The 72,089-nt window shown below is 42.9% G+C and overlaps 1 protein-coding gene across 1 annotated transcript; it reads right to left on the bottom strand.

Moving 5' to 3' along the window:
• Window positions 1–12,771: 12,771 nt before the first annotated feature.
• Window positions 12,772–38,836, bottom strand: KIAA1211L (KIAA1211-like ortholog). Its single transcript, XM_010575750.1, has 10 exons — window positions 38,788–38,836; window positions 37,664–37,829; window positions 34,628–34,763; window positions 34,101–34,265; window positions 33,390–33,458; window positions 30,161–30,391; window positions 26,427–28,038; window positions 15,609–15,808; window positions 13,739–13,874; window positions 12,772–12,917 (listed from the first exon to the last, which is right to left on the bottom strand). Exons 1-10 carry the CDS (start codon window positions 38,834–38,836, stop codon window positions 12,772–12,774), a joined length of 2,910 nt encoding a protein of 969 aa, XP_010574052.1.
• Between the last annotated feature and the right edge of the window lie 33,253 nt (window positions 38,837–72,089).

The following is a 72,089-nucleotide window of genomic DNA, read 5'->3' as shown; positions in this document are numbered from 1 at the left end:
GGAGTCGGGCTTTCACTCACTGTGGAGGTTCTGTCTGAGCCGCAAATGCCTCTGCCATATGCTCAGAGGTGATGAACATTTACATTTATTCATCTCCTTCTGAAGGCAGAGGCTTTTAAATAAATTCCTACTGTTACATAAACATAAATCTGGAAACTGTGAAGTTCATATTGTGCCAATGTTGCTGATGGTAGCTGAGGTCCAATGCCTGGGTAAAGAACATCCAGATACATTTACTACTGAAGAGAGAGTCAAGCAAAAGGAAATCATGTTAAGAATTAAGGATTTTGATTGCCAGTTCATTTTCCACTTGCCTGCTTCATGGTACTCTCTCTCCTAATTTTAAAAGATTGAAAATTTTTCAGGGAAATTTTGAGAACTAGACTTTGTGAATTGGAAATCTTCATCGTAAGCAAAATACGATGGAGAAGATCTCTCCTTTCACTTACCTTGGAGTAACTTGGTGGTTGATCCACCGATAGCAGGGAAGCTGCAGTGAGAGGGAAGTCTGCATCAGGCCCTCAGCAAGTATAGGCTTCTGAAAGTACCCTTTCCTAGCAAAAATAAGTACAGGTTCAGACAACATGGGAAAAGAATCCAAGTCAACTTACATAGGCAAAAAGTAAGATGTTTTAGAAGGAAGGGCCTCTCAAAATCCAGTGCATTGTCTCATTGGTAGATGAAGCTTTGAGAGAGACTGTGACTCCGGTATAATTCTTATTTTGTGCAGAATTGCTACAAACTATAAAGATTTTCTAGCTCCACCCACTACAAATGCCCAAATACCCACTTGAGTAATGCACAGTTAAGACTATAGCATATTCTCCAAAGACATGGAGATTTGTAAAACCTGAGCTAAAATCTGCAAAAACAATGCAAATCTAAATTTCTGACTGCCAAGAAACACAGACTAAAACTTTATACTCCAGACTTCCAGCACAGGTTCCACCAACAAAGAGTGGGCTGGCCAGATGTTAGTCTTTGCGTTATTTTCTTTGTCTCACCTCTCTTCTTGTCTAGCCCAGCCCAGCTCTTTGTCTTTAATCCTCCTTCCCACAGGAAGGTGAGGTTGTGCAGGACATGGTTCAATCCACTTCATTAAGACCAGATGTTAAGAGTCAAAACCAAGCACCAAACTGTTGGCTAAAACCCAACTCTGGGGCAAGTAGCTCCCTCCTACTCTTGCCCCGTCACCCAGGAGATGTCTGGTCAGTGGGCATCTCCTCCTCCTCTTTCTTCCACAGCTGACTGAAGGTCAGATCTGGACATCCTGTGAAGACTAAACTGGAATAAAGCAATTGCTGCCACATCTCTTCACTTTATGCTCTGTTTCTGATGAGGGTTAACAACCTGCAAAAAGCCATGCTATGGTGAGGGCTCTGCAGACGGAGAAGCAGGGGAAAAGCTTCCCATGCTTTCTTGCACCAGCCTGACATCTTTGTAGAAGGGGGAGCACTAGGTAAAGGATGAACTTGGTGCACATTTTCTGCTGCTAGAGACAGCACGGGGCAGGGGATGAAAATTCCCTCACCCGTCAAAAGATGAACCATGGGGTTGGTGGCTACAAGTTAATAGATGGGCCTGTTTACAAGGATGGGGCAGGCTGCCTCTCCATGAGTAACAGTAGCTGTATGACCCTCTGCATGCATTCTTGGCAAACTAATTCCCAGCCAAAACTATATGTTGATCCTGATGCTGGAGACGATGGTCGGGTGAGCATTTGCACTAACTGCAGTCATCGGCTGTGTCCTACCAAGGCTCGAGTCAGCATTGCCTCAACAGACAAAGAGGCATAGCCCTTGCTCTTGTACCTTCCTTGCCCCAGCACCTCCTGCTCTGATCCTGTGCCACTCTACTGTCTTCCCCAACAGCTTTGCCTTCACAATCCTGTACTAAAATTGTGAAGAACAACCAGGAATTGTTAAACCAGCTCACACTGGGATGAAGGGAGGAAGAAACAGATTCATGAGTGACTTGACAAAGCATGACCTTGCAACTTGTGTCCTTCTAATCATGTCCAGCCCCATCATGTCAGATACAGATAAAAAGTTCAAATCCTAGGTGCATCCCTAATCATGGTAAGGGGGTTTTGGTCTTCCCGTCAGCCTGCCCTTTCTAACCTTTACCTTTACATTCACTGTGCATGTCATTCCACACTGCAGCAAGGCCATGGACAAGCGGACACAAGTCCACTCTGTGGAGGATGAGAGCTGTCGTTTGAACCCAAGGTATGTGCCAAAGTGATTCTGTCAGCCACTGATTTGGGGCAGGGATGGGAGAGGAGGAATAAGAGAATGATATCTTTACATCCCCTTGCTCAACTTACCTGTAGTACATATCATTAACCTTAACCTGTATCACTGCAAGACACAAGTGTCAAGACAATCCCTGTGAACTCTGCAGCACTGAAAATAATTATCAAAGCCACTCTCCATTTAAACTAGCAGAGCTGTTGCTCTGCTGTAATGAAAAGATCTCATGCTTTGCCCTATGGCAGCAGGGATCCAGGCTGTATTAAGTCATTCTGACCGGCCTTAAAGGCTTTAGTGATGTTTCTTTCATTGGAGCATTATCTTTCTGCCAATTTAGAATCCCATCTCCTCCCCACAAAGCAAACCTATAGTTATCCAAGCAGCAGTGGGAGGATGGTGGATGGCAAGGAAAACATAGATAGGACAGGAGCATTCTTCATGGCCTTTAGAAATAATGAATGCAATTTCCCACATCTTAGGACTTTTTAGACCAAGGTGTTAGGAAGAAGAGAAATTAACCTCAGTCAGCCAGGAACCCTACCCGTGTACCTGGAATAGCGTGTAAATAGCAGCAAGCTCCAACAGGCAACAAAAATGTCAGTAATAACATAAGAAGAGCTCTGGGACTATCAGACAGCTCCATCCCCCAGGAAGGACACTGACAACATATGTTTTTAAATGAAGCAGTGTATTCCTTTCTTCACAGATTCAAAAAAAGCTTTAGATTCCCATCTCCACGTGCAAACTGGGTGTTCAGCCCCCTCTCAATTGCATGCAGATTACTCTCCTGGCACACAAAAGGAAACCAGCAGTTTAAGAGCAATATGTTGATATTGTATTTTATTCCCAAAAAGTACTTTTCAGAATGACAGCTCCTAGCGTGATCCCACATGCTGTGCAACCACGTGGGCAAATGCTAATTCCACCCACCAAACGCGCAGGTAATGAGAGTGAATGGGACAGGGGTCGGGAGCAGACACCAATCAATCAAAGCCATTAAGTACTGCTGGCAGCCGGAGCACACCAAGCAATTAACAAACTCTTTCTGAAGTTTGTAACATGTCAGTGATGATGAGTTTGATAACTGCAATGGCTGTATCACTAGCATAGTGCATGTCATACATACTATTACTGTTATTCCTATCCCGAGAGAAACAGAGCTGTAACAAATTACAAGGCTGACACATGCAGAGTCCTTTGGTTTTTAAGATCATTACACCTTAACCCTAGGTTACAGAGTTATGGCACATGTGTACTGACGTGTTCAAAGTCAGGCCTCAGGATGACTCCTATTTATGGATAATTAAACCCTAAAACCATCAAGGGCTGGGTTTTGTCCCTGGCCGCCAGAGCTGAAGGGGGAAAAACGCAACAAGAAGGTGGAGAGCATCACGTTGGGCACAGGTGAAGTGGTCTTGTGTGGAAAGCAATGTCTTTCCTCCCCATCTCTCCCATGGCGCAGGCTGTCTTGCAGCCCACAGCCCTACCTCTTCCCTCTGCATTTAGGTGAGGTTGCCAGCTGCCAGAGAGTGAACCTTGCTGGCCTTGCTCCCCAGGGAGCACAACTGGGATGGTGGGTGGTTCTTGGAGGAAAACATCTCACAGAACGTGGCTGCAGCCTGTCCCCTCAGCCTTACCCTTGTACTCATCCTGTTTCATCAGAACCTGTTTATATTTTTAAATCATAGTAATACCATATCTGCTGCTAATTACAGCCCAACAATACTAACTCAGTGTGCAAACAAGGCCATCATCCAAGTATTGTTTTGCATAACCAGAATGCTAGGGTTGTGAACATTTGCATAATGTTTAATTATTTAGTCAGAACATAAAATTTGTCTTCCTCTCAAAAACATTTTTATGAAATGTCTCAATAATTAAACACCACTATGTTTATTAACAGCAGGGAAGATTCATAAAATGCATTACTCAGAAACAAGCAAGTAACTACATCTCACTACAGTAATCAAAATACGCTGGTCCGAAGTAAGTCCCCAAGCATAGCAAACACCAGTGTGAACTCCTACGTGCAACCAAGCAGAATACAATTAAAAGTGTAACAGTTCAGTGGCTGTACCTTGGAGGGGTCAGGGAGCCAGAATTCGATAGCTTAATTCACTCATTAATCAGTATATATACCATTTTGAGAAGACTGCTTCAATTCTATTGAGTCAGCTGAAGTGAGCCCATTGTCTATGAAAGGTAAAATTTGGGGTCGGCTGGAGGCCTGCATGTAGTCCCAGTCTGGGGAAGGCGTCTGCAGGCTTCTGCTCCGGCACGCTGCCTGTTGGAAGGCGGCAGGACCTGCGCACTGTGTGATGGGCCCATGTTTGCACCCTTTGTGTGTGACCTGGGAGCAGGTGGGTTCTTCATGGGGTTCCTCTAGGCAATTGCTTAACAGGCTGAAAAAAAGTAAAACAGGGTCTAGGGAAGTAGCCAGAGGCACCTAATAAAAACATCTGCCTTGATGGCATAGGAAAGGAGTTCCTTTTGCAGCGTTTCTGCACCATTGCTTGCTGATAGAGAAGAGGGGTCAGCTCCAACCTCAGTTATTTTGGTGTGTAAATAGAAAAAAATCCCCTGAAATGAATGGTCAGAGACTGGGCTGAAGTTGCTGAATGTGTTGGGGATGTCCCAGCACCAGGCAAGACCCAGAGGTTCTTTTAAGCAAGTAAAACTCACAGGCTGCTGAGGAAGAGACGGACACTGGCTGTGACACAGTGGACTCCAGTTTGCTCAAAATAGCTTCTGTGCGCAAGTCTAAAAGCTCCAAATTGTACTAAGTTGTTTGAAAGGAAGGCAGAATTCAGGACCAGAAATTGTTTCTTGTTGAAGGAGTAATCACCCACTAAATTAGGAGGAAAAATGCCTTATGTCCTGGGAATAAGCATTCACCTCTAAAATCCAGTATTTTAATAATTTGAACTTATTAACTTAGATATAAGAGAAGCATAGAATTAAAAGGTTATTTTATTTAGGCAAGATGGAGATTTTTATTGTCTCTTTTAAATTCAGCTTTGTACTTCAGTTGTATTTCAATAACGTTATGCAAGAAATTAAGCTTGTGTCCTTCTGCCCTCTCCAAAACTCATCTGTTACTTGCTAACAATGATTCCAAATTACTCAAGCCAGTTTCTGACACATGCATATAGTTAAAAGGCTCCCTTTTTGTCCATCAGTTACATAAAAGCAGCCAAGGAAACTACCTCTTCTCCTCCCATATCCTTGGCATAACTTCTAAGATGCAGCCTGAGCGTTAGTGTTTTGCAGCACTGTGCCGGGGGATCATGTCAGACAGGAGCTGGTGAGGGTACGGCTTACTTTGGTAGGTAGATTTGAGGAGCTGTTTGTGCAATGGTGTAAAGCAAATGGCGAAACCAGCACAAATGTACCTGTTTGAATAACCACCCTCCACTTTCCCCACATGAAAATGTAAGCCCGCATAAACAGGCTCTGACAACGAATGCTGCCTTTTTCCTAAGCCAAAGCAAAACCCCCTTCCCCATCCTGCTTTAGGGAAGTAGGTCACCATAAAATCTGCATCCCCCATCTCCTGTCCACGATCACAAGGTAAGATAAATTATATCCTCACATTAATTGGGGAAATTGTGGTGTGAAAAGGCAATTCAAAAGCTCAGTGTCTCTCTGGAGAGCAGCTGACAGTGTGATCCACCATCAAAAGTGCCTTGCAACCCACTGCCCCAGGCTGCTTGTGCCCTGCTCTCCGCTGACGGACCGAGCTCTGTAGCTGGATCTGGTGATGAAGAAACGCAGCCACTGCGGGCTGCTTCAGCGCACCAGGAAAACAAACTGAAAATCACAGAGGAGGAGGAGGAAGCAGCAAAGAAACCGGGCAGTAGGAATTCCCTGCTGAGCAGGAAAGGTTGCCTCTGTTATCTCTAGCTCCAACTTCTTTGCTTTGCTTTGCTTTTCTTCCTTCCGAGACTGTAACACCGCGGTACGCAGACTGTGCCCACCAAATTACCGTGCCGCACGAAAGCACGTGCAGCTCATCGAATCCACGGTGAACGCACACTCATGTGCATGTTGCACACCCGTTAGTAAACATGAATTTATGGTCCCCTTGTCCTTCTATGCCACCTTTATGCAGAGGCCTGATAACACGTGGTCCAGCGTGACACCTGCCAGCCGGGGTTCATGTGGCATCGTGTGGTGTACGGTTTGCAGTGTGCCGGCAGGGCCTTGCCTTCCTTGGCCCTTGTGTTTCCCAGCGGGTCCTGTGGAGCTGGATTTACTGCGTCATTGAACCACCCCATAGCCCCGGGGTTTGAAAGAGCGTATGGGCGAGCTTTGCAATGCCACAAAGCTGGAGTGCGGGGAGTGACATGTGCCACAGCTCCTCTTACTTAGGAGTCTTTTTTTTTTTTTGTGGTTCAAAGTAAAGGCATGAACCAAACAAAAGGCTTCATTAAACAAAAAGGAATCCCTTTTGCATACTGGAGATGAGTGCTGCAGGAAGAGGCAAAGGAGTTAAAAGAAGTCAACCCTTGGTTAAAGGAGTGGCCAGATGGGGAAGATGATGTCTGTTTTGCCTGGACAGGCTCAGGGCCTTATTCTTCTACCTTGTCTGCAGGCAGCCTGCCCATCAAAATTATCTCTGGTGCTGAGTGCAGAGAGGATGAGCCAACAGCTTATTACAAGTGTCTGTTATTTCTGCTGAGAAAGGTGGCTTTTATTTTCCTGAAGGGTTATTAACTGAATCCTCCTCTTGTCATAACTCTGGGTGTTTTCCTCTGCTCCTTCTAGACAGTTCTCCTTGGTTCTTTGATGTAGGCAATGGTTTGAAGGGTTTACTGATAGTCTTGTTAAATTTGGTGCAGGAGGAATAAAAATAATGTGGGAATAGGATTTCTTTGGGAGACACGATCATCAGAGCATGACTTTGGTACAAACTTGACTCTGCAGTTCAGCGGCCTCCTGACACGGTGTTGAAATCTTTACAGCACCTTGGGCTGTCCCTCGCACAGATAGTCCCATGACTGGAGTTAGACCCCAGAGACAAGGAAATACTGCTGCTTCACCTCAACACAGTCTGATACTAACTGCTGGTTGGGGCAGGAAGCATGGGTGGTGGTTGGCAATAGGAGGGTCTTGCCGGATTCCTCTGCCTCTTCGCTATCTCTGATGGGGCCATGCTCTTCCACAGTCTGGCCCAAGAGCAGCTCAGGCAGCCTGGTTATCTTGTCCTCTTGGAGCTGCTGGGATGGGTGATGAGTGACAGTGTGGAAGCCATGCACCGGTAATCATCACAGGACCCACTGGTGCAAAGTGCCATTTTCCAGTAGACAGTGAACAGAGATGTCTTTCTTTTTCCTTTTTTTTATTAAAATGTTTCTCAGGCAGAGTTGACTTTCAAAGGCAGTGTAATAAATTACATGTCAGTTCTAAACTTTAGAGATCAAACCATATTTGGGAAAAAATGACAGTGAGTTAAGATACCACGGTACCTGGCTCAGTGTCCTTGAATAGGCTTCCGTGGAGTTATGAACCTGCAACATATACCATTTCATATGCAAATAAGTAAATAAACAAAGCAAAAAGAAATCCACAATGAAAGTACTCAATGTGAAAGTGTGTGAGATGGAAGGAAGGAAAATTGTCCTCTATTGCTTTGCTTCAGTAAAACCTTATACACTCTTAGCTGCATTCCTAAGTTCTTAAGAGAGCGATTTGACATCCCAGTGAGGGAGATATAGTTCAACGTTTTCCTGAATGACTTCCATTTAAGCTGCCTTAGGTGAGCTAGAGAGGTTTTCTTCTGGGAATGCAGCCAGTGTACATAGAGAATTAGAATCTGCAGCAAAGGTGCTGCAAGACACTGGAAAGGAAGAAGATCTGAATGGGCTATGAATACATGTTCCATCAGTCTCCAGCTTCAAAGTATAACATGATGCAGAGAACTATCTGGGAGCAATAATTGTAAAAATCTTCACATGGTATTTATTTTGTGAAGTCAGACAATAAAAGATCCCACGCTATAAAACTCAGCGGTTCCTGTTGCTTCTTTACCGTCTTGGCGAACATTGGGAGTATGTGAGCTTGAGACCTGTGCCCACTTGGAACTGAAATGCCATCTCCTACAAGAGCTAATCCCGTTCAGTCACTCTGTGCTGGATCACACAAGGTTATGTTCCCCCCCCTGGGGTGTTATGAGACACGCGGCACTGCCCAGTGTTCACAAATGGCTTTTTTTTTTTTTGGACTCTGTAACAGTACAAAAGTTATCTTCTAACCACAAACAAAAAATCCTGTAATTAAACCTTTGTTACCCACAGCAGAGTGTTCATCAAGTATACAAAGCAAACATTTTGGCAAGTTTATTATGCTCCTTGAGACTAAGAGGGAATTAATGGCATTGCAAAATTACAGCAAGCTGCTTGCTAGGCTGCTGCTGGATATTTTCACTAGCAACAAGATTTTATATTCCTCTTCACCTTGAAAAAAAAGTAACAGATTTAGTAAACATTTTTACTGTCAAAGGTAACACAGTGCAAAACACCATATCAAAGTAAAAGGCCAGAGGGGTATTTTGGCCTTAAAAATTTATTACACTTTGCTGTATATTAAAATAATTTAGTTGTAATTTTTTACTTAAAATTACTAAACATTAGGAGGTAGCTAATTAGGATAATCCAACTAGTAAATTGCATAAGTCACCAAATCTAGAATTTTTGTGCTGAAAGACACCTGATATGTGATTTCATTTGCATTGTACATGGTCCTTCACTGCTGGGAAGGACAACTGCTTGCAGACTGTCACCTTCCTTGTTAAACGGAAAGCCAAAGATATCTCATGAAGCACTTCTGGGAGAGGAAACTCTTCCATTTTTCAAATCCATTTTGTTGTTGTTGTTTGACTGTAATTCAAACTATGTTAGTTTATGTGCATGAGTCATGAACAAAGGGTGAATTTTTACATTTTATGTCCCTGGTAGATGTTATACACCAACAATATATATTGCAGCTGCCTGAGCAAAATGGATCAGCCTGGGTCAGTCATATTACTTCTCAGCTGGAAAAGTACAATGACGTCCTTAGGAAAGCTGATCAGATCTGAAAGGCTCTTCTGGTGGTATCGAGTGTGAAACATAAATCACTGTTCATACAGAGAAGAAAAATATATTTGTATTTGTATCTTTCCATTGCCACAAACGAGCCATTTGACCAAAGAATACACAGGCTCTAAAACTATTTTCTGCCTACCTATTGACAAGATAGCTGGAGCAAGACCTACTTACATGACCCTTCAACTTAGAATGAAGAAATCTGGGTACAGACCAACGCCCTGAGAAAATAAAAATTCCCCTAGCCGTCAGATCAGAGGTCCAGGTAGCCAATTGTCTTCTCTTGCACAAAGAGCCATTGGCAGTGGTGGGAGAATATGAAGAAGACAAGTCCACCAGCCGCTCCAGCTCCCAAAGCCTTTCCCAAGCCAAGGCCCCGGCTTTCATGTTGAGCAGCACTTGATGGATTTTGTCTTCCACTGATTCGTCTAGCTGCTTTTTGAAGTCAACTAAACCTTTGGTGTCTACAACTTCCTATGGCAATCAGTTCCAGTGTAATTATGCATTGCATGAAAAGAAGCACATCATGTTACTGCTTCTCCAAAGCATATTTTGAGATACTTAAATTCCTCCATAATTACGGCAGAATTGGTCAAGATCCTGAGTTTGTTTCATGTAGGCCTGAGCAGCCTGTGGGGCTGCAGACCCATTCCCTTGGAGGTCAGGTGAAGGTTGCTCATGGGCTCATAGGGATCCACAAAGCTGGTTGTCGCCACTCATGGCAGTCATTTGCACCCACTCAGTGCTAAAAACCAAAAGTGAGTTGAGACAGCAAAAGCCCTAAGGCAGCAATACCTGGACAACATCGTAGTCAATGGCAGAATGCAGGCTGATGTCCACCCCACGCTTCCTGCCTCAGCATGCTCCCAAATTCAGATCCCGCATGCCGCACGAGGAGTAGGGCTGCATTCTGTTAAGAGCTGGCCGCCCCCTCACTTCCTCTCCTTGACATGTCTGCAAAATGACGGGGCTTGGTCTTGAGATTGTGAAGGTTTTGCCATGATACCTCTGCCTTTCGTCACTGTTATTCCTGAGCATCCATCTATGAAAACAGGAGATAGTCCAAGAGGTTTGTACTCTTCCCCACACAGCTGCACAGGTCATGCTCCCGGAATTCAGTCACAATTCAACACTGTTTTAATCATTTTAAAGAGGGAGAGAATTGTAAGGAGACAGACCGTACCCGTAACTACATTTCCTGAAAACACTCTGCTCTTTGCATGGTGTGGCAATAATTAGAGAATACAAATTTGGTCCTTTTTTATATATTATATTCCTTTAATACAGAAGCTGGTTTTTTTTTCAAGATTGCTACAAAAAGTAACAGCATATCTTAAAATTACACTTTATGCTAATTAGTTATTTATTACAGAAAGGGTGTTTTGGAGAGAGGGAGTTAAGATGGGTTTTATTGTATCTGAAAAATGTATCTATTTCTATTGTAGGTCCTAGAGTATAATTTGAATAGAAAAAAAATATCACTTGAGATTAAGGACTGTGCATGCTTGCTCATGGGGAAGCAAGGTGAATGTTGTTTGCACAACCAACCTTCGGGCAATTGAGCCCAAGGTTGCATGTCCTGTAATTAAGTTACTATTTCTTTTGTGGATCTGTTTAACAGATCTTGCCACTTCTGATTTCAGCAGGAATGCCCACACTGCCTTTTGTGATCTGCATAAAGGAGAAAACCCTGGGACAGCTGGCAGAAACCCGTTTGTGTTGGGACCACTGACAGCTGCTGTGATGGGCTGGAGCAGGTCCATGCAGCGGCTGCGTCAAGCCTTCAGCAGCCATGCAGGCTGATTTCAGCAGCGATGTAGGCTGACTGGCTTTATCCAAAGGCTTTGACAAATATAAAACTTGGTTTTCTTCCTCCTGTTTTTGACGATGAAAGACAACCTGTCCGAAAACAGTTATCAGTGTCTTGGATATTCACATGTTCCAATGCCCTGTTTCTTTATTCATTACAAAATGCAGTTGTCATTACTGAGGGAGCTCAGGTTTTCCTCCCCACCTCCTTAGAGAAGGCAAGATTTTGAAACTGCAAATGCAGGTGTTAGGAAATCCTAGGTTTCCTAAAGTCTCCCTACATTTTTCCAAAAAGAATGTTAATGCCACAAGAAAAACAGAATCACAAATATAAACATAAATAAACCTAGGGAGCGCAGTGCTAAGGTAGTACTTCACACATACACAAAGTGAAATGCTTGCCTTAGCAGTAGGGCATTTAGTTTCAAAGAAATTCCCTAACGGGGTTTGTCGTTTGCTTCTTCAGCTCAGAGGGAGGTCTTAAAATATATTCAGAGTGATTTTGGTCAATCAGCAGCAATGATTTCTCTTGTCAATCTTGTTAAACAGGTGAAGGTGAAGAGCCTTCATAAGCAGGAGTCCCAAACTGGTGGGGGAGACTCAGGCTGATGAGCCTGAGAATTTTATATAAAGTTAGTAAAGTACAGAGATGCTATACATTACTGGTTTTAATGAGAATAATTAAGATTATGTAGGGGACGATACGTGAAGCTGACGCCGCAATGAAGTTCACAGTCTTTCCCAGCATTTCAGTTTGGACTCTAGCTCAAGGCTTTTCAGTTCTTATTTTTTAACTAAATTCATATTGTCTGTTGCTACTAATCCTAGCCTCCTAATTGAGAATGATGATTTCACATAAAGGAAAGACAGCTGCAACCAGATAAATTCAGGTAGAAAAGCAACTGTGAATGCATTGATGAGCTTCCCGCTGCAGTTCAGTTTCCTTACTGCTCGCCTGCTTGCAAACACTGTGCAACCAAGGTTGCTCACAGAAGGAGCTGAGGAATTTTTATTCGTGGTCACGCATAAATGTGTGTCTTTGTGCCTCATGAAATGTCACCTAAGCCCAGAAACTGGACCACTTGGCTCAGCTAGGCAAACATGCAGCTCAAGCAACACATTTTAATGGAGTACTCACTAGCAGCTATTCATGAAAACCTCCATGGGCCAAACAGCTTTGACAGAAAGAGTGTCAGGCGATTGCAGTGAAACGCATCAACAGAATCAGGATGTTAGTGCACAATTTATAAATGTAAACAGAGAAAACCATGACAAATAGAAGTTTCTAGCAACAACAGAAGTTCAGCAAAGTTTAGCAAAGATCCTGTTTTGATGCAAATGTCATTAGAAGCAGAAAACGCAGGAAATACATACAGCAATAGTTTTATTTTCCAAAGTGCAAGTATGTCCTTAGCGTTATGTAAGTAATCCATTGCCATTGCGATCCTGATTGCTACAAAGTTGAAGGTAAACGTTTTGACTGCATCTGTTGCACACTTTCTCCACAGCTGTATAATAAAACCCTTCTCCAGTATCAAGAGATTCTTCACTGTGATTAGCTGATCTGTAGAAGTTCAGTTAAGTAGTTGACTTAATTATGAAAGATGCCATTTGCTCGCATCGTTCTATTTTATAATCTGTGGCATATCACTCCAAGCTTGTGATTTCTTTTTGGCCAGTTCCATCCACGATGGCTGATCTGGAGCAGCATTACTGGCTTTCTTCAAGTGGCTTATTTCCTCTTTATCCTCCAGTGGTGGTGATGGAGCTACTGTGAATAAAACACATGGACATGTTATGTTCGCTTGCTGTACAGCTATACACGCTAGCTCTTTCGTTAAAAACTTCTTGTGCCCTGCTCTAAGGTAGAAAATCTTTACATTTCACATGGAAGCTTCTTCTGCAATACGTTATTGAGGAAATAACCATTCTGTGCTCAAAAGAATGCAATGTTTTTCTCAACACTGATCTCTTTAGTCCCTAAATTTACCAAAACCAACATGATGACCTGGATTCCTTGCTGTGCCTTATGTTAACACCCAGGCCAAAGAAGAAAGAGTCTTTTCATTAGCAAGAGCATTCATTTGCGAATTCCTCCTTTACCTAGCCCCCAAGTCACAGGAATTTTATTATCTTCAAAACTGCTGCCCTTCTTTCAAATTTGAATTTACTAAAAAGATTCAAAGTTATTGTGGGAGGACTGATGGGCAGACAGTTTGTGATGAAATCATTCCAGCTTGCTGAGGAAACCACATTAAAACTGAATGTGACTGAAAAGAATTTTGCATACATTTTACACTTTACACTGGGATAGTGCATTTGGGACCCAGTCCTGTGAAATGGCCTAGCACTCTTGATTTGCATTTCTTTCAACACAAGTTTTGACTACTCTGTAATTGAAGTGGTCAAAAGAATATGCCACCAAATAAAACGCCAGATATGAGCACTGAGAAAACAGTTTGCCCTTACTGATGTGGGGCTGGGGAAGAAATTACAACCTAGCGCCTACTTGTTTTCCAGCACACTCAAGCAGGATTTCTTCTGACAAGGTTGTGAGATAGCAGCCTACATTTTAAGCATTTTATTTCCTACCGGGGACACAATGTGACAGTGAATTGGTTCTCAGCAGCAGCTCCTTCATTTCAGACTTTGTCTCTTTCCTCTGTTCTTCAGAAGTGGTTTTAGGTGCCAAGTGTGAAGGTTTGCTCCATTGCTGCTTCACTGACCCCTAGGCACAGAGAGGGATAAAATCCAGGTAATGCAGAGAGAATGAGACCAGTTTGGAAGAGCAAAGGGAGTGGATGCAGTGCCTGTCATGGTCCAAAGACCACATGTGCTCATCATAGACTGGTCCCAGTCCTCTCACTTGAGCTGATACCTGTTCAGAAAGCTCCAGTGGTTTCACGCTAGCATCCGTGATACTCTACAAATTAAAACTATGCCTCTGTATCTCTTATTCAAAATGGTATCTATGAGTAGGTTATTATAGTCTTCAATGCAAAATGTATTTCAAGCCCTTTGCATACCTCTACTAACATATATAGGATTTGGAAACAGCCTTGTTCTCTCATGTTTCCCTTCTACCTCCCAAATTTTGTGGGTTAGGGCACTGTATTTTTGGACAGTTGATGGTAAATGGATTTTCCATAAAAAAGAAATTGAACACAACCTCCCATGGATTTTCTTGCCAGTATCAAAAACTACCCTGAAGCGATACTGCCTGGTGCCATGTGGGAGAAGGAGAAAGTGGGAGTAGTACAGTGGCACCCAGCCTCACATGCTGCAGTCAGGAGCATCTTGGCATGTTTCTCTGTTAGCTGATACAGGGAAATAAAATGCATGCCATGAATTTTAGGGAACATTGCCAGCTAAAATCTCTAGTTTCCTATTCTGACACAGAAACTGTATTTTGGGATCATTTAAACCCTTGGTGTTTTAAGTGCTATGACAATGTTGAACATTATTGCAGTTCATAATCTTCCCTAGACATTTTATTAGGTATTATTTCTTGTTAATCTAACCACTGCTATTTTTCATCATCTAGAGATCTTCTGTTATTCCAGGATATAATACAGCTATCTGGGTTTCTAACAGTACCACCTGAAGCAAGAAAGTAGGCCATTTGCACTGGGAATGCTATACTGGTATAGGACAAACATGCTCCTGCATCAGTGCAGGGTTCTTACTGTGCCAGAGGTGATACAGGCAGCACTTGCACGCTGCTGTCTCCATGAGCTAGCCCAGTACCAGGGAAGCCTTGTTAGTATTCTGGATTAATGCCAAGCGCTTCTGCTGGCACACCTTTGTCATCTGGGAAGATTACTTCCTACAGGCATCACCCTCTTTTGCATGGGATCTTTGAAGAGGCAGAGTCAGCCCATATTCCATGGCACCACATGGCCGTCTGAGTTATCCATATACACAGAACCAGAATTTTTATCTTGGCACTGTCTGCAAGTGCAAAAGTTATTTTTATCCTATTTCACTTCTCAAGGCTCTAAAAATTGTTACCTAGGAGCTTCTGGGACCGAGCTGTTCATTCAGTGTTAAATCAGTCAGGCGGTATAAGAGGTTCAATGAAATGCTGTGCTTAGAAGGATAGTTAACAAGAATGTATTCCCTCTGTATTGAGAGAGATCTGAGACTGTACAATTTAGCACTTCATCCTGGGTATTTTAGCATGCAATACACACATTAGATCTGGTAAGTAAGTATTGGGCACCCACAAAATTTTACACATCTCACATAGTTCCAGGATTTCTTGGAGATATAAAATCACGTATCTGAACAATCAGAGAACTCTGAATCTGTAACACATTTCCGAGAGCAGTGTCTTTCTTACTTACGAGTATACTCATTAAGCATCTGTAATCATTACGGCATGACTGGTAATAGAGCAGTAGATCCAAAGAATACTACAGGAAGATGATATGAAAGCATCACAAATTTGTACCCTAAGTACCTCTGTTCGTTCTTTCTCTTTATTTTGTTTCTCTGTATCTGACTTAACATCCAGAGCCGCAAGTTTTTCTCTGTTGAGTTCTTGTTCCTGCTGCATGCCCCTCTGCTTTTGCCTTGCTATGGAAATCCAGGCTGGTTCTGCAGGAGTGTCAGGATCTCTTCCGGAGTCTCCAGCAGCCACGGGGGAAGGCACGCTTCTTTCTGTTGACAGATTATTTATGTACATGGTTATATGAAAGAGAATTGTAATTAGCTTCAGCTTGCACTTGCTCGATACACTGATTGGTCCCAGGATGTGTGATCAGCCTGGGTAAATAGGAATTCTGTTTAGTTTGGTCTCCAGAGAGCAATCTTCCTGTGCTCCCTGTTTTAAGTTACCATTCTACTGGTGAAAAATGCTTTGCATCTTTGTTCGGCTAGAGTCGCAGTGTCATTGCCCTCACGTGAGGGAGATGCAGAAACACGAATCAAGCTTCATTAATCCACCTATTTTCCAAGGTCTCGCCCTCTGCCCCCTCCTCCCATCTGCTTCGTGGCCTCTTAGAGACAAGCAGCAGCCGATTCAAAGCTGGACACAGCTGGACCATGGTGTGGCAAAGGCAACCCCCTCCCCGCTGTGGCTGCCCTCGGCTCCCGCTCTTCCCAGGCCCATGCAGCAGCAGCTGATGCCTTACTCTGGTTCCTGCCTTCCTTCCACCCCTTTAGGAGCAGCCTCTGTCACGCAGCCCCTTGGTGCCCACAGGTGCTGTGGGTGACTGAGCACAACAGTCTGTGGCGTCTGATCACACAGAAATAGTGCTAAAACCACAAGGTTAATTTACGGTCTTTTTACGTAAGGTTTACTTTGAGTTATCCCTGCTGATGCTGGCCGTGTTCTCCACTGGGGCCAGTCACATTCATCATGCTCTACCAGAACTGAGATTTCAGTGAGACAAGAAAATAAAAGCACTTCCTAGAGTAAAGGGTCAAAAGTCCTACCCTGCTGTCCTCACAACTGCTACCCAGGGATGAGCAGTATCCAGAGGTATGGGGAAGTGAAATACCCCCTATTCAAATATTCTGTGAAGGGAAATCCTGTCTATACACTGAGCAGAACTGGATCAAGAGAAGAGCCTCAGCTCCTCTGTTGGCTGCAGCCCCCAGGTTCTCCACTTCTTCATTGGCTGCTGCACCCAAAATTCAGTTTTTCAACTAAAAAAATGGTTTGAAAAAGGAACAAGAACAGTACTAACACCCTTAGAGCCATGTTAGAGCCATAAGGAAAGACGATTTAACTTTTCCCAGCCGTTTCTAGCCACTAATGTACCCAAATTTATGGAAGGCTATTTCAGAGCAGAAGCTAAGCTTCTCATCCTCAAATCACACATTATCCTGCCCCTAGGAAAAGTTTGTTACCTAGTCAGCATCCTGTTCAGGGACCCAGGAGGAGGCAGACCCAGCCAGGAAGCATTACTGCCCCAAAGTCCCTCGGGGCTCAGCTGCTGTTCTGGAGTAGAGCTGGGCCACCCAGCACAGGACCGCATGGACCTCTCAGACGCATTTCTGGAGGGCTACAGTCTAATGTAGGGGAACGTGGCCCCGCTCAGGAAAGCAGGCAAATGTCTCTGAAGGCACATTTGAGATGCCTCATAAAGGCATAGGAGATGAAAGGGATGATGCTCTCCCAAGAGCTGGAGTCTGCAAACTCAGGCACATTATGAAAGCCCACAAACTTTCTTTGCTTGGGGATTTTCTCAAGTCACTATTGTACCTCATCAGAGACGGACTAGTTACTTGAGCAAGAAAATATTGTAAAACCTATGTCAGCTAAAAACCACAAAAAGAGAAAGCACAAGTTTTGCTTTAAGGCCAAAGCAAGATGTTTTGCCAGCTGATGCCTGCATTTCCCTTCACATTCACCTCATGTGATCTTGCAGGGAAACCTCTGAAAGAAACAAGCCAGAAAGTCCAGCTGTGCAAATGCAGCACAGATAAAGCAGAGCCCTTAGATGCTGAACGAGCTTCCCTCCCTCCCGCACAGCAAGCTACTTCAATTCTCTGCATCCTACCTACACCCCATCTTTCTATGCCAACAGCTGTTTCTCCCATAATCTTCTTCCCTTCTCTTTGCTGGCTGCCCTCACTTAATTTTGTCTAATTTTACAGAATGATAGAGAATAAGGCTGGGAGCGATCTCACAATGTCATCTAGTCTATCCTTCAGCTGCAAGGCAAGAATCAGTTACAAGATCAATTTCACATGTTTCCTGACAAATATGTATCATCCAACCTGTTCTTAAAACCCTGCAAAGACAGGACAGATCTCAGACTCTCCCTAAACAACCTATCCTATGGCTTGGCTTTTCTTTTTCTACTCGATTTTTTCCCTATTGGGTAAGTTAAATCTTCCTTGCTCTAATTGGAATCCATAACTTCTTTTCCTATATGCTACGGAAATGAGCAGATTATTCATAGCCTCCTTGTGGCAGCCTTTTATGCATTTGAAGACTTAGACCATATTTTCCCTATTTTAACTTTTCTGATTGGTCATATTCTCTAGATAACTCTTGCTTTTGTAGGAATTGTCCTAATTTGGTCCAAATCATCTTCAAAATACAGTGCTCAAAACTGGCATATAGCACTTGAGATGAAATGGTGCTAGCATCAGGTGAAGTGGAAGGACTACTCCACTTCACCTGAGATGGTCTCCTGTACACATCAGTCAGTATGATGAGCTTCTTGCACAATGATGTTATTGCTGTTTCGTATTTAGTTTGTGAGCTCCAGATTGTGTTACTTCCCCTCTTCCATTCCCCATTTGTATCTGTGCATCAAATTATTTTTGCACATATAACAGAACTTTCTACTTGGTATACGAAAATATTCTTTTCAAACTATGTTTGTACTTTCCCAAGGTAACCCTGATTTCTATTCTTGTCCTCCAGTGCGCCCACAGGCTTTCCAGCTTGGTAATACTTGCAAACATAATAATCACACATTTAGTTCTGTCACCTATGTCCTTAAATATATTGAATAGTGTCAGACCTAAGATGGCCACCATCTAATATGACAGTGAATCATTAGCTGGCACACTCAGTAGCTTTGCACCAACCCAATGAGTAGCTTCACCAAGACTGTATTTATAGGAATGTCATTATATTTATAGGAATGCCCTATGATACCAGTTATCATTTGATTTGAATGCTCTTGACCAAGTCATGTTGGTTGGAACTTATATCTATGTTATCTTGTAGACATTTAGAAATAGCTCAATTATTCCTTTCAGCAGTTCACATTAAGTTAAGTGGTATGTAACACCCTTTCTCTCTCCTTCTCTTCTTCATCTCACCTCCCTTTTCAAGATGTGCTACCTTCTGGAGCCTTCTCTTATCTTCCGCAGTTTGCCAAGATAACCACTAGCAGCTCAAGGACTGCTAACCCATATTCTCTGAATATCTTAGGACAAACTTCCATTAGGAGCTTCATAAGCCAAATTGATGTGATGCCTGCTAATGCATCTGCCATCACATTCCATCCTTTGCTTGTAGGCCATGCCCTTGAACCCATCTGCACCAATTGCACCTTTTTAGGTCGTCTGCAATTTGGGCAGGACCTGTTAGTGCATTGCCCAGTAAAACCAGGTGCCACGCTTCATCAGTTCTCAAAGCACTACTGTGATACGCAGACTGACTGCCACTACTGAAGGTGATGGTGATGTCTAGTGTTCCTCAGAGGTGAGGATCCCTCACTCAGTACAAAAAGTAGCTTTTCACTTCAGTTACCTTCTATCCAAATAATTAGTTGACTCGTTTTCCTAGCATCCTATAATGAATATCCATCCGACAGTTACACTCAATATTACGAAGGTGTTTCCCCACCAAAGCCTCCCTGTGCCCTGCTGGACTCATCCAGTAAATCCATCCCATCAAACACACCCTTTCCCCCTGTGCACAGGCCTCTTCTCAGCCCAGAGAAGACTGGGCTGCTTCTCTGTACAGCTACAGACACACCACCACACGCATCCGTTTCCACCACCTTTTTACCTTCCTTCACTGTCTGTAACATCTTGGTGCTCACAAACACCAACGTCTTTACCCTGAAGGCCCTTTTCAATCCACCTACCAGCTTTGCCATGATACTGGGAACCTGGCTTCTGCCTTGATGCTGCTAGTGATGTACTTAGTGTCTGTGATTCAAAATCACCCTTTGTGTTTTGTCCCATTTTCCCTGTCACACCACAGGAACTTTCTGTAAACACCAACCGAACTGCACATTGTTCCACCTCTGCTCCCAACATACAATCAATATCAATAAAATGACTGCTATGCCCAGGCTCTATTTACTGCGATACATGTAATGGTCTTATTACTACCTGTGCTCCTGTTTCTCTGTTATCCTCACGGATTTAGGATTCATCTTTCTGTTATTTCGATCTGCATCGCCCAGCACAACAGGGTTCCCAGTCCCACAGCGGTATGTCTGGAGGCTGCTATTATAACAGTGTTATTCATAAGGCAGACACTCTAATGAAGGCATCAAGCACTTTTGCTCTTCAGACAACTCTCCCTGATGAGACGCCAGACATCCTAGTCATGCCAATTAGAAGGCAGCCGAATTAGAGACAAGGATCATCCCATAAGAGATGGTATCAGAATGCTCCTGTGATAGTAGGGAACAAAAGCTCTTTATCATCATCTTAAAGATTTTATATGTATCTGTACAGGCCTGACTTAGGACAGCAGAGTAGTATCACCTACAGAGGATCAAGACCTGATCTGCTTCTGGGAGGGGCTCTCTAGTTTCTTTAAGCAATTACGTTCTGCCCTTGTTCCTGTGAGAGTCTATGTGGCAGAGAGCCAGGCGGACAGGCAAGGCAGGGGAAATACCTTATCTTCAGCAAAAAATCATCAGATGCACACGGGTTGTGCAGGATTTGCTACCTCATCTGTCAGCCAGAATTACTGTAAGGGGTAGAAGAGTCATATTCACTATTTATTATCTTTCCCATTGCCCAGAGGTCTTTACATCCTCCCACCTCCAACTAGAGAAGGTTTCTTGGCAGTATACATGCACCGTTGTTCCAGCCAGAAGGATGAAAGGTGGTGAAGTAATCCAGGAGATAGTACAGTGAAATGAGTCGGTAGTTTAAGGTGGTCTGAGACTCTCCTAGGAAGCTCTAGGTACCCTGAGGGGCACCAAGAGGCCAAAAGCTTTCTTGGGAAGCGCCTGTACGCAAGAGAAGTGCTGCTTGCACACCTTCCTGAATTCGGCGACTGTCTGATCACCTTGAACAAGCTCTCCCTGTCTTACCTCATCTGGTCATAAGGTAGTCTGGGCGCTTTTATGGTTCCCCACGTGGCAAAGCACAGCATTTAAAGAACCGGATAGCCAGAGTGGAACCAAAAGTACTCAAAAGCACAATGTAATTCCTGCTTCTGCTGCACATTGCATGCACAGCACAGCAGCCAGCACAACAGCTCCCAGCTGGTAAATGCCACTTTTAGGGAGACAACATAGTACAAAATGCAAGTGGTGGCATTCTCCGTCGGAAGCTGGGTGAGTTTGAGAGGCCACAGCCGTCACAAATGCCCCATGTTTCACTTCTCTGGTGAAGCAGGGCTGAGCCTCTTGCTTCTGCGTTACACTCGGGAGATTTTCTGAATAAAACTAGAATTTGAATCATATTCTTCAGTTCTTATTACAACATGTTATTTTAAACAATATGCTATTCAACTTGTTACTTAATAACCTCATAAGCTAATAAAGGATATTGCTGGCAGCGATTTGTCTCTCGTTCACTCACAAATAACCTCGTGATTGCATCTTTCCCTGGTTTCCTTGGAGCTGGCTTGGCCTCAGGCTTTTCAAAAGGCAAGTGAGCCCCTTCTTCCCATCGGGATAAGTCACCAACAATGGGAATATACTACGTCAGAACTTGTCAAGTCATCAAGCTGCTTTGTGCATAATGTCACCATGTATTAAAACTAGCATTTAATGTAGGCTGTCGAGGTCTTCTGCTGCCATGTGAAACCCCACCCAGAGGCTGCTGAAGCCCTCCCTTCACATCTTTCCCACAGCCACCAAACACATACGGACAGTCGCAAGACCAGCTGCTCCGTCTGTGTTCTTCGTCACGTCCGCAGCTTCCAGACTGACCCCCCAGGATAAGCCCTGAAGCCAAGGGAACCACAGCCACCTTCTCAATTCCCTTCCACAAACCAGAATCACCCAAGCTCTTCTCTGCTGGGTCTGACAGCGGCAGGGTGGGCTGTCTCAGTATTCCCTAAGGGGGGATATTCCCCTGCTGCAGCCCCATTAAATGCAGGTATCTCTTTCCTTCAGTATCTTACTAAAGCAGCTTTTTTTTTCAGACTAAAGCTCTGATCTTATAAATGAAATTTCTTCTGCTTAAATATTGTGGAAATGAATGTGTACACTTCTCATTGATAGCTGTGTATTATCCTTTAATGTGTGCCAGACTGGTTGTGTGAACAATAAGAAGAAGATAAAACATGAATCTTTATGTACAAAAGGAGATCTATCATTGACTTGTTATTGTGCATTGGTTTATACACACACAGAAAGTGAAAGAGAAATACATACCTATTTCTGTCTATTGACAGACAGATATACTGAGTATATACAGGTGTATCTGGGGGGGGGGGGGGGCTGCTCATATGGATAACCGCGGCAAAGACATACTTAACATTACCCTGAGATTTAGGGATTGATTTTTTTTTTTTTAGAGATGGCCTCAGATATTGTACCCGTTTCCTTTAAATCTAAAGCCTTTGTGCACACAAAATATAGCAGAGGCTCTTTATAACATTTAAATCTCATACCTGAAAATGAACATCTTATGCCTGCAAGGACTGCAAAGAGTGGTTATTCTTGCCATACATCTGTGCAGGCAAAAGGTCAGAGGCAGAATATTAGAGCCTTTTGAAAGTCATACCTCTAACAGCAAGCAAAGCTAACTTGTGGATTCCCTGCATATTTTAAAAGCAAACATACTCAAAACTAATCCAAACAACTTTACACAGGGAGATAACACCCCCTGTATACAACAGTGTCATTGTTTTATAACACTGCTTATGCATGCATATTTAATTCCACACTGTTGTAGCTTTGCTCATTTATAAAACACCAGTTATTTTAAGATAGGCTTTACAAATGCATATGGCATTTAGTATATCCCGGCCTACATATTTCCCTTTGTTTATTAAATCACTACATGCATTTGTGTCAGTGTACACACCCAATTCCTTAATTTCAGACAAAGCTATTCTAAAAGATTTGGCTAAGTATTTCTGACATTTCTTTCTTCTCTAAGCTGCTCTGCAAGGTATTTGACTTTTGGTTGGATCTATACCATGGATGCCAGGAGAGTCTTTTTTACACAAGAAACTGCTATGTTTGCATCAAAGTCTATTTCGCTGCTGGAAAACAGCCATATTGCAAAATAGCCTGACACAACCGAAAAAGCAACTTCTTTTCGAAAAAGACAGCTTTCTTTGCAGCTGTAGCCAGGGCAGCATTAAAGTAATGTCTTTTTTATGTAGAGAGAAACATTTTTCTTGTCATTTCAGAGCCTGTATTTGACAGACAATACACACCAATTTCATTCACCGTTATGTTCACCGTCCCTCCCCGAGCTCCCTTCCTCTGTTAGAGCATGTCTCCTTGCTACAGCTCCTCAGCTGCTGATTTTTATATATCTTAATATGCAAATTCACACAGGTATTGCTTGTAGTTTTGCTCTTGTAATAACCTGTTAGCATATGTTAATTGTTTCTGCCCTTTACAGGATTTATAGCAAAGTGTATCAACCCCAAATGACACAGCTTAACCTTTTAATTCTTGCAAAGACTTGTGCCTTTAGCTTCAGAAACTTAAGAATTACTCCTCCTGGGGTGACTAATTTCATGCAGCCATTAAAGAGTCACCTTGCAGCCTGAGAGAGGCCAAGCAATCCCCCACTAGTTCCCCAGAAAACTCTGGAGAGCAGGAGTGCTGCTTTCACCCGGGGCGGTAAGCCAGCACCCCACCAGCCCTCCCACTGCCTTTGGTACCAGGAGTGCTGAAAAGCTAAAAATTTAACTGAATGAACCAAATTGCTCCTACTCACCCCATGACACAGCAAACTGACTTTTTCGAGATAATTGTACATGAGAAGGGAACTGCACCCCCTTACATCACCGCTTCACAGCTTGTCTTCTTCAGCGCAGGGATTTCCTAACACTCAGTGGGAAGAAACTCCCTGACAGCATAAAGTCTCTTCCGATGGTGACCACAGCTCTTCAAAAGGGCTGATGAACTCAAGGACTAGCAGAGAGCTGGGTGCCAGCATTAAGGGCAGTTGGATAAAAAAAAAAAGAAGTGGGTGTCCCAGCAGATCAGGAGGCCAAAGGTGGCTGGTAAGCCACGCAATCCATGAAGGGCTGTGCTGATTGTGCTTGTCAGGTTTCTCCTGCTTGCGGTTGCAAAGACACACTCCTGACTCACTGGGCTGAGGCAAACGTTTCAAAGAGCTTAAAATGATGTTTGGGCTGGGGTATTGCCCTGCTAAGCCCTCATTACATCCCGTGGCTCTCCTATGGTGAGGTGCCAGGGCAATCAGAGGAGGTGGGCACACCTCGTTCACCCACGACTTTAGGTGGCCAGCTCAGGCTAATGTGGCAACTTAGCACAAGGAGGTGCTTGGTCAGATGTCTAAGGAGAAATGTCTGCGGTGGGGTGGGAAGAACCTCAGGTCAGTTTGGAGCAGACTGCTTTGTATTTAGAATTAAAACTCTCTCTGAGTCCTGACACGCCCACATATCAGAACCCATTACTGAGGGACTCCAAGCTGGAAATATGTGGAAAACTGTAGCAGCTTTGCTTAAGTTGATACAGTAAGATCAGTAGGGCAGCGGATAAGATTACCATCAGAGACCAATCCGAACCACTGTGTTAAACAACCCCAGGCCATACAGATTTGGTGTAATACTGTCAGGTGGAGAGGAACGTGTCCAAAACGGGGCTCCTCGACCTGCGGCCCCAGGTTCAAATTCCAGGTGTGTGCATCCCTGCCAGGGGGACTGGGGCACAGCTCTCACCTGCAGACCCTATTTTGCAGAGGACAGTCCTGAGCCTGGAGGCAGGAGTCTCCTTCACCCCAGGGCTGAGGAACAAGAGGAGAAATGTGCTCCCCAGCTCCATTTCTTCCCCTTCTCCCTCCTCCAGCACTCACTGTCTCCTGCCCTGCTCCTGCTGCAGGCACCCTGGGACACAGCAAGTGGGATGTGAAAAAAGGCTGTGTGCAGGAGCACTGGTACTCCTGCTGCTTTCCTCTGTCCTCTGCCAGACCAACCCTACCGTGCTAGATCTCCTCCTCGCTTGTTCCTGGTATGACTCTCCCCAAAATCTCAATCGATCAGAGATTTGGGCATCACTACAAATAATCAACTATTCCTCAGGGCAGGGCAGAGGAGAAAATGCCTTTAAAGGGAGTGTTGGGACTATACAAAGGGAAACCACCTTGCCCGTGGGATGCGGGGAGCCTCTGGCTGGACAGCTCCCGTGTCCAGCCATGGAGGCAATGAATCCCCTCATCTACGGCCACTGGGAGAGCAGAAAACTGTACACGTGGCCGGTGCCCTGCAAAAATATCTGTGATGCTGCAGCAGATGGAATCTGCTGTCACTCAGGGCGTCAGCAGGTTGCCTCTGGGGCCAGGAAAAGGCTTTTGTCACCCTACAGGACAAGTGGCCTGCTGTGTCCTGAGGTCTTCTTTTGGCTTGGTGTTCCCCCACTCTGAAGCTCAGAGACTGATCCCAACTGGAGAAGAGCAACCATGCAGGGGAGCTCTGCAAGGGCACAAAGAAACCTTTTCATTTGCTTGGCCAGCATCTCCTCCTTACATTCTTAACATCAAACTCGTGACCAGACAGATTCAGGGCAGGGAAGAAGTGTCTCCCATGTATCAGAAGACCTAAAGATTTTTTCCCCTTTTGGCTGTTCTCTGAAGTGAAGAGCTGAGGTCTCCTCCTAGGATTGCTTGAGCATACTTCACCTAACTTGTTTATTGTCATTGCAAAGACCTTAGACAGTGGTGCTGCTTCCAGTCTTTTCTGTTCTCTGCCTGTAGCACACAATAGGTGTCCAGAGGACTGATTTTTTTTTTTAAACTCTAACCCAATCATATAATACAGATAACAGGGTAAAATTTAACAATCTGCAGTAGACATGATCTTACGGTCTCTCCTGGCTTTAAACTCCAAGAAGCTGCAGGGTAGTTAATTTTTGTTTTTAAACAAGGAATGAATAATGATAAAGATGGATAAATTAATAAGCAAAGCTCAAAGAAGACAATAAATAAATAGTCTGTTGAGCATGCCAGGCAGTTACTAGTATTTCTGCCTCAATGCTATGGTGAAAAAGAAGGCCTAGAGGTCTGAGTCACTCATCCCACACAGGGCACTGCACTTAATGTGTGCTCCTGGGTTTTGAATTGCCATACAGCAGCTCTGAATGGGGACACTTAGTGGCTTGATATTTGTTTCACAATACTTGCTAATGCATTTTATTTTTTGAGTATCCCTTTACATCCTTTAAACAATGCCCTGAAATGCAAAAATCACAGGCAAAAATATCTTATTTTGTCTGCTGCTTGTTCCCTGATGTCCTTCTGATAATGTTTTTAGCAAGGGAGAATCAGGGAACAACATCACTGAAGGCAGAGCCATCAGCTCGTGCTCACCAGTGTTGTGACTGACATGACAGGGCTGCCTCATGCTTTCTTACAGGTAAGGTCATTCCTTATGAGTTAATAGAACTTTATAAAGTTTTGTGAGTCTTACCAGGCACTTTACAAGGATTTGACTTTTTCTCCAAGTCTCTGTCTTCATTTCTGGATTCAGGAGAGTGAATGGCTTTGTCCTGCTTCTCCTTGTTTGCAGTAGTATTTGGAACAGTTATGTTTTGCAAGGCTGGCTTTTTAGGCAACGGAGGTTTGCTACTAAGCTGTTCAGAGGACTTTGCTTTGGGTTTGATCTTTTCATTTAAAGAATCACCGATATTTGTATCGGCTGTTTTTTTGATCTGTGCCTTATCACCTTTTAGAAAGGAAGTCAATCCCTCATTTTCTAAATGAAGCTCTGCACTGTATCTTTTAATCCCTTTTGATTCTGGTGATGAGTTGTCTCTATATTTCAAGGACAGTGAGGTGGATCTAAGTTTCACTTGAAAAGGACTTTTATCTTCACAGCTTGGCTTATTCGGAGATACCACCAAAGAATCATTTGGCACCGGCACCGAATCAACAGCCGGAGAAACACAGCCAGCCAAAATTTCTGCAGGTTGGCCTGTATTGTCAGAGTTGGACTCTGGCAGCAAAGCCTGCTTTTTGTTGCTGCTTTTTTCCTCCTCCAGGTCAGATCCCTTCTGCAAGTCTTCTTTCTGCTTCTCATTTCTTGAGGAGACCTTTGCTTTGGACAGGAAGAATCCGGTATTTAACGGGCTTTCCAACTCTGATCTTTCTGGGAAGTGTAGGCTTCTGGTCCTTGGTCTCTCCCGCGCAGAGGAGACAGAAAACTTCCTCAGGGCATTGAGTTCATTGGCTGCTTTTTCAGCTTTCTTCCCCAAAAGTTCCTCCTTGTGGACCAGGAACTGACTATTCTCCTTACCAGAAGCAGCTGCCTCTTGTGCAATCTTTGTTTTCTCTACAGAGCAGGAAGCAGATGATCCCATCCGCGTTGAGGAAGCAGGATGTGAAACATGGAACGAGTCCATGGGCTGGAAAGAACCTGTGGAAAATTGCTTGCTGGACTCTGACAATAGAACAACCTCTTTCTTTGCCTCTTTATTACAGGGCATTTCCACAGGTATCTGATCATCCTGCCGTATCTTTTCTTCTGACCCCACCAAGAAAACAATAGTATTCTTATTAATTGAAATATCTTCTTCAGATGGTATTTTATTTACTGAAAACACAGTAAGAAGGTCCTTATTTTCTTGATTTAAAGTATTGATTGACACATCATTCACATCCCCAGACAATAGAACCAGTGTTTCTGAGGAATCTTCTTGCCTTTGTACTTCTCTGTCTGGACTGGAGTAGGAAAAATTTGCGGAGTCTTTGCCTTCTAACAGCAATGAGGACTCAGACTTCACACACGTTTCCAGTGTTGGTTGGCAGCCCTCCGGTTTCTTCTCTGGTAGCAGGTCTTCCCATACAACAGCAGACTCAGAAGTAGGCTGAGTCATCGCTGGTCTCAAAGCAGGGGGAAGGTCCTCAGGCACTCTGGGCTTTGGCCAGGTAGCCACATCCTGCGCTGCAGCTGTGCCACATGGCAGTTCTTGATTGCTGGGTTTGAATACAGCATCTGGCAAGTCTGCCTGCACCTCCTTTTCATCATCCTCTTCTTCTTCTGGGGTACAGCTCAAATCAGTCAGAGATTCAGACTGGGTCCTCTGCAAGAAAGAAATTCAAGAGAGCTCCATCACCACGTACAGATTTACTTTTTTTCTTATTCATCATTGCATTTACAACCAAGACCTTAGAGAGGAAGGCAATACTTGCCTCCAATGCTGAGCTCGCTTTTTTCTTAACCTACACATTGGATGCTTTTTTATCTAAGCAGATCCTGGAATAATGTATTTAACCAATATAAAAGCAATCAGTGACACTTTCTTCTGCACAACTAGTGATTTCATGCCTTTGTAGATGGGAAGTTCATCAAAACAATGGCCATTAGACCGTCCTTGGCACTTGATTCCCCAGAGCATACTGGGTATGTTGTGTTGCTCTTGGAGAAAAAGCAGCACTTGAAAGAGGAAAATCTGTCCCTTTGTATTTTGCTACTGCATACTAGCATTAAAAATAAAACAACCCATTCTAGCATGAATCTGAAGAGGGAAGGGTACACAGAAGGAAGAGCAAAAACCTACCAAGTCCATCCGGTTATGACACTCTATGCCAGCTGAGCATCTACCCACATATGGCAGTCTTCTGTCTAATCCCACTGCCATACAGCATTACAGCCTTGCCTCATTTGTGTAAAAGTCTTCTTTTTCTTTCACGAGTTAGAGTATTTGATAGAAGTTTATAAATGCATATGTAGTTATCTGTGAGGTCTTGTGATTAAGCTTCAGGTAAGGACTGGCTAAATATACAGGGGTTTTTGAAAGCACATTATTAAGCTGATGAATATGCCTTTTCATATGGTGCCTGTATTAGCTCACTGATTCACTGTAGTTTGTTGGGTAAATATGTATTTTGGATGTAGGCTCTAATTCTAATAACACAAAACTTGCACTCTGAAGATACTTTTAGGGTTCTTCCAACTTCTTGTTTTGCAAGTGTAATTGCAAAGACAGAGCTGCAATGCCACCTGCATTCACAACCCATATACACAGGAACATAAAAGCAGAAGACATCAGTTAGCCAGAAGCAAGGTGCACAGACAGAGTCAGGCAGGAAAATAATAAAAATTAGATTATCGAAAGATGTGAACACTCTCCATGGAAAACCAGTCATCTGGCAGTTTATAGGCAGACTGGACAAAGCAATTGTATTTCGGTAACATTGTTACAATGGAAGAGGAGGTTTGATCAGTGAGTTACTGCTTTACATGCTTTTCTAAATAAGTGGCCTCATCATTGTGTTGCGCACAGCGGTGCTCTACCGAGCCCAAAGATCACTCACAGATTTTGGAAAACACAGAATATCAGCTAACTAATATTTAGAGACAGAGGGCATAATATTCCTGGTGTTAAGCAAGCAAATTTAATGGCTTAAATGTATTTAAAACACTGAAAGAAACCACAAACAATAAAGTGCAAATACTGTGGTAAGAGCTGCAAACTTCAGTTCTAAAAAGAGAAGAGAAGAAGAAAAATTAAACTATGTCCTTCAAAAGATATGACAAAGAATCAGATAAATGGTGTTTTAAAAGGATGGGTTTAAAATTTTTTTTTAATAGTATAAACTTTAAAAATTTTTTTTCTGTGGAGACTTACTTTAAGTCTCTGTAGTGCACATAAAGGGTTTACAAGTATTGGGGCACAGAGAGGGCTGAATTCAGAACAGTCCTAATGTACAGAATTTGGCTCCAATTAATAGGTAATAACTTATTCTTTCTGTACTTTTTGAAAATATAAGCCCAATTATATTTGGAAAGTTAAAACTGCTCTGCCATCAATACTCTCTCAAAGACTCTAACTCTCTCAAGGATCTTTCAGACTAGGAAAAGTACACAAGTTGACCATAACGCTTTGCAAAAAAATTTTCTTAAGTAAGAAGTTGTGCAATCAGCCCCAACTTCTGCATCACAAACAAGATACTAAATTGTACTGCACAGTAAATTTAAGAAAAAATTGTTACATAAAATGCTGCATCAAGAGTTAAGAAGTTAATATTTCATCTGTTCCTAGTGTCTGCTCCCGATACGTAGCCTCATCAAATAACAGCTATTAAAGCCCAATGAAATATCCATGCCGAAATCTGCCTTTTCTTATATCTGAGTTTGAAATAAGTCCAGTAAGGACTTCCTGGTTTTGTGTCAAAGGTGACACTGTTTATTTTCACAAGTACCTGAGAAAATCTTCTCATTTTACTGGATCTCTGGTTCCGAGGTTTTATTAAAAGCTTGTGTTTAGCAGCAGAATTATCCAAGCAAGAGAAAAGCTCAGGTGGAGTGTCAAAACTGGCTGCAGGCAAGACGGTATTGTCAGATATCTGGGGAGCTCCAGTTTTAGCACTTCCATGCCTAGGGAACAGCTGACCGTCTGTAGAGCAAGATCTAAAAGAAGGACCCAATGTAACCTGAAAAAAAATAAATCCCCAAATAGAGAATCAAACAAAGAAACAAATAAACAACAATAAAATAACAATTCTACAAATAAGGGCCCATGTTTATTTTAAGGTTGCCTCTTTTTCTTTTTGACACCTCTTTAAAATACATTGCATTTCCTAATGTTGCACGTGGAGCACTGGTGTTGTTCCTACCCACAGTTCTGCTGGGGTCTAGTATCTCTAGCTTCCTATATATCATCAGGTCCCTTCCAACTCTACAACACCCTCCTAAAGACAAAAGAATCAAACATCAGTGGCATTGACACTTAAGTCAGCTTGCATTTTCTCCTCATGTATTTATATCTGCAAAATAACTAGTAAGTTTACCTGAAATGTAAAATTTCATTTGCAGACTATTCTGAGGAAGGAAATGATGGACAATTCCTACTACAGGCCAATAACCCATCCAGAAACAACTCCTTAATGCTCCAAGGGGTGCAGTACTTTCACGAAGCTGGAATCCAGCTTGCCTGTGCCCTTCACCAAGAACTACCCTAGTCCCAGGGCTGAGGCAAAAAGGAGATTGAAAAATTTATGAAAAATGACTCTAAAGAGGGTTCTTCCTTTCTCTCAGATTCAGTTTTTGCAAATAGGCAAAACAGTATTTCCAAACTATCTGTCATGGCATTAACATGACCTCTGACAACTCGTGACAGCACTCCCTTTGCAGGCTTGAAATTCCTGTTCATTTCATCAGAGGAGCTTTCCTCCTTTGTCATGCTTTCTTCTGCGGGCTTTCTTCTTCCTTCTTCTTTTCTTCTTCTTTCTCTGGAAATGGTATTTTACTGAGGGGGTTGGATGGGAGAAGGGGAGAGCAGGATAGTGTCGAGGGAGGATAAAAGCGCCAGTGTTTTCTGCAAGTAGAATTCTGCATTATGCACTGCAGCCAAAAGATACTCTGTAGTGTAGCGAGGTCCTGCTACAGCTTCCTCAATGGCCAGGGGAAATCTCCCACTGATTTTAGCAGAGGCTGGATCCACAGCTTCCAATCATGCATTCTATTTAAGAAAAAAAACTAGCTCAGCCATTCTGAATAATGGATGCTCTCATTAATTTTCCCTCCACAATATCTGCAGTCTAGTACTCAAACATGACTAATGTACAACAAACAATATGTGGCTGCATTATACATTAGTACCTAACAGTGAATACATTGACATTTCAGCTCCATGATAAGGACGTAGCACATGTTCTCTTTCAAGGCACGTCATTATTTGCCTGCCTTTCTTCTGGCTTCTGCTTTTCCTCGAGAACTTTGGATGTCTTCTCATTGGCAATGCTCAGCATTGGCCATTACACTGGAAAATCAAGAATCTGGTTTGTTACTTAAATTTCAGGAGCCTGAGTGAATGCCAGCTCTGAGCTGGCTGCAGAAGTTGCTTGTCCCACGAGGTCTGGCTCCGGGGCGAAGCCTGCGGAAGGAGGGGATGGCTGGCAGACCCCTTTCTCCAAATCTCATTGTGCACGTGGCTCAGTTGTCCTTCAGCTGGTCGTGCTGGGTGGCACAAGGTGGGGGGCCATGAGGAAGCCCCATCCCCAAAGCCCGGATGAGTCAGTTGTGATCCCTTCCTCCCTTCTTCGATCCAGGAAAGCTTCCAAGACGCAGCAAGGTGTCACTGCTGCCCAAAAACTCAGGGTTGCATTGTGCAAACTCTTCAGCCCTGCGAGCTGGTCTCCTCTGACTTCTAGAAGCAGGCCTAATCTCTCCGAAATGCCAGATAGTAGACACTGCGGTTTGGGAGTAAAGCTTCTTTCTGGCTTCTTTCTGAAACAGGACGGGGATGAAGAGAGCTCTAAGCTAAACGATGGGGCATGTGGAAAAAGCTGAGCAACCACATAGTCACCACTGTGTCTCAGGAGTCAGCGAGTGAGTCAGAGAGTGATGTTAATGGAACAACAGGGAGACATAAATCCTCCGTTAGCGAATATGCATCTGGACTGGACAAATTTACAGTGAGCCTACACCAGTTCCCAAGAAATACCTTCTTCACGTGTTCTGTTGTTTTTCTTTAAAAATAGCAAAATTTCACTGCATATAAGCAGTTTTTCAAACAGCTGCCTGTGGAATCTAATGAGTGTGGCCAGAAATCTTTGCTGAGCCCTGCTGCAGCTGGCCTTGAAATAAATTTTGCATAATTACCAAGAAATAGTCAGCTCAGGACTAGCTTCTCTACTTCCTTTCTGCAATTCCCCTCTACCCCTCCTCCTATTTCTAGAAAACACTTTTCCCTTTACCCCCTGTGTTGTTTCTACCATGACTCCAGCTGCGGACAACTAAAAGGGACTCTTCAGAGCCTTTCGAAACTGGCCTTTAATCAGCCAGAACGGCTGGCTGCTGATTGAAGCAAGCCATCTATTTGCCTGTACTCAAGTCCTGAAAACATCACTTCAGCAAAATTCACAGCCGAAATCTGACTGAAGGCTGAACCTCAGACTTCTAAGCAGCAATGTCAGCCACTATCATCAGGCAAACACTTTCTGCATCAGTGCAAGGTAACCTTGTACTTAAAGCAAGGGTCTAGGCAGATTTCAGAGGATCTAGATTTTGGTCACAGCTCCTCAACAAGCTTCCTCCCTTATTCTATGCATGTAACACAAGCAGCCTTTACTGCAATTTCCCATCTTTAGAAAAGGGGATACTGTTTCAATGTCTAAATCTGGTTGGTTGTGCTTGCAGATTAAATCATGTCTGTGAAGCCTGCTAAAGGATATGAGCTATTCTAGAGGGCTTAATTATTATCAATGGGCGATTACTTGGCATCAGAATTATGTTGATAAATAATCATAACTTTTATGTTAGACGGACAGGCATTAAAAAAGCACAGCAAATAGACAGGCATGCAATTACATACATACAAAGTTGTTTTCTGCAGCAGACAGGCAACAAAATAATATTTATGTCTTACATTTCTTTAAAAAGCTACTATGCATAATTTGCTTGGCCCTTAATACATTTGGCAGAAGTTACCTGTTCTTCTTCTTCACTGCCTGTTCCAGCTAAACTCAAAGAGCTAAGGTGCTTGTGAGAGTCAGAGAACTGCGGGATGGAATGAGGAAGAGATTCAGTAAAAGATGACAAACAAGGTAGATACACTCGCAGAAACCATCTACACAAAGTGCACACAGATACTGACAATGTAAGTTGTTTTTCTCTATAGTCTTAAGGATTAGCAAGGACACTGCAAACATAAAGTGTAAGACATGCAGATAAAGAATGAAATAATGTATAACAAAACTATCATTTAAAATGAAAAAACAATTTCAAATTCTTTTATGTTTCTTTTTCCGATGACAGCCTCGAAAAACATTAAAGAAGACAGCTCTCTTATCAGCACATTCAAGGGGGAATACAGATTTTTCAGCCTTTTTTTTTCATGCCTGGCAGCTCTCTGTAGTCCCTAAAAAACCCCCAGCATCCCCATGAATGCATACAAACACATCCTCTCCTTCCTAATTCTGCATTTTCTGGCATGATATTTATATTTTAACAGGAACAGAGATTCTAAGTAGCTGTTTACACAGAGAGAAAGCATTTTCCCATTTCAGGTAAGGTATTTCTGAATTGTTCAGAGATAAAGTAGTGATACCTTTAGCAAACCAACTAAATTTATTCTGCCTTCCACACACAGGTAAAACAAGTCATTAAACACTGATTTTTGTCAACACTAGAACTACTCACTCTTGTTGTTGTGCCTGAATTTAGGTTTTCATGGAGCAAAGACATTTCTGGAGGGCTCCTGGGTAATCCATCATCTTCAGAACTGGTCCCAGCATCCTCTGTTCGCTTTGCATGAAGTCCAAATAGAGGCGGAGGTCCCAATTTCATGGTAGGCTGGAGTTTCAACTTCAGTGTGGCACAAAATACATTAGCATGAGACAGTGATGGAGGTTTCCCCAGTACATTTTTTAGCTAAGGTCAATGAGGTACCTTTATTTTAACTTCACAATTGAATGATCCAGGGCACAGGACATCTCACTTTAGATGTTCTCTTAGGGAGCCAAACAACCTATCCATTTTTCAACTACCATTTAAATAGAACCAAGATATGATACTGCGCTTTAATTAAAAAATGCGACATTTAATGTAAGCTGCAGACAGATATTACTTATTAATCAAATGTTCAACCACAAATATTATCCCACAAAATCAAGCCTGGAAAGATGTTCCACCTCCTGCATTTGAAAAAATTATGTTGTGTACATTACCTGTAAAGCTCTAATCCGATCAGAAACGTTTTCTTGAGAAAACACTCTTACTGGCCTTGCAGGCTCTTGCCCAGTCTCAGGGATGAAAATGCTATCATGTGATAAAGCTCTGCTTCCCATAATGCCTTTATGTGTCCTAGAATAATATAACAAATGAGTGAAAACATACAAGTTTTTTTGCCAGTCCTCTTACTCTTAACTCAGGTGGTCTGTTGAACATGGAGTGGGGGATAGGTGTGTGCAGCATACATCACACACGAGATTCCAGACTTCTCCATGAATACAATACAGTCATTCAGGCTAATCTAGGTAACACCTTTAAAAACCAAACAAAAAATTGCAAATGCTGTTATCTGTCACTGTAACAAACTGAATCAAGATTAAAGACAGTTTTACCCCAGCAATTGAGTTATATCTTATGGCAAAGCTACTGCCCCTTGGTTGGAAGCCAGCAGCTGGGTTGTGTGACAGTGCCACAGGCAAGCCCAGGTGCAAAATGAAGGGAGTTCACATAAATGAGCCTGTACCTGAGATGGACTAACTTCTTGCTAATGTAAGAATGTGTCTTGCAAATGACTGACCATTACCATAGGAAGAATAAGTACCTTTTACTATTTAAGTGCGGTACAGCATTTAATGTGTCTCTGCCATACAGGTCATTAACAAAAATATTTCAGTCAATATAATTCTCACATAGAATAATTTACATAAATCCTTACAAGGTCCTGTGCTCTTTATCAAGATCCCTGGGATTTTCTCTTACAAGCCTGGGGGAAACAGTTTTTTATGGACATTCTTTGTGGGCTAGTGAGAGGAAGCGGAAGATGCTTTGTGGGGTAGCTTCTCTCATATTCTGTCTCCTACTTTTGATGCATGCGGTATGTAACTTCTTTTGCAGATTTACATGTGGGGCATGAACACCTTGTTTCCCCATGGGAACGGTACAGGAGACCCACGGACAGACAGCTAGCTGCTGGGATGTCTCTTGTGCTCATTTTCCTCAGCTTAGCTCATAGCCTAACTGAGCAGGGATCAGAAATGTGTGCATGTGGCATTTCTTCTAGGACTCCCTTCTTTTAAGTTTTTTAAATAAGACAGCTATGAAATGGCAAACCAGGGTACAGAATACAGAACTGTTTGGGTTCATGTCACTATGAAGTTAATTGAGCAGACATTTTAGAGAAAAAAAAAAAAGAGTACTGTGTATTTTTGGATCTTGGATACTGTTATAGGGACATTCAGGAACATAGAAAAAGCATGGCAGAAAATAACATTTTCTGTGTAATGGCTGCTATAAATATGTTTGATAAAACAATAGCAGGAAAAAGCTGATCTCTCTTCCTGCTGCAGAAGGAAGGAAAGCCTGCTGCTTCTGCTTAATGCATTAGAGACATTAGAAGAACAATTTATCCAAGTGAAAATGTGATCTCTCCAATGCATCCAAGGTCAGACAGATCTATAGCAATTTGCAAAGTAAGTGCCAGTTAAGGCTGCAATGGCTGCTCAACGCACCAACATTTTACAAAGACTGCAAGAGCAGCCAGATAAGCAGTGTTGTTGCATGCGCACATTTATCCCAGCATGCTACTTTTGCTTTCTCTTTCTAGCAGATGCATACCTCCCGGATGCGTAGTGGAGGTACCCTAGATGTCTCCTCAGATTACGAGTGCTCGAATTAATTTTCCTTCCTTTCAAGGAATTTCCTGGTCTTTGTCTGTCTGAACAAATAGTAAGAAACAGTAATGTAACAACCCTGCGAGTAACAGCACAGGAACATGGCCAAAACAGCCAAAGACCCGTACCCACTTGGACACGACCTCGTTGAGTCATGCACAAGGGAAAGAAAATCTGACCATCTATGTCTTAAAAATGTGCTGTTGAACAACAATGCCAGAGCCCCCTGTTAGACCTGGTGCTGCCAGGAACTCCTGGGGCTTCAAGCTGGACTAATGTTACTGCTGCCAATGCCACAAAAGAAAAAAAAAAAGTTAATAATTTTTTTTGGTTGTTTGGCGCTGCCTGGTGGCCGCGTTGCATAATGTCCTTTTACATGGCCGGGATGGTTTGCCTTTCCCGGCCCTGGGCACAGCAGCATCTATTGCTTGAGGACCAGGAGGCTTGTTCTGAGGCACAACATCCACCAATGCAAGGACTTGCTTTTTAGGCAGCCAAGGGGCTCTTCAGTCCATTTCTCCATCCAGGAACACATCTGAACTTCAGACCGGGTTTCTCATCGTTACCTTTCAGTAGTGGGTAACATTTTTGGCAATGTCTGAACAAAGAGGATTTTCACAGGCAGACAGATACACAGGCTGGGATTCAGCTGGTCTAACTTCAGATGTTAAACCACAGGTATCTACATCGGAGCTGGTCACCTCAGGCTCCTGTTTACATTCAGTGGGGAGAAATAGGCACTTCTAGAGCCTGGTTCACTTGAACTTCAGACATCTACACAAGAATGACACAAGCTTTCTTAGTAATGTTGACTTCTCTCTGCTGATTATAATAGGCAGCTGGTGACTAACTCAGATGCAGACATTTGTCCTTTGGTCAGATGAATCCCATGTGTACAGGGGAAATAAAGGCTTCACAGCCTCTGGTTCCTGCTGATTTCAGTTGTAGTCATCCCCTCATCCCTTCCTTGCTTTCAAAACCTGGCGTAAATGGTTGTGCATCTAAATTTCTTTAACAGTCCTTAGGAGTTACATTTTAGGGGCATAAGACAATCCTGGTAAGATATAAGCTGAGTACCTAATTCATTTTTGAAGATGGGAATTACATTCTTTTGAAATGATAACCGAAGGCTTATTTATGATTAAATGAAAGCTTTTTTAGTTATTATTTCTTGCTGCACCCCATCCAATTCCCTTGTGATTTGTCTTGCATCAGCCATTTTAATTTTTCTTTCCTGAAAAAGGCAACTGTTTGAGAATGAAGCATTCTGAACAAGCGGAGGAGGCAATTTTGGGGTGTCTTTAGTCAACAAACATTGTAGCAGTTCTGTATTTGTTTACCAGCCAGAGTCCAAAGACTTACTCAAGTTCATCTTCAGAATCATAATTAATGTGCATGTCATGAGAGGCCGTGACATCACTTGTTGACTGGAATAACTTCAGACTGCTGCTCCCAGAAGACGACGTCTCTTTCCTTTTCTTTTTACCAAAAAACTTTTTGAAAGATTTGAACTTTGATTTTTTCTTTCCTAAGTGAAGAAACATAAAGAAGATGCAACCAGCAGCATGTGCGAGTTTTTTTGAACAGTAATAATTCCTTTATAATTTCTGCATAAGTGGATTTTTTTCCTGGAAAATGTAACACAGTCCAGTCTTGCATTAATGTCTTTCAAGACTATACTAATAGCATGAAATTACTATTATCTTGGAGAATGGATTGCAATGTTTATGACACATAAGAAATAACCTATGGCATAGAATCTTTCCTAATAGAGTTTCTACTTGCCTCTTGAGATAATTAGACTGTGAAGAAAAACTTTGGTATTAACAGCCTGGGATACAGAGAAGAAATTACAACTTGGAAACCCACCGCCTTTGTTCAGCAAGCTAAATAGTGATGATAAGGACAATGTTACCAAAACCAATTTAAATGTAGAAAAGGCTTACATAGGTGGAATGTGCAGTGTTGGGAGGCTAATGCTTTTAAAATGTCAGTTCTATAATACATCCCAGAATATTCTGAATGCTAATTACAAGACTCAGTGGATCACAAAGTACTACACTAGAAATCAAGCAATAATCTTTGAAAAGCAATGCTAGTCTGCTCAGTGAGAAAAGACCTGAATTAGGATCAGCTGCAAGCTCTGAAGGAAACTACTTAAAATGAAATCAGTGTTTTGCACAAGACATCCAAAAAACTTGTGCCTGTCCCATATAAATTGTTGTGACAGCACTGCGAGGCATCCCTGTCAGCATTTCACTTATTGTTGGATCTTGTTGGGTAAAAAAGTTAACTTGGTCACAAGATGCTACAAAAAATCTTATTTCAAGCCTCTGAAAATGTCAAAAATATAACAGCTCTTGGAGACAGGAGGAGAGAAAGGGAGAATGCGTTCTCTAAACAGATTCACTCCTATGATAGAGCTAAGGCACTGAGGCTCAAGAAGTCACACACTTTTCATTCACTGGGGAAGGAAGCAATTCTACCTGAATTGTCCTCTCCATCTCCTTCAGTCTCTCGCATCTTAGGCTCCATTATCCTTGAGGAACTCAGATGACAGTCACTAAAGGAGGTAGAAAAAGTGTCGGTCATATCAACAAAATAACAATACATCCCTATATATGTGTATACATACATACAGGCAAGTTACTAAAATATAAAAATATAAAATAATACATTATGTGTATGCTTTTATTTATAAATACATAGACAATATATGTCTAAATATATGTATTGTATCTATATATAAATATACATAAAACATAAAAATATCCCATAGGATGAAGCTTATTAGGCTAAGGTATAATAGATTCCATAGAATATTTCCACTTTCATAAGATAATAGTACATCATGGTTTAGTTAACCAACTAGCCTCTCCCGACTGAAAATTATGTTTGATGAGATTCTCAAATACTTCTGAAAGCATGTATCAGAGGAGGTGGGCTTCTTTGACTCTCACTCTCTGTGCCTATTCAGGACCACAGACAAAATGTCTTTGTGATAATTACAGCATTTGGGTAACACGTACAAGTAACGTTAGTAAAGAACTGCACATATTTTTCCTTTATTTATATCCAATTTGAAGTATTCTACAGATTCTAGTTTTTCTTCTTTTTTAAGCAACTTGTGAAAAGGTAACAACTCTTTTTATTCCTTTGTTCATACCGACAATAGAAAAATACAAGTAAAAATAGAACAACTGATTTTCTTCTTTTCTTCTCTCTTCTTTGCTTTTTGAAAGCAAAATATCACTTTGCTTATTAAGGTTCCTAAATTAAAAAATATTTCCAAAATTGTACATGTCCCAGGCCTGAGGACAGAATATCTGTAATTTAAAATGCATTTCCAGAGCAGTAGTTTGTTTGTGCTCTCTTTTCTTCATCTGGAGAGCCATAATTTCATGGTCAAGGCAGAATAAAGACATGGATGCCATTGACTGGACGGTGAGTTAAATGCTGCAGAGTAACTCTTGGGGCTCTAATGGTGACAGATGCTCACGCTACAACCTGGATGGGAGGGTGAGTACCCTGTGGCTATTTTGATCTCCTAAAGTATCAGCAGACTTAAGTAATGAGGCTCGTAAATTCAAAGAGTTAGCGAAATAGAAATGAAACATTTATTACTCAAGTCTAAAACACAACGCATCACCTGAACCATCAGCAAGCACTTGAGCCGCGCCGTGACGAACGGCTGCAGGACAGCTGCAGCAAAGGCACCTCTGCTGCCCAGAGGCTCCGGCGCTCCCCCGTCAGCTGGACCCACATTCTGGTTGTAAAACAGCCCCTGCCACCACCCATTGGGAAATCAAATCAGAGTTAAACACAAACATGGGGGTGAGCAACTTTTGGTCAAGAGCATCTGCCTTACGTAGGGAGAATTAGTTAAGGAACTGGCCCTAGAAAAGAACAGATGTGGACAATACGTATATTTTTAAAGTAAATGCCCCTGGGAGGTGACAGGTAAATATGTATCTGGGGCTGTGGCATATCTAGTCAATTATTAATCAGGCTTGGGGTGTCTCAGATTCATGCTGTCACATTGCAACAGCAATGGCAGGAGTGCAAATCAATACCTTTAAAACCTCAGCTGCTATATGCATGCCCTGTAGCATCTATAAGCTACACACATCCAGAGGTGGGATCCTGCAGCCTCTATATAAATTGTGGATGCTGTAACTCAGATCCCAGCTGTGGTCCACTGGCACAGCTCTGCTGCATCCAGCTGCACTCAGGTGAGGGTGTATTTTTTTATCCAAATGTTTATATGCCATACTTCATTAGTGCTGAATAGCAAAGCCATGGGGATAAATGCCTACATAATGGAAGTGTTTGAAACATGCAAGTATAAACACATTCCCTCTGGCAAAATTCAAGCAGATAATATATTATATTTCTGACAAACCAGAAATGTGTTTTTGTCCCATCCCAAACCTTAGCAGCAAATTTCCTAGAGAATAAAAACAATTTTTAAAAAGTTAGCTCCATCATAATGTCAGAAAATGTTTGTGTGACTGATTTGTGACATTTGAGGTCACAAAGAGTGTTTCCACTGGGTGCACCAAACATTTGGGGACAGCAATACATGACCAGGGGTGCGGCATACATCTCCTCACTTAGGGGAGACAGAAGGACACTGAACCCTGAAGAGCTCTTTCCTTGCCAGCTGCGCATCTTGAAGCAAGGTCCTCGCTCCCCTTCTGACCTCACGCAGCCGTTCTTCAGGTCTGCCATGGTTTTGCTGTTTTCTAAGGTTATTTTAAAAACTAGCGTGTCTTTCCAAAAAGTGCCCAAGACCTGGGGAAGGCAGCCTGCCACTGCTGTGCTTTTGGGGACGTCTCTTGCAAGCGTACAGCATGGGACACAGGGCTGGAGTGCCGGCTTGTGAGAAGGAGACAGGTCCTTGGCCGGTGTTCCGCAATTTGGTATACTACTTACACAGAACTTGTTTAGCATAACTTGCTTAGCATTAGTAGCTAAATTTGCTGAAGCCTTAGGCCACAAGCTGTGATCCTTCACCTACGTATGTTGAACTTCTACCTAGTCAAGTAAAAGAAAGGCCCAGAGCCAGTTCAAGCCAAAGATAATGAAGCTACATTAACAGAAGCTGCAACCTTAGTGATAAGAAAAGAAACAGCCCACCTAGAGACAATGAAAGGACCCAAGGAAGAACAGGGAGACCCCAGACCCTAATATTACTACTGGTCCGACCTGTTGCATGAGGAGTGGGGAATTTAGATTGTAAGGGTATAATTGCCTAGGGATTTCTTTGTTGAAGGTCCCTCTTTGGAGGAACTCAGCTTGAGCTGTAGCGCTATTACTAAAAAGTACTTTTATGGAGGAATCTATCTTTCGGCTTATCAATTCAGTGGAAACCTAGAGTCGAACCCTGTTACAGTGGCTGGCATGTGTAATTTCCATAACACCAGGTCCCACCACCGCTGCCGGGGTTGTCCCTGGCCAGCTCCCCAGTGTCTCCTGGGGGAAGAGCTGGCTGCTTGGCTGTGGGAGAGCTGCTGAAGACATCCAGGCAGTGTGCAGGGAGGAAAGTCATCCAGGTAAGACGACTTTGGAGGGAAGCAGAAAACTACCTCGGGTGTGGGTCGGAGGCCCCCAGGGTGGAGGAGACACCAGGCACAACTACCAGCGGCCTCTGCCTCCTGAGCAGGAGCCCAGACTCTGATGTCCTCAGCAGCGACATGGTTATTTTAAATTATGCTAAATAAATCCTAGAAATTTGGGCCAGATGGGCAATACTGGTTTTGCAGTGGGGGGCCTGTAAGGCTTTTATAAAAACTGCATCTCAACTTGGCGTGCAATTACAAGGATTGGGGAACTGTGTGGACCTTTCACTGCCCAGAGCTTGCGAGTCGACATACCTCAGGTTTTCAGTTCAAAAGGCAAGTTTCCAGCCCAAAACCAGGGTTTGATGTGACTCTCCCAGGCCCAGGCCAGCTGACACGCAGGAGGAGGCGGCGGCGGTGACAGCTCTCGCCACAGTCACTGTGTTGTGCAAATGCACACTGTGATGAAGACCTCAGGGCACGGCTGCCCACCCAGTGCCAAGGGTGCAGGAGTTTTATGGTTTTTATTACCAAGGGGAGATTTGTTTGCGTCACGGGACATATGGGCACCCGCTTCCTTAATCTGAGGATGGCGGGGGGGGGGTGTCAGCAGGCGGCGGAGGGGACTGGAAGGAGTTGCAAAATACTTGGTAGGCAGTGCGCTGGTGGCAAGGTTTTCAGAAATGCGCTCAAAAATCAACAGATCAGTTTTTAGCAAACCTTGATTTTAAGTAAATAGTGAAGCTGAGACTTAGCCACTTGCTTGAGTGTTTTGCCGAGAGACAGTTCCCACTGGAGCAATATCCCAACACAGTGCAAAGAGATACTGGCCCCTGCTGAGCATCCTATGGCTGCCAGAGATCCCTCTGCACTGCTCTGCGAGCAGGGTGCTGCCCAGCTTAGCATCTCACCAAACCTAGCTGTAGGCAATCGCATTCATTTCTATCTTAAAATTTATGATGACATTTTTATTGACATGGGGGAAAGTTGTTGTTCCTTTTAAATGCTTCCTTTGCTGAACACTGTTAGGGAACTATTGGTTTTCACCTGCTCACCACCCACCATGAGATAACCCTATTTTCTTTCCCAAATATAAAAACTTGGAGAACTTTTCTATCTATATCTCCCTTTTTTTCCTTTGGCATAATCTATTTTAACAATATCTTTAGGCAGGTTTTCAATCTTTCAAGCTTTTTCCCCAGCGTCTGTAACAAACCCTCTGGTATTAATACATTCATCATAGGAAAGATTTGATTAAAACATGATACTTAAGAGGAGAAACAAAAAAAACAGAGGCCAAAGTTTACCCTTGGTATGACTATAACTGCTTGTCACTTCCTTGCCGTAAACAGAGATTTGATTGTTTGCTCTGGAGCTAAATTTTATCTTTCTCAAAGCTTTGCTTAAAATCTATGACGGCCTACAAGTTTAATAGCTGTGCAATGAAACACTGACAAAATCCAGCAGCTTTGAATCAGCACCCACTGGCATGGGTGGTACTCAGTGTGCACTTAGGCTTGGATCTGAAGGCTCGGTTGCGGAGCAGGGCTGCTGAGCTTTCTCATCTCCAGTTTCCCCAAGGATTTACTGAGGTCCATCACTATATTAAATAATCCTGTGATCTGAAGATTCAGCAGGATTCACATCCTAGAGGAGCAGCCTGCATCACTTCTTCTCCCTTGTTAGCAAGGGCAAGATTTACCACACTGCTGGCAGTTGTACTCTTTTCCTCTTCTTTTTTTTTTTCCTTTGCATTTTATGTGTGGTTCTTTTCACAGCGGAATAGTAGAGATACCTGTTTTATCAGTTTATTATAAGATTTTATAAGCCCAAAATGTCTGATGATAAATTGCTAAATATTACCTGAGCTTATAACAGTATTTTTTCTATATTGGACTTTTCCCAGCAGAGACTTTTTCCACTTCTTCCTTCCCATGCCCTTTCTAGATGAGCTAAGATACAAGAAATACAGCTGAGACTACATGAATGCAGAGAATAGAGAGGGAATATGGCAACACAACAGATGTTTATTTCCTTTCCTATTCCTCACAAATGTCAGTACATTCAAAAGTGTATATCCACAAAATGACAGCTGAACTGAATGACAGCAATTTACACCTTCTATTCTTGTGCTGTATAGGAATATTCTACTTCTAGTTCAAGAATTAAAGTTATTTAAAAAAAATCTGAATTTAGGGTAATTATTTCACATGAGAGGAAGACCTGCCCTTTTCTCTCTCCAATATCATGATATGCACTAAAATTCCTACTGGTATTACACAGCCTTGTGGATTTGTGAAAGAAAATGCAGGAATTCTGGGGATATAAACAAAACCCAAATACTCAGACAGACTCCTCTGGCTGAGGTAGTAACTGAACTGAAAACATCCTAAATACCACGGGTGAAGACTGAGGCAGCTTTTCCTCACCCACCCCTTCTTGAGGGCTCAGATCTGAAATGGAGGCACCATCCACAGGCCATGCAGCCCCTTCTCCTGTCACATGGACCGCAGGAAAGGGACAGCTTGAAGTTTCCAGAGAGAGCAACCCCAGGGCACCTGCCGCGATCCCCTGCCAGCAGCAGGTGGATCAGCAGTGCTTTCATACCTCTGGAGATGCTCCAGCTCTCCGGCACGTGCATTAGCGAGAGCACCATCCAGACACCACGCCTTGGCACAGCGCAGGTCCAAAAGCATGTTGTGATCACCTGCCTTCCAAGCAAAGGTTTATCCCTGCAACTAGGGGAGACCATCCGCTGAAGACATTGCACAACAGGGTGTGGTAGAAGGAGGTGTGGGTGAGCTGGGTAATGAGCTTGCGATGGGGAGGTATTCGCACAGCGCAAGAAACTGCTATTCAACACACCTCTCTGCTCAGATCTTCTCCTACTGACAGAGGTCCCAACATCAACCCCCCTTTCAAGCTCTCAAACCACTTTCAGTGCTCCCGAGTGATAATGCTTGAGCCTAGTCAAAACTAAATCTCTCACAGCATGCCCAATTATAAAATCCTTTCTGGAAGTCATCCATCATCTTGAGCTTATGTTACTAAGATAAGCCTCTCCTCTCTACCCCTCTTCTGCAACAGGAGGTCTAGGAAGCACAGTGAGGTGCTCCCCCTGAACTAGCAGAGCACATACGAGTCGAGGTATTAGGAGTGTCCACGAGTGAGATGCAGTTCTCTGGGAATCCAGTTAGTTTGTACAAACACATCCAAAAAGCTCACGTAAAAGGATGGGAGAATTTGATAACAACTGCAACACCATTTCCAAAGCCATACATCTTCCTGCTCCAGACCTCTCTTTATGTCAAAGGAGTACAGATTTCACTTTTTATTCGGCCTCCGATTTTTAAAGCAAATGAACAAGTGCACATTGCTATCCTTACATACACACAGCCATCCTTGGAGCTTTATCCAGAGTCCCAGCACTGTGACTGAAGGGCCACCCTGCCTTTCTACCATGCCAGCACCTATACAGGATCTGTACATATTCTAGCTGCGTCCCCATCCTTTTTGAATTATTAAAAAGAATTTACCCAGAGAAGACACATTTTCTGAGAAAACTGCACTGTTTTTCTCTACCAAATCTATATAAAATATCAAAGACAAACTTCATGCCAAACCAAGAAGAAAACCACCCTGTCACTTTTTATATACAGGTTTCCCTTTTGTTTTCAAAGCTGGGCAGATGATCATCTCCTTCCATTTTGCTCAAGTGGTTTGAATCAGTAAATTAAAAGTATTACTTTGCAAAGTCTCTGACTTCATGTGTTCTCTCCTTATTTTAATAATTTAGTTCAGATGTTGTCAGCACCTACTTGTTTATGCTGACTGATGTCCATGGGGACATCATCTTCAAAATGTGATATTTTCACAAATGGTTTGCTGTCTAAAACATGACAGTTCATTATCCATCTTCATTAGTCTCACACTGAACCTGGTACACCTACCCCATCTTTTCTTATCTGCATTACTGGTTAATAAAAGGTTTTGTTTCTTTGCTTGTGGCTGACATTTTCTCCAGCTACTGCTACCCTTGTAGCATGCTCTCATGTTATTAGAAAATCTGTATATTGCACAATCGCAATGATGTGGTGAGAGAGCCTGTGTGCCAGTCCTCATGCTCAGAGCAAGGCTGGCTGCGAGTAGCTTTGCTACCAGCATCCTCTCCCTGGCTATGAGGGTCCTAGGCTGGCATCCAGGTGGGAGCACCCAGCCTGAACACAAGTCAGTGCCCTCCTCTTTAGAACTCTGCCTTTTAGGGATCCTCCCTTTCTCTTCCCAGTCACTGTCAAAATGAATAGAGCTAGCTGTGGGTGATTTGCCCTTTGTCTCAGAAAAGACTAACAAAAGTTAGTTGCACCAACACATAATCTCTTCCAATGCTGCTCCTTCTTCCAGAGTTTGCTATTCCTCCAGAGTTTGCTATTCCAATGTTGGAGGTGGAAGAATAGCAAGGTGTGGCACAGGGACCAGCTATGTATAACTACTGACATGCTACTATCTCTCTGCACCAGCCCTTTCCTTTGCAGTACTCACATCTATCACTCAAATCCCCTGTTGCATACTGTGCAAACATAAGGTGATGCCCAATGTCCCCGTGATTACCAACAGAAGAGACATCAAGGGATGTCAAGTAATAAAATACCTACTAAAAGGAAGATGGGAGAGGGAAGATAGGATATAGCTCACTGCATGGGCTTCGCTTCCAAGCCTTTATGCAAACAGGGCAAGACCTGCCATGACCAGTGTGTTGGACTTCATAGGCTACGACACAAAAACCGAAGAGGCAGCAGGTGCATCTTCCCAAGCCTTTCAATGGGTTTTCTGGGTGTTCAGTTGTTTTCACTTGCTTCTTTCACTACTGTTGGGCAGTGTGTGTTTTCCTTCGCCTAACCAGCCCAAACTCCTGTCTGGTGCATCTGTCCCTGTTATTCCAAAGGCTGTGCAGATTTTCGTCTCGGATCCTCACCAGCCCTTCTGCTGTGCCCCTGCCAACAGCACATTCCTTTCTCTATTACAAGCACAACGCATTTCCAAGGGACACAGGGAAAAAACCCTGCTCTCTCTACCTGTTTTTTTCCAAGAATTGATAGACCTTCCTTCCCCCAGCCTTTCTGGGAGAAGTGAGAAACACTCCATAAAATAAACTTTCCTACCAAGCAGCTTTTGAAGAGTTAGCTTTTTTTAAAAAAAAAAGTGCATTTGCAACAGAACACACAAACATAAGAGGTCAGAAGGCACTACCAGGACTGCTCAGTCTGATGTCCTCAATAGTGCAGGGAATAGGCTGCCCCAAGAAGGGTGAAGGGAACTCCATTTCCCTGATAGAGCTCAGTAACTCGAGGGTATACACCTTGTCAAAGGTCGTATTTTGTTCATGGGAAAAGCCTTAGCTTGCATGCTTTCTTTAAACAAAAAAACCCAACAACAAAGCAAACCAAAAAACCATATAAAAGAATTAAAAGGGGGGGGGGGAGGAGTTTGCATTGGCAAAAGAATAAAGCAAACTCATGTGAAATGTCTTATTCCAATGGAGTAACCTTTTCCTTCTTGCTTTCAGTTCTCTATTTTTTGTGATTTAATAGAGGGGCCAGAAGATCTATTCTACCAACATGGAAAGCATTATTATTAAAAGACCTGTTAGAGTAATAAAACCACATTGGCTCTCCTTCTTCTTTCTCAGCACGCAAGGATAATAAAGGCATAGCTGTTTTACACAAAGACACAAGACCTCCCCCAGCCAGCTCCCTACCAGAGATCCTCTGCTATATTTAGGAGCACAAACAGCTCGACATACTACCAGAGTTTCAGGCTTTTATCAGTCATCTTTACTGACAGAAGCACAATCTGTATTTTTAACTTAAATAATATCAAGTGTTCACGTAGAGTACTTTGGCTAATAATGTTCTGAAGAAGTTAATCATTTTGTACAATACCAGGCTAACATCTCTCAGAGTCAAGGGTCAGTAAAGTATTAAAAATTCACTGTGCCTCTCCTTGAAAAGCAATAGAAAAAAATTAAAATGTCTTGCTTTAGTTAGAAAAAAATTACATTTGATTCTACATGTCGCAATTGCAATTATTCTTGAATTCAGCACTGGGAACATTCCAGAAGCTATTTCACAAAAATAATTATACCAGGTCTTTTGGTATTCAGAATGAGTAGAAATATCAACATTGTTATAAGGTCTCAGTGCCTTTAAATTCAACAGAACATAACAGGGCTTTCATTGATCCTTCCTTGCTTTTTGGAACCATGAATACAATACTCTATACACCTATGTACACACACACACACACACACACACTTACTTTGTGGCAAAGAAAGAATAAGACTCACCTGGAACCACAGCAAGCCCTGAGGAATGGCGCACTGACACCTGCTGCCCCATCAATTAGCCTAATGTAAGCGTGTTCTTGTGCAGTGCAGAGGTTAATGGGAGTTTAAGATGCAGAAAGTGTTTAACACCACCCAGAATGAGATCCTTATTCAGGTTTATCTGCTATTCTGAAGAAAACCCAGTGGGCCAAGTTAACCAGACAATGAAGGCAATTGCTAACATCAGAGCTGAATTTTCATCCTTTCTGAGCCCATCTATACTGCATGGAGTATTTACTCTCACCATCATAATGTGTGGTGTAGTCAACAGTGTCATTTCACCAGTTTCATTAAGTTTCTTTAAAAGTTAACGACAAACCTTTTCAAATGTCAGGTTCATCTGAACACAGAATATAGCTATATCCCAGGCCTACTTCCAAATATTTTGCCATTAGTGTGATGAAAAATACAGTCCGGTTTGGCCAAATACAAGTAATGAGGAAAGTGCGTGAAATAAAGAGACTAGGCTGGGCTTTACTGGGTTCCTTGCAAATTCCTATGCTGGAAGGATTAAATAATCATCAAGATCATCTATGAACCATGTGCAGAATAGTTTTAATATTGGATATTTAAAGTAGAGAAAAAAGAAAGAAAGTAGGGAATGCAAAGAGAATGAATTAAATATTCTAAGAGAAGCCTGAGCCCTTCCAGGCAGAGATACACCAGCCTACCAGCTGAGACTAGCCAGAACACAGGCAGGTTGATTTCCATGAGCTGCTCATGAAAGGTGCCATCAGGGGCCCTCAGTCCTCAGCACTCCCTCAGCTTTGCCTTGTTTCAGCCCACACCGCTCTGCTGAACCGGCTGCAGTCGTGCGCTAACCTGGAGTCACCTCGAAGGCAGGGATAACAAGAAGCCATGTCTCCAGACCAAGGACCAGTTCGCCCTCCTGGGTCATCCTAGCATGAAAGAGCGGCGAGGACGAAGCGAGATCCAACTGGAGCTGCAGGAGGGCAGCGGGAGGCGGTGGGGAAGGGGAGCATCTTCCCCTGCATTCCCTCTGCAGGGCTCTGACTGCAGACTCAGAGGCCAGCTTCTTCCCCAACATCCACACGGACCGTCCAAGAGGTACAGCCGCTGTCAGCGCAATCTCAATCCTCTGAAATTTCCCTGGGCAACAGCACTCACATATTTCAGCAATAACTGCTACCTTGTAAACACATTCCACATTCCTGTTGCGTGAAACCCCACAGGCCAAATGCAAAGCTGAACAGCCTCTTGTCTAACTGTTGTACGAGGCTCGCTCTGAAGCGGTGCATGTGGCAGACTTTTAATTGGGAAGGACCTTATTTAGCCTCTTTTGACCCTTCCTAATTTAGTCCCTCTTGGCTTTCAATTGATAATCATTTTCTTGAGCCCACATGGGAGAGAGATGACCCATGGGCTCCCTTCTCTTTCCTCCACCCACGTAACACTCAGATCACTTCCAGAAAAAAGAGAGCGAGATTTTTAATGCAAGGTCACAGCAATACATGACTACCATAGGTTTTTCAGGTAAGAGTCCAGTTAAGTTGGACAGTCTTCCTAACTCAATTTCTTGCGTAAACAGGCTGGAAGGTTGCTTTCTGACCACGCCACAATAAACAACATTGCTGAGTCCTTTCATCTTTACTCGAAAGCTTCCACCACAATCTATAAGAAAAACACAATCAGGATTTCACAAATTTAAGAGCTCTAATTTTTTGTAATTTATTCCCTCACGACACGTACTTGCAAACTTTCTATTCTTACTATCCATTCAGGACATATTTGTTATTGTATGTTTGAAAGAGAGGAAATATTTTCCTGTAGGTCTTCTCTCCCCATATACTTGCAGGTCTGTGCTCTAAAACAAGGATATGAGCAAATGGAAATAACTGCCACGTGCTCAGATTCTCATTTTCCCCTTCGCTCCTTCCCTGCAGCAATAACCTCAGTGAAAATAACCTCTGGCGAGTCACTCCGCGCATTTCACCTCCAGTTGCCACTTCAGACTTGCAGACTTTTGGAAGTCAGTACCCTGAATGTGCCTTAATAGTTTTTACTGCTGCCTTGTCAGAAGTCCAGAGCCAAGGCTCCAGTGCACCCTGCACCACCTGCACAAGCCCACTCATTCCCTCAGACTGGGAAGTAGAAAGCATTTGCACGTGCCAATTTGTCCAGGACAAGTAACAGTGAGCACGTGCACCCATATATTCAGAAGATTATATGCAAAAATGTTACACGCAGAACAAAACGAGGAGAGGGGACTGGAGAAAGTACAAGAAAGGACAGCACTGAAGAGCTGAAACCTTCCCTGACAGTGTTTACAACACTAAGGGACATAGTCACTGGGAGGGCTCCTGCTCCTTATCTATCCAGAGCAGCAGAAGCATATGCTACCAGTCACAGTGTCATACCGATTGTGCATCCTCTCTCATCTGCAAAACAGATGGATCCAGCCCTGACAGCGCTTTCATCTTAAACCAGTGCAGGAGGACAGGTGATAAGCATCACTATATGATGCTGTTATTCCTTAGGTTTAATTTCCTAAGGAAAACATTTATGTCACTGCACTGTCTATCCTACTCCATTTTCCTGTTTCCTCACCACTTTTGAAGCCATTGGTCCTTTTCAGCTGAGTTTGATGGAGAGACGCATCTCAAAGCTATGAAGATCCTACCAGTTTTGTAAAAAACTGATGATTGTGCAGATCCCCACTGCAGGAAAGCTGACAGCAGGAGGAAAAACAGTTGCTTGTTCCTCTTGCTAGCCAGCTGAGCAGCCAGTACACCCATAGCCCAGGCACAGCCCTGATGAGCCTTCGGGCTGGTGGTTAGAGGATATGGACAGTTCAGGGTATGACGGAGAGTCAGGAGGAGAAGGGAGGGACTGAGAAGGGAAGTCCTGCAGAGATCGCATGGTGAGGATGCATACTGTAGCGCAGGAGCATTACTGGCCTGGCGGAAGCCAGCTGCTGTTTAGAGAATGACGCTGATGTTATCATGCTGCTGCTGCTTTACTTGGAGGTGGAGAGAAGAAAAGAGAGTGGAAGAGGCAGCTGCCAGCTCTTGCAGCTCTCTGAAAGACCTAAGATTCAGACCTGTCCCCGACCTCAAGTCATGTGGGACTTTCTGGAGAGCATCACGCCGTTTCAAGAAACTGTACCACAAACGTACAGTTGTTTCCATTCATATCACTACAAAGCCTACCACGATGAATTTATGCTGAACTGTCCATAGATATACAATGTTGAGATGACAACCAGCCTACAACTTGAAAAGGCTCTCCAAAGGGGGAAAATAACTGTTGGCACCCACATTTTACAGATGAGTACAAAAGGACAGAGAGATTAAACGCTTTTTCCCAATGTCCTTCAAGAGTAGGGACCAGAGTGAGTCTGTCATGCAGAAGTGGTGCTCAGCTCCAGGCCTGTCCTTGGTCCAGCTCTGCTGGAGCTGATGGTGCAGACTGAGGTGCCCTCTCTGGTCCAGGGCCCAGCTCCCCATGGCACCCTGTGGCATAGCGGAAAGCAGGAGGCAAAGGGAACCAGATCCCGGTCCCTGGATCTCCCTGGGAAGGGGTCCCATGGACCACTGGTAGGTAATACACTGGGGGAAATTTCCCCCTTTTCCCACATCACCACTTGCCCTCAGTCTCTTCTCGTTTCTGCCACTGAGGCAGACATTCTCCTTACTCTCCTCTGACCTGAGGAGCACTTTCCTTATGGAAACCCTTGGTGGTTTAAGATCTCTTTGGCAGAAAGCTCTCATGTGCGCTTTTGTCCCTGGCTGCATCTCCCTCTAAGCAATGGAGAAAAGAAGACACTTCAGATATTAATAGGTCTAAATCACCTTACTCCAAGGAGATGCCTCTCTGCAGAGGATAGAGGGAAGCCAGGGTTACCTAGCAGCTCGTGATTAGGTGGTCTGCATTCCCATCCCCATCCCCACTGTCCTACCCCCCTGTGCCAAGTAAGTCCTAAAGGCTACACAGGAACCTGAAAATGATGTTTAAAAGGGGCAGAATGGAAAAGACCCATTTGGAGACCTACCCCATTTGTCCCCAGGCTCCCTTCTTTGAATACAGCATGAATGTCTTTCTTCAATACTCAAAAGCCTGATGAGATGCAGGTTATTAGTTTATGACTATGACAAGATTATTATGGTTAATTTAACATGTGCAGGCACTTAACTAACTACTGTTGGGAAATATTTGTCATTAATTCAAAAATTTCCTGCCTGCAGTTTGGCAGATACAGTGTAAGTGAGCGGCAGAAATCCAGCATGACATAAAGACCTTTCATCTGCCATCACCTTTACACGTGACTGTACAATACTTGAGCTCTGCCTGATTTAAATCAGCACAACAAAATATACTGCAGCATTCATAAATTAAATGGCATTGGCATTCAGATGCTAGAAAAATCTAAGTTAAGAGCATGCTCTTTCGGACGTAGGAAGAGGAGCAGAGAGGCACACAACCTCCCCATGGGGAGCAAAAGGAACACCACTGGGAGAGAGGGTGGCAGAGCAGCATTCCTCAACGAAGCTCAGAAAGCAAAGCTGTGCAAGAAAAAGCTGCTTGTGGTGGGCTTTCTTCCCGCCTCCTGTGGGTCTGCCATGATCCCAGACAAGTCAGGCAGTGCAGAGTAAAACCACTGAAGTGGTTTCACTCAGTGGCAGCCTGTCTCTCAGTCATGACACATCCCACCACTCCTGGGGAGGAGGCTCCCTGCCTCAAACTGCTATGTTTTGCTTGCTTTCCCAGTGAGGCAGGCAAAAAATCTGTGGGTACAGAGCTAGTTACAGGAACAACTCAAAACTCATGTCCAAAATGACCGGTCTCATGGCACCTTTGAAGGGTCCCAGCACTTCTTGGCCTTTCCTGATCCCCTAGGCAGGTCCAAAGTCACAGAAGAGACAGTCAGCACCCATCCAGTCCCTTACATATTTTAGTCATGAATTGTTTTGCCTGTGAAGGCTCTTTATCTCTGTGTTTTTGCAAGACCTATCACTATCACATGCACCCCACCTATCAGCCCCTTCGCAGCGCAGGGGCTCCATGCATTGCCTGGACTTTTTCAGTTCTCTCATATGGTAAACTCTCCTGAGGAACGGCATATTTTGGTACACTTAAATCTTCGAGCTTCACATAGGTGTGTCAGGATAAAACCTGGGAACATACTGCCAGAGGGGACTTCCTGAGCATTCAGTCCCCTGTTGTTGCTGGCAAACACTCCATATAATCCTTTCACAGGCTGATTAAAGACTTATTTTGAAAACTATTAAATTTTCCCGATCCCTTTGACTGAAATGCTATTTCAGAACTTTGTAACTCTAATGGTTGGAAATTCCCAGACTAAATGGCCAGTCTATACCTATTTATTTTCATGCCAACGCAATCCTTTTCTTGAGGCAATTTTTCTCTCCTGCCAGGGGTATTTAGAGAAGACACCACCTCCCCTTTCATCCTTCACATGCAAAGCCAAACAAGGCACGGCACCTTAATTTCCTCCCAGAGAAAAGCGCTCCATTCTTCTGGCCATCTTACTAACCCTTCTCTGCACCCATCCCACTCCAAGCTCAACTATTCTGGCAGCCAGATATCCAGAACCAGACGCTAGATCCCAGGCAGCCTCTATAGCTAAATGACATGGAGGTCACTCTTGGATTTAAGCTTGCCAGCTCCCAGCTAGACTTGCACAGGTTGGCAGACAGGCAGAGAGGAAAGCATTCACCTTCCAGCTCTAGCCCACTTTCTACTGCAGAGTCCAAGGACATATCCGAGCTGTTTGCTATCAAGAAATGCCATTCTGTGCAAGCCGTTATGTTCCAATAACCTCCTCAGACCTGGCTCTTTCCTAAGTCCAGCCACCCAGATCGCTGATACTGGCTGCCAATACCCGACTACAGGACCCATTCCAGCTTCTTTTCAAACCCCAAAGCACCGGCATACGCTCCCTTGGCTGGACTTGCAAGGGCCCAGCCATCTGTGTATCTGCAGAGTGTCTTTGGTGTAGGTGTAACAGGAAAATATTTTTACATGCAGTTGGCAAATGCACTAGCTCAAGCTTGAGGAAAATCTGACCCTCTTTGCTTAGGGGCCTCCTTCCTTTTAACATTTTTTTCAGACATTTTGAAAATATTTGTGAGTCATGGCAATGGGCAAGGAATGAGATGTCTAGCAGAGCTCCCAGCTCTGGCAGAAGAGCGTTACTAAGAGGACACTACAAGGCTTTGTGAACAGAAGAAAGATCAGGGAGTGCTGGATGACTTACTCTCTCAGGTTCCACACTGTCCTCTGAGGGTGCTGCTTTACTAAAACAGCTAGATCAAAGTAACTGAAGAGGTTTCTGCTGTTAACTGTCTCCTGAAAGTTGTTGACCTTGAGACCAGAACAATTAAATGAAATGTGAAGCACCCCCTCAAACAGATATTTCTCCTTCTCTGTCCTACATTACCTAAACACACAGTAGTGTGAAGTTACACACTTGGGAGAGCCTTTTGTAATAAAGAACATCCTGAATGGCATGAAGATCCTGCCATGGTATAGATTTTTGCTCTCTTCTGAAGTGGACACATACACTGTGGGACCTAGGAATGGATGTATGAGCTCTCCCATATGTATGTATGAGACAAAAAAGCTTGGGATACCAAATTAGACATGCACACTTTGAAAAGTGCCCGCTGTATCAGGTATGCAACATGAGACTCTGGGAACTGTTTTTCTGAATACTAAGTGTGGAAAATATCAATTGAAACTGCACTTACTCAGTCTCTCTGAAGAAATCGGCTCCTGTTTGCCTTAGAGTCAGACTCAAATTTAACAGCTTCATATTAGAGATAACGAAAATACATGGCTTTAAAAAATTCTTTTACAGAATACACCACTACAGCCTCCTGTGCAAAAAAACCTATGAACATGCTTGCAGTATACCTGTCCTAGAGATGTGCAGCCAGATCTTTGGCTGATGTCACTTGGCAGGCCTCTGCTGAAGTTAATTGGAGCTGTACCAAATCATATCACTGAAGAGCTGGAACAAACTGTTTATACACTTCTGAAAAAGGCAAGTTAAATAGCTTGTATGCACTTGCAGACATTAAATTCCAGATTTTTCAAAATATGAAAACTCTATTTTCTGTGAGGAGTGGTCCTTCAGAAAACTATCAGGCAAGCCCTGTACCAGCACTAGGTATGACTATACCATGGTATACTTCCCACCATCTCTGCTATCTGTGAGTAGAGAAGAGAGGCTACAGCACCAGGAAGACAAAATTTTTTGTTCAAAATTCATTTTTAGAATGGCACATCGCTTTAATTTTTACATTTGTCAAAGGCTTCTACTTGCAATCTATCAAAGGAAAACAAAAAGCAGTAACAAATGCAACTGTGTTACCAACCAGAGGCAATGATTGCTGGCCTCTGCCCACAATACGTAGAGACCTGCTGCTTTCCATTTTGTAAATGTGCTACAAGGAGCCAGTTGCAGTGAGAGCATGGCAACCGATAACTCTTGACCACGTAAGGATTTTTCATTAGCCAATGCTACAATAAATTAACTAGAGAAGTTTAAAGGTTGTTTTCAGCACTTTATAGACAGACACCACAAGGAACTAGGGAAGACAGTTCATCTTTCCACTTAACTTTTTTACTTACCATCCGATGAAACTTTAACAAGTACAAAGGCAGGTCAATACTTGCACAACTGAATGTTGTGCATCTGCGTAACCAAGAAACATATTACACCTGCAGGAAAACAACCTTTAAAGCAACTCAGATACAAACTTTCTTCAGCTGCTTACCTGTGTACGTTCCTGTTTGCCAGATTCAAGGTAACACAAAAGGCTACTGGTGTTTCAAAAGGGATCTGTCACCTCGCCAGACATTTAAGCGGTAGCAAAAACAGCAGAGGCCCTTTCAAGTTTGCACGGAGGATTCTGAAAGTCTCAACTCGGTTCGACTTGGATAGTGCACCCTACCTCTCATCAGTTACCCAGCACCGGGCTACGCTCTGCCTTCCCAAAGCATGAGTTATTAGCACTGCCCCGATCTCTTCACCAAGTGATCCAAGGAGTCAGTCAGAGGAGAAAGCACCAGTATCCCCCAGTTGCTAGGAAACAAGCAGGGAGATCCTGACCTGAATTCTTAGCGGAGGCTGATGTCGCTCAGGAAGCTTAGCTGGGTCCTTCCTGGAAAGGCAGGGACATGCTGAAAAGTTACTCCTGGCTTTGCAAAAGCCACTGCGTAGCAACACCCAGGACAAAGGGACAGCAGCTGTGCTATTTTTACGACAAAAAAGGCACCTGTTGTGAAAACAGAAAGCACACGTGCAAAATTGGAGAGTGAACTTTCTGTTCTTCATGCCAATGAAACTAGAAAGTTTTTAACCTTAAAATAAGATCTTTGTATTTCAAATTTGGTCATTAGATAAAGCAGAAGAAACCACCCACCATGCCCACAGCCTCAACATTAACAAATGCAATAACAGAATATTAAACATATGAAAATCAAGAAATTAAGGCTATTCCAGACATGTATGCTATGAAGCATCATCTAAAGCCAAACTCATAACACACAAAGCCAAAGAGAAGCAAATCAGGATAGTTAATGATGACACAAGAACTCTGCATTTTCTGACCTTTTAAATATTTTAAGTTACTGCCATGCCATTGTGTTAATTACTCTATTCAGCTTGCAACCTCCTCAGCATGCATTTTCTAAAAAATGAAAAGTAAGAGCTGAACTAGACCTGAAGAGCTAAAACACCTCTGGGTCCCTTGGATGGGGTATACCTGACCCTAGTTATCCTGTATAGTGGAAGGAAATTATGACTTCTTAAATGCAGCACATGCTGCACATGCAGCACACAGACCCGATTATCTGAAAAAAATGCCCATTTGCTTTCTACTGACTCCAAGGAACATCCATCCTCTTGGCATAAATGGCAAGAAAGCGATGCTGCGCACACCACGTGCAGCATGGCTCCTGCAGGCTGGAGGGGCTGGTGAGGCTGGGAGGGACGAGGGGTGTTGGTGCAGAAACAAGTCTTGTCATTTCGGACGGACACTTCCCCATTGCATGTGAGCACGTTCTCACATGTGAGCAGCTCCCTCCTCGCTCGGGCGGTCACTGCCAGTCCTAGACAGGAATGCCAGGGCAGGAGCTCCAGTATCATCTTTGTAGGGCACGCTGTCTGCACGAGAGATCTGCAGTGGGTATACCTACCACCCAGCCGCCACACAGGCAAAAGGTCTTTTAAAGAGGGGTCTCAGGCACAGGAGGACTGGCCTTTCGTGCCTAGAGAAGTCCAGTTATGACCTTGAAAGGGAATTATTCCACAACTTAAGACAGCTTTGTTATCTGCTAAAAACAAAGCCATGTTTTAATGGAATGGAAATGCACAGAAGTGTATTTGCAGAAATGGCAGACCTTCTCAAATATGCAACGGCACACCTAATGCTTACTCCGAATGTGTCTAGTGTACTCCCAAAAAGGCTCTCCTTTCGTTATTACATTCAGCCAGGTTCAGTGGCCCAATATAGCTGTGTTCAATACAGGCTCGGGGTCAGGCAACAGTCTCTCAGCTATGCTTGAAATCTCTCCCTCCCCCATAAATGTCTGTATTTACCCAGGGAATCAGTCTATCCCTGCAGCAATTATAACTGCCCAAAAGCAGATGAGTATTACAGTGCTTCAGGTACCTTTCTGAACAACAGCCAAAGCTCATCATGTTGATAGGAAAATTATAGTTCTTTTGTTCATTTCCCTTTTCTCATCTTTTTGCAGTAAAGGAAGAGTTCAGTGTTAAGTCCTATCCCAAAAGGACTTAAATTTCCAAACAAAATAATTAGACATGTCATGACCCAGGGAGCAGCAAAGCAGAATTAATCCAGGTTTTAAAGAGAGTCACAATAAAAAAATCTTTATAGATAACTATGCAACATTTGGAGGAAACAAACTGAACATTTAAGATGTTAAAAATATATTTACCTGCTGCTAAAGAAAAGCTGACCACGTAAGAGAATAGTGAGTGCAAGTCAGAAATCATAGCTCTGTGCAGTGCAACTGTATTTTAAGTAGTGCAGGTAGTCTGAAACAATTTTCTTTATGAAAGGCAATCCTAAAGATACCATCACCAGCAGGCCGAATGAAGCAGAGAACCTACTCATAGAAATATTTGTATTTTAGATAGCACTAGATTCCTTTTTTTACTATAAATTCTTCTTTTGCAAACCAAGTGGAGTGGATGTCACTTCAGTGCATTTTTTCCTACAAATTCTTCCAAATGGCCTTAATGCTCAGCAACACAACAAGCTAACACTAAACAACAAAAATTAGAGAAAACAGATGAAGCTTGGCAAAATGAAAGGTGCAGCAAATATAAGCTTTTAATAATGAGGCCCTTAATAGAGGCAAAGAGAAATTTAAAGACGCAAGGATGGAAAATTTGAAAAGAAATTGAGACTTGCTTAGCCTGAAGGAGAGAGGGAGAAGGAGAGCTTTTCAGGGACAAGAATTTCAGATGTGAAAGGCGAGGAGGAAGATGAGAAAAATACTTCTGGATTTTTCTGTAGACAGACTGAAGGACATGTACCAGGACTGTCATGTGGGTCGACAGCCACAGGATATATTTGGTGATGAAGACAGTCCCTCAGGTAGGTGCCATCGTACAGCCATTGATTTTATTAGGTATTTTCAAGCATAACCGAAATGCTGTGAAGATTCATCAGGAGTTTTAAACTTCTCCTGTGCGGAAAACAGGCGTGAATGGTACATGGAGCAGAGTGATAACAGGCAATAAAACAGTGAGAACCACAAAACAATAAACCAGTTTTATATAAAAGTTAGAAAAAAGGGTGTAAACGGGAAGAATGCTCCTGGAAATGCTGATTTAAGGGAGAGCCCAAACTGGGCTCCTTTCCTCCTTGTCAGCATTTCCTCTCCGTGTCTTGAGCACCAAGAACGGGTGAGTAGTAAAATGGATCTGGGTGGGGTACAGCAAAGCCATTCCGTAGCGTTAAAAATAACCTGTCACAACTTCCTGTTGTCTAAACTGGCATAACTCCACCAGCTTCATTTTATGCCAGCTTAAGATCTAGCCAAATGCACTGAGTAAGAAGAAGGCGGCAGTTCCTCTTACACGCTTCACTTTGCCTGCAGGCAGGTTTCAGCAAGGCACGTGTCTATTCCAGGGGAAGATACTTAATGAAGGATTTAATCTTCCTGATGAATACAGAAGGATGCTAAAGTACCAAACTCGTCAAACACATCTTGCAACTAAATACATTGCTAAAAATTTGCTTTACTCAGCTAAGTATTTGTAAAGCCATGTAAAACCGACAGTTCGAAATTGCCTGACTTCAACCACTGAAAGTCAAATGCTGCTGTCCAAATCTCTCGGCAAAGGTATAGTTTTACAGTAACTGAGATAGTACGTAATCCGGTCACATCTCCACATACATCAGTAATACAGTACCAAGAAGACTCCCGGTTGTTCAGACACAGAAGGAGCCGCGTGAAGCATTGATTCACGCTGATGAATTGTAACCAAGCAACACTGCCAGCATCCCTTCAGCCCATTGTTCGTCTGAGCTGGGGAGAATAGCAGCAGAACAGCACTGAAAACCTGCCAAACTCCGACTTCCCCAATTAAAGGATACCAGCCCTCTAACACTAGATATAGCAAATCCTTCAACCAAAATTTAACAGAAATAAACTGTTACTTCCCTCTCAGTAAGAAGATAATGATACGCCTGAAGGCAGCAAATGAATTTCTGTGCGTCCACCACTCTCTTGTAAACAATCTTTACAAAAGAAACAGTTCAAATTTACTTTACACAAGAAGCGCAGGGCAATGAATTATTCATCTGAGCAGAGGGACAGAAATACTGCCTTTTTGTTAGTCTGGCTATTAGATGCTGAGGGAAACTAAAGACAACTTTCACAGATACAATAACTAATCAGTAACAACACAGATGAGATGGAAAGGAAGCAGATACTTGAAGAATTTGTTCAGTGAGAGTTGGCAACCGTTTTCCAGGTAAGTGTCCGAAGCCAAAAGTTAACGTACAAAACATAGCTACTACATCATCATCGACGTGAACCTCGTTATCAACAGAGGCATTAAAAAAAATGACATTACAATACTGAATTTTTTCCTTTTATTGCAGTTAAGTCTGAGTGGTGGGATTATTTTTTCTGTTTAAAGCCACAGGCCTGGACATCAAGATCAAAATTCATTGTAAAATGATCCACCATTGCTCTTTATGGGAATAAGAAGACAACACAGTCTGCCAGCAAAATTGTCGGTTACTAGAGAACCTGAATTTTCAAGATGTGCCACAGTTCCCCCCATTTTACTAGGGGGAAAAAAAAAAGCACACATAAGTTAAGAATAAGATACAGAATTGTTCTTATAATGTAAAAGACAGGCTAGCAGCTGTGTGTTTCTTAGAGTATAAAAAACCAAAGCACTGACCTGTAAAACAGAAATAGTAATAACATCTGCTAGACTTCGGGGCTCTGAAATCACATTCCCTGAGAGCAAATTTCCAAAAGAAAGGCTGGGCACTTATGTAAGATACCATTTCCCTTTTCAATTAATTGTGCTTCTCTTTTGAAACGTTACTTAAAAGCCTGAGTCCAAAACCAAGTACATCTCTCTCCTCTGGGAATAAGAGTAGTAGGGCAAACTAACAAACTGTCATGGCATTGGCATAAAAACAGATTTATCAATGCCTTTCAGAATTTGGGATATATTAGATCACCCTTTTTGCTTGCTCCCTGCTCTTCTTTTTAGTCCTCTTCTACAAGACAGGCTCTTAGATGTGGTCTTCTCAATCCCATCATGGGGGATCAAGCAGTCCTGTATTCACTATTCTACATGGACTGTCACCGGGGTCTCACACAGGCAGAAATGCTGCTGCTTCTTAGGCTCCCTCTGCTTAGCAATTTAGGGTCAGTCTTCTAAGTCCTCGACACTGCCAAAGGTTTTGACACACCACAGAACTTCCTACAGGGTCAAAGTCTGCTCTCCCATGGCATGAGTTCCCAGCAACTTCCTCTTGGTTGTGAGCAGATATTTAAAGCAGAACTCGGTCTCATCTTTTTCTTCCCCCTCATACATTTGCCAGATGGCTTTATTTAATAATGTCTCTTCCCTGGATTGCCTCTCAGATTGATTTTCTCCCTCTACATTTGCCATCTGCTGGTCCAAACAGCTAAATGATATACTTGCTTTTCAATCTCACGGCATTGATTCATTCTTGCTGTCAACCTGGCGTCCAAAATAGTACGGCAGGCAGACCGGCAGGTCTGGGTAAGGCCTCGCTCCAGCAACAGCAATTTTCTCCTCCTTGTGCCTTTGAGAGCCATTGCAGGAGCAAAGTTGTAAGAGGGAACAAAGCACAAAGCCAGAACAAAAGACAAGTACCGAGAGGAACCGAACCATGTTGTCTCAACGATGGGAAGCGGTCTGTGCCATAGCTGTCGCCTGGAAGCTGATCTGCAGCCCCAGCAGTCGGTGTTGTGCGGCCTTGTACAAAGAGAAGACATCATGTTGTGCAGCGGCTAATGGCAGAGAATTGCACGTGCATTTCCAAAAGAAACAAATGCTGCATGGAAAAAAACCTTGACTTAGATCCTCTGAATCGTTTTCCAGCAGCTTCTGAACTGTCTTGCTCTTTTCAGTGACAAGGTACAGGGACTCTTGTGAAATAACTGATGTGAATGTGGGTACCGTGCCTGTGCCCTGCAGGGCATCCAGCCTGGGCAGCACTGGAGGAAGAGGGGAAGGACAGGACAGGGGCCTGCGAAACTGCAACAGCAGCTGGCTGGGAAGGGTGTGAGGAAGAGCACGGAGGGAGGAGGAAGGGAAAGGTGCCAAAAAGTCTTGCTATGACCCCGCCTAAATGCCTAAGAGCAAGGTATTACTGAGTTGCCTGAATGTGCATGTTTTACCCATCTCGTCAGTTTAAACTCATTGTTTAGAGATGATTCCGTCTTTGGAGTGTTTGCACAGTTCCAAGCAGAATAGCTCCTTGTGCTGGCTGAGTCCTTTGAACGCTATGAGAATACAATTAAATAATAAGAGCAGTAAAAAGCTTGATGCTATTCATACTTGAGAAGATCTCACATGGCTCTGGACAAATCATAGCCACAGCAACAGTCTCATTTCTAATTTTCTAATCCTCTCATTATTATTGTTGCTCTCTCTAAATACTAAAGGTATTTTGAAGACAGAAAAAAACATCCCTTTCATGGAAAAATATTCATTTAATTTCATATCTGAAAGCCACAAAAGACCAACAGTTTATCCAAATAGTCTAAATGAACAAAAGCTCGAGAACTGCTACTTCACTGCTTCTCCGTATGCTTAGATTTGCACATACACTTGCCTTTTGCTGTTTCTCCTGTGGTTTTGGTGGCTCAGCTGACATCCAAATAGCCTGCCTGCTCTCAGGTTTACAGCACATGGTGAAGTAAGTGGGAACAGTGTGAGGTCTGCAGCATCTAGATCTCTTAACGTTTAGATAAATGCTGACACTACAAACCTGGTCTTAGTTTTCCAGAGCTTCCAACCTCAGTTATGAAATTAATAAACCTATCCCAGCTGTTCGGTGTCCTTAGTCTCAGCAGCTCTGATCCAATGCCTACTGAAGCCAAAAGAAAGATTCCCTTATTACCCAGTGAACGTCAAATCAAGCACAATTAGACTGGAGTACAACTGAAGAACAAGATGTATAAATTCTTTTGCAATGCAAATTCCTTCACTATTGAACTGTACTGCGCTGACCCGCCTTCTCCAGGTCTTTGGGTAATCTGATACTTCATACACCACCCACTGTTCAAGGGAGTGGTGCTGAGAAACAGATTTCTTGAAATTCCCAAGCTGCTTTATGTACTTCATGTTAGCGGTTCACAAAGAAACGACAATCAGATTTCTGGTTGTCACCATGAATGGAAGGATAAAAATTCAGTGACAAGTTATGAAATGTTACATCTGCTCGAGAAGGTAGAACAACCAGCCAAAAACAATGTGTCACAGAAATGTGTAAAACGGCACCAGATCTAGCCAGATACACCACAAGCCAGGTCTGTATTTGAAAGCTGCACTGGTACAGATGTTAGTAGGTGTACTGAATAAAGGACAGGAAGACTGTACCACCAGTCTGCATATCCATGGTAACCAAGAGAGGATCTCCTGGGGAAAGGAGTGGTGAGATGGGGAACAAAGGAGCTTTATTCTTTTCCCCTTTGCATTAGGGCTAAACAGCTTTCACATTATATAGTGAGATTATTTAAGTTGGGGCTGTGTCCACGCCCAGATAACAACAGCAGTGAGGAAAAAGAGCAACAGGGGTTCATCAGCATCTTCAGTTTTCAGAGGGCTTGTCTAGTTTGCACTGTGGTCCATGTCTCTGCATGTTCATAGCTATTGTTCCACCTAAGCTGAAGTTGATGCAAACACACCCAGTCGTATTACAGACAACCCATTATAATATACACAACACAGTATAGTACCCAAGACATACGCTTGTTGGTTGGGGCATGCAAGCTAAAGAAAAGAACAATGGCCTGCTATGCAGCTATCAATATACAGCACTTAGGTATGAAGGACCAGCATAGCTCATTTCTCTCTGTGTACATGAGTATGTTCTGAATACATTTACGATGATGCAATTGCATCCGCTCTAGGCAAGGTTTGACAATCTTTAGTGTCTTATAACTACTCATAGAAGTTCTGTTACTGTCAAAGGACAACGTCCAGTGAAAGAATAAGCTATTGCATAAGCAATGAAATGATCGGGATCTCCATACAATGCACAGTGATACCAGTCTCCTCCCACACGTGCCTACTGCATTACTCTAATCATCCAAAGGGCAACCCCTTGAGCTCCCGCTCCTCTGTGTACCCCAAAAGACCCTCACAGAGCCATCATCTTTCTCCAGTTCCCTCCAGTTATCACTGGGGCAAAAGGCGGTGCTGCGGCTGACGCTGAAATGAGCCCACACGGACTGGCTGCTGGGTACCTGTGTGCCGAGCTGCCAGGCAGGAAGCCAAGGAGAACAAAAGAAATAGGGACCATCTGCCCTGTTGCTGTATGTAACCTCTGAAGTAGCAGGATGAAAAATTATTACAAATACACTTACTTTTAATAATCTCCTTTTCTTATTCTCCTGCCCCTGCCACAAATTTCAGTTTGTTCCATTTGTGAGTCTGACAGCTCTCTGCACATGGTCCATTTCTCAGACTCATTCCTGGTGCAGGTTCTCCCTGGGCTTCACTAGAGGCAAGAAACAGTGACATTAAAAAGAAAAGGGGAGGGAAAGAAAACCGAGGCAATAAAGCCTTAACATACCCAAAAAGCCATCTAAACAAGAGCAGAAAAGCTCTTTCTGCTTTTTAAATATATCTTTTGTTTCCATCCTATACTATCTACAGGGTATTTTTTTTAATAGTCCTTTCTAAAACAAGTTGGGCATGGTCTTGTTACTAAATATCATATGATTTGATAATCATACAGCAGAGCAAACTACCTTCCTAATCTGGAATAAATTCTTAAATTCTACAGTGACTTTAAGAAAATAGGACTTAAGTACCTTTTATTTCTCCAATGACACATAAGCCCAGGAAAAAGTAATTTTCTCTCTATTTTAGTTCATTTTGAAAGTCTTGGAATTGACAGTTGTATGTAAACAATTTACCCCTTCACTTTTACAGTTACAGGAAATGAGCATTGATTTATGCAGCACACAATGTCTTTACTTCTTGATTAACTTCCCTTCAGGCTTTCAATGTAAGCCAGTAATACTTCATTAGAGATGAGATAGCAGTGATACTTGTATTAATTTCCTTCGTTATATTTAGTTGCTTGTAAGTTTGGCAGGTGGTATAACTTTTAGGTTCTTTGGGTGGGAGGGCAAAAGGATGAATAGCTTGTGATGGTGTGATTGAAGTCCACCCCACATGCAACAGGCATGTTAACAGGTGCACAATGAACCTTGGTTCTGACACACTCAAGTTTGTGCTTTGATTCAGCAAAGTAAATAACACTTTTTTCAAGCAGTCTGCACAAGGTTGTCAGTGCGTTCTGGTTTTACACACAGCACGTTATCAGACATTACATATCCAACATAATTAATTAAAACATTTAAAAACTGAAGTGGTTTCCCCTGGTATTTGACAATGTGCTGTTCCTAAGCGAAGTGGCTGAGAGTTTAATAACAAACATCAGGAAGACTAGTTAAAATTTGAAGTTCATTTTGATTAAAAACCTTCTCATGTAACTAGACCGCTTGCATGTTCCTATCGCAGTAGCTCTCTCACCTACACTAGCAAATGGCTTTTGCTTCCTTTCCCTAACTTATTAAAGCAGATATTGTGTCCAGATCACTGCACGCTGTACAGACCTGTTGTGGAATATAATATTTTAATGACACCACAGCAGATTCTTGGGCTGAGCTAATACAAGCTCTCAGCTTTAGTCCAAATCTGATAGCAAAGTAAACAGAGTGAGGATGATGCTGAGTGCTATAGTAAATTCCAGCCTAATTCCATCCTGAAGAGTAGATGGAGAAAATAAAACGATGTAATCACTTACAAATATTATGATGAAAACTGTATGTTGGTCACTTTTATTTTGCCTTATGCTTCAGAAATAGAGACTATTAAAGTAACAACTAGTCAGATAAGAAAAGCTAATAGGAAATGAGGCTTTACATTGTGGAGATACAGCTGACAAAAATTAGTGCTGTAGGAGCACATGTTGTTGGAAAAACAATGAAATCATTTTCAGCAGAATTTGCAAGTTTGTTTAGTGGAGATGGAGCCAGGAAGCCCCTGCTGGAGGCTCCCACCACCATCACCCACAGATCAAAGTCCCCGTAAGTCCAACAGGAAGGTTCATACCGAGACGTACCTATTGGCATACATGGTCCTCTTTTATAACCCAAATTATTGTGATTGAGCTACAGCTTGTGACTTTCACTCAGAGTAAGACTGCAAAGCAGCTGAGCTGGCTATTAAACTAAACAGTTGGAGCAATGTGAATTAAAACTGCAGAATTAGACTTAAAGGTTACAGTCTAATTGCCAGTAAATCCATTTAATTTTGCTTTGACTAAGAAACTTACTACATCAGGCTCATTGCAAGAGTTGCAGGGAAAATTTCTGGAAAGTTTCAAGAAAACTTACCAAAAATCATTTGTGTACACATGACAAACAATTTACAGTGCTCTCTGCTCATAGAGCTATTTGGCATCAGATACACAGAACAGACAAGCTTTTACTAAAAAATCCTCTCACCATGAGCAAGGTTGTGGAAACAACTTCTTTACTCTAGAGCAGATAGCATTTCCTTAAAGCACTCCACCAGAGTCCAAATATGAATGCTCATATGCTTGTGCTAACAGTGCTGAGTTGCACAAGAGGTGGTAACCAGCTGTTAAGAGCATCATTTTGTCAAAACAGCAGGTCAGCTAGCACTATCCTTCCATATACTGCAGACTCACTGCAAATTTCAGAGAGAAGCCAGACCACTTGCTTGGCTCAGGTATCTCTGAAATGGACCAACCTTCAGTCCCATAAAAACTTTTAACTTCTCCTGTTCAAGGGCTGAAGCCCACTGGGGGATCCTGGAATATCAGATACGCAGTATTAAATTATTACACACCCATGATTTCAAATTGCTTCTAGGAAAGAAATGTCTCTCTTTTTCTCCTATCACCTTTCACTGTTAAACTTCAAGCTAAAAGCCAATGGGAAAATTAATAACCGAAGTCATTGTTGTGACCGAGTTAAGCATTACTGAAGCAATGTCTATAATTCAGAGCAAGCGTAAAATGCAATAGAGCTTCTTTATCCAAGAAGACAACAAGAGCAACGGAACCATCATCTATAGATGCATGGCTCATCCAAAGAAGCAGCTGATGTCATGGGCCAAAGAAGAGGGAAGGGGAAGGGAAGGGGAAGGGAAGGGGAAGGGAAGGGGAAGGGGGAGGGAAGGGGGAGGGAAAGGTCTGTAGGAAAAACAATACAGGAAAGACAGCAGAAAGTCTGAGAGAGAGCGCAAGAATAGTTGTTGGGAAAACTTCCCTGAAAGGCCTAATGACAGAGCACGACCTCACTGGTGGCGGAACAAAGTAGGCAGTGATGCTCAGAGAAGCCTCCCTCCTCTTAGTGGAATTCTATTTCATCCATGGTATCAAGATTTGGGTTGTTTTTTTAATTATCAGAATTGGATCTGGCTTCATCACCGGATCAACATTAGCTAAAACTTATTAAAAATTGCCTGGTTTTGACCTAAGTTTTGACAGCCTGAATTCAAGTGAATCCAGGGTCACAACCCCAATTCTGACCTTGTAGCAGTTCCTTGTTCTGTCTTGCCCAAGTACAGTTTTATTCGTACATGCTACTCCGTGTTCTCAATTGCCTGTGCAAAAGTGGAAGAAGCAGCAACAGATCCACTTCCAGCTGAGTTTTGTTGATTTCTGTCACAGCTGTGGCAAGAATTAATAATGGCAAACCTATCAGAAGAAGCTAGTGAGTCTGGTCTACAGCCATGAGGCCACAGACAGGTGGACAGCTACGCACCACACCAACCAGTGGGACCCAACATCCGCAGGAGCTGCGCTAGAAGGACCCCTTCTCATGTGCTGAACTCCAGCAATCTTTCACAGGAGCCAGTAATGCTCCTCACTGTATTCTGCATCCCAGCTTACCAGACACATTACCTTCACACCATCACGGCACCCAACACGGCGCTCCTTTGGACACGTGTACAAGGGAAGCAGGTACCTGTGAAATTCTGTCCAGCATTTAGAAGAGCAGATTTCCTGAAGTCCCTTAGGCTTCTCAGCTGATTGCAGTATGTGCCACAGTTTCTCAAAACTAATCAGTTGTTTCAGAGAAACATGAAACTTATGAGGAGAACGTGTCAATTCATTCACAATATATGCTCCTCTACAAATATGTAACACAGATTGGAACTGACATTTAAGATGACCCACACCCTATATAAGCCTCACAAAAACTGCCTAGTTATTAACTTTTCCAGCTTGGCAAACTAAGCCTCCATACTCAGTGTCAAGCTAAAACATTTGTTAAAATAATTCTTGGCTTCCTTCCACTCCAAACAAATTCATCAGGCAGATATTTCAACTCATTTTTGACTCAAGCGAGCAGAAGCAGGGAGGTAAAAAAGTAGAGGTATAAAAGCCTTCATTAACTAGAATATGATATTTTGTACACCTTTTCCTCCACATAAGGATAATGGAAGGTTTCAGCTATTTTTGAGGTCACTGTCTCCAATTAAGAGTAACGCATGAGCTTTAAACAAATCAGACAACCGTGGAACAATTTTAATCCCTGAATGAATAAATCCCTTGGGGGACCTGGCTGCAGAGAAATCAATGGGCAATTCTGTTAAGCTTTAACAGCAAATAAGGCACAATCTGGCTTCCACAATGGACCTCAAAGCCACAAATCCTGTCATAAGAATTTATCAGATTTGTGTGATCAGTCATCAGTGTACAGAGCCCGATTATACCCAGAATGTCTTCCGCTTACAGCAGCTGTTGGAACAGCATTGTGCTAGATCATCTTTGGGTTAGGGACTATAATCTTATGGGGAAAAATAAGATGGTAATAAGGGTTAACTGGGTGAATACTCATTTGTTCCAGTGAACTCCTACTCTTATCAGCACCCTGCTGCCCATGGACCTTACCTCGAGCTCAGAAGTGTCAAGAGAAGCGTCAGCTGTGACTGAGAGAAGCTCAGCATTTGCTCCCACAGCCTTTCACAGCAACATATAAATGACCTCTCCTGCCCTACAGATTGGATGTGCTCTCTTTAACTGTGGGATCAAACACAAATCATTCACACCGTGCTAAAAAATACACCACAGGCTGGCACAGAAAATAGAACTGTACTTTAAAAAAAATCATCAAAACAGAAGAGGCAATTTCCCCTCCCCCTCAATATAACTAAATGCTCACCTACTGACATCTCTCAGGGTGAGGACAAAAATCACTTTGCTTGGTATGGTTGATACAGCCTAGCCCCTATGTAGGCACCTCTGCAGCATGCCTCAGGTTGCATCTGTTCTTGTAAATGAAATGCTCTCAGGACTCTTCTATGGCACTGAAGCCAATGGCTTGAAACCAGACTGCTAAACTGTCATGGTCCTTGAAAGACAGTGACTACATCCACACTGCTTGCTGAAAACTATCACCAGCCTATCTAACCAGAACGGTGTCCAGGGCTGTTCTAACAACCCAAGAGGATAAGTCATCAGTGACAGCCTGACTCAGGAATGTTCCCTGCACTGTTCAGTAGTACAGATGCATCTTCCCTGGCCAGCAACCCAAACGGTTCAGATCTGGGGTACGTCCAAGGTGCATGACAGCTGCCTTGGCTCACAGAACCAAATTTCCTTTCCTTGAAACCAAGGCACGTGAACAAGGAAAGAGGATGAAAATAACACACGTACAGCTACTACTCAGACAGAGCTATGATACAGATGTGGCACATTCAGTGCTCAGAAGTTCAGAAGTACTCACTCCAAGCATCCACTGTTTAGGTATATAGTTCCAGAGAGTCAAGTTTTCAGAACCATTAAATGCTTAAAGATAGAGATGGGAGCCATCACCTCTTGCAGTGAACAGGAATGATTAGCTGATAAGATGTACAGTGGGATTTTCAGGTTTGGTTCCTCAATCCTATTGCAGTTGACTGGAATTATATCCCTGAGGGTGTTAAAAGCTTCCGTGTTAAGAGAGATGCCTCTGTTATCCTTTGGCACCCAAGTACAATGTCTCTAATCCATTTTGCTGGCTTATGAAAGAAAGAAAAACGAAAGTCATACTACAAGCAAGTGTTTTCCTCCTTCTCCTGGGTAAATAAAAAATATCAAAAAATATTCCAGCTTTGAGATCTTGCTTCAAGTCTATCTCTGAGCAAATAAATGGAAGTCCCGTGGAAGCTGCTGAGGTAAATTTCAACATTGCCTGGTAGCATGAGACAAAAGACAGGCAGAAATAGCTAAGTAGTTTAATTCACACTGGTTTGGCATTCTGTCAAAGGGGTTTTGTGGAAGTAATTAAAAAAAGGAACCTGAAGTCATTAGAAAGAACAAATAATTTTCACAGTGACACTTTACTTTTTTCCCCAGCATACTTTCATTGATCCCTGTTATCCAGAACTCTGTAATCTGCACAATCAATTTAAAACACCAATATACAGTTTTCACCTCACTTTAAAAAAATAAACTAGTAAAGAATCACAGCACTCTTCATCAGTTGGTTCACCAGCGATTAGATAAGCTGCCTTTACAGTCTGCAGCATACTTTCTTCCAACTTTCATCTCACAGAAAGATGTGAAAAAGAGCTAGGCTATAAGATTAAAAAAAAAAAAAATACATACTGTCTACCATAGCTCCCATTATTTTGAAACAAGTAACTTTTGAAATAAGTACCTATTCAAAGTGAGTATTTGAGAGCAGTAAACTGGACAGTATCTTTTTATAAAGCAGGTTAGTAAGGAACAAGAAACCCATGGACCAGACACAGTCTATGACTTCACTTTGATAATTTGGGGCTGAGTGATTTTGGAGGGATGTATCTGGACAAGAAAGAAAGTGAATCTGTGCCCTGCCAAATGGGTCTGACAGTTCTCCCTGGGCTGTGGAAAAAAATTTTCTCATTTCTGCTATAAAGCAATTAGCACACTAGGAGAAAACGATAGCGCACACTGACACAAGATAATACGCCACATTAACTGTTCCCATAAACCTTAATGGTAAGTAGGAAGGACAGAAGTAAAAAATGTTATCCTCCTTATTGTAACAAGGGCCATCTTTTTTCAAAATTAACTTGGATGTATTCATGTTTGGAAGCCAAATTTCAAATACTTGAAATAGGCTCCTTTTTCATAAATTGTTGAGTACCCCTCTCTGAAAAAAATCAGTCTTTAGAGTCCATCTACCTTCAGTGTCCCAGAGACACTAGCCACCTAGGAAAATTCAGAACACTTCACTGAAATACACTAACTTGTCCTTCTTCAAAAGCTCCTTTTCAAAATCCTGGGAGAATACTGTGGATGAGGATAGCATTTTCTTTTTCATGCTTGGATTATGTGCCATGGTAGCAAAATCCAGCTACCACTGCTGGCCTGAATGGACCAAGCAAGATAACTGGAAGGAGGATCTCTGCAAGTGTCCATGTTCATTAGTGCTTACAAAACTGAGATTTAAGAGATTGAGTGACCTATTTTAACTGTTTCCTTAAACGATGATCAACTCCAACAAGTTTCTCATCTGCTCTTTTTGATTCACACTCCTTTGTAAATTTGTTTGTGACATGCTGTTGAAGGAACTAAGGACTGATCTCTGTTTGGCTAAAGACATCAAGTAAACTCTATTTTATTATGATGCTGCCACCTATAGTCTTTCTGAACACCACACTACCCCTGCACAGTTTTGATTTTCATTTAAATTTATAAAATTTACATTGTTTATCCTTTGATAAGGCCTTCAACACTCCTCCCCCCCAAGAGAAACATGAAATAAAAGGTCTGGGGGGACAATCTTCTGTCATCTCTCCTCTGTGATTTCCAGTCCCAAAGATCTTCCCAGTTTTGCTTGCTCTGATGTTCTCTGACGAAGACTTTGCTGTCAGCAAGTCTGAGAAGAGCAGATGACTCTGAGGTGAGTGCTTACCAAACTAGCATGAGTGGTTACTTCCAAACAACAGAGAGCATGCCTGAGCACACTACACAACCAGTCTACAGAAGACAGAGATGGAAGCCAATCTAAAGTTTCTGTGAGGCCAGATGGAGAACTCTCACCAGCTACTCCTTTATATATTTCATTCATGCTCTACTTC

This window comes from Haliaeetus leucocephalus, unplaced genomic scaffold, assembly GCF_000737465.1.
Source record: "Haliaeetus leucocephalus isolate CR32 unplaced genomic scaffold, Haliaeetus_leucocephalus-4.0 Scaffold495, whole genome shotgun sequence".
NCBI lineage: Eukaryota > Metazoa > Chordata > Aves > Accipitriformes > Accipitridae > Haliaeetus > Haliaeetus leucocephalus.
Note: the sequence above shows the minus strand (reverse complement) of the source record. Positions and strands in the feature narration are given on the sequence as shown.

Bases quoted from the DNA above. Each gene is read 5' to 3' on its own strand.
- KIAA1211L (XM_010575750.1), bottom strand. From the start codon at position 38,836: ATGGAGCCTAAGATGCGAGAGACTGAAGGAGATGGAGAGGACAATTCA. The intron at 34,764-37,663 runs GTAAGTCTTTGG...ATATTATTCTAG, and splicing joins GATTCTGAAGATGAACTTGA to GACACATAAAGGCATTATGG. The intron at 33,459-34,100 runs GTGAGTAGTTCT...TCCATCCCGCAG, and splicing joins ATTCAGGCACAACAACAAGA to TTCTCTGACTCTCACAAGCA.